We start from the raw sequence: 70764 nt of genomic DNA, 5'->3' as shown, positions 1-70764 counted from the left end.
AGTGAATTTTTCTTCAGGAGCTACTGCTCAGGGTTAAAAACCTAAATGTAGTAGATGGCTGTAAAAAACACAAGCCTCAGCTCCCAGGTGTCTGACAACGAAAACCAGAGCCGAGGCCAGGCCGGTCTCCGATACTCCCGTCTGTAACGCAGGTACGAGACGGAGCTGGGCCTGCGACAGCTGGTGGAGTCGGACATCAACAGCCTGCGCAGGATCCTGGACGAGCTGACCCTGTGCAAGTCCGACCTGGAGGCCCAGGTGGAGTCCCTGAAGGAGGAGCTGCTCTGCCTCAAGCAGAACCACGAGCAGGTGAGGTTCCTAAAAGGAGCGACAGGCTCGGACCTGACGAGGCCTGTTTCCAGCCCCTCGGGGTGCAGGGGAGGCTTGGCTAGCCAGAACACGTTCTCCTAACAAAAAGGGGTTTGTCGAGAATGAATAACCTAAAATCCCTGTTAGCAGATTAGGATTTTTTTGCCAGAGGCAGGAATGACAGTGAAGGAGGTTGGCGAGCCCAGGGACCAGCAAAGTCGGCAACCAGGTGGGCTCCGCGGCTCCAGGTCGGAGCAGGTGGGTCTGCAGAGGCCTCGTATCCAAACTCCGCGCTTAGCAGCTGGAGAGGCGGGGGGAGGCCTCTCCACAGCAGAGAGGACTGCGCTGGAAACAAAACCCCTTCTCCTTGCTCACTCAGAGCTCTGTTTGCTGGTCAGAGTTGCCTGCAGGAAACTGCAGGAATGCCCACCACCGCTGCTGGGTTGCACAATAAAGACGATGAGTATTTCAGGCGAACCTCAGATTCCCGAACAATGGCAATCGATGGTTACTACTAATCGAGCACATGTTGTACTAAGTGCCTTAGCACTCCAGAGGTAGAAATCGGGGCTTTTAGAAACTTCTAGAAGCCACACAGTAAGTGGTGGAGACCCAATTCACATCAGTCCGACATCCGCCTAAGCCCAAGCACCACACAAGGTTGGCTCTGTGAGGTCAGCAGCGAAATGAGCAGACGCTTATGTCCTCCAGCAAAGTCTGCACTGGTGGAATCAACGAGGCAGCGGTCAGGGTGCTCTGAGCAGGATGGAAGATTGAAGTAGGCATTGTTGAATTCCTCTTGACCCAGACTGGATCCTTTTCATTACCCACGGTTAACAACCCAACACCAGGGGCTGTATGGTATTCCGGCAGAAACTCTGAACTTGGTGCTTGGGGCCCACAGAGCGAATCGTGGTCCACGACACCTCACCTTCTAAATGAGCAGTGGCACACTGAAGACGGGGGCGGAAAGAGGTCATGGACTTGAAAGCACCTTGTGGAGTGAAATACACAGATTAGTCATGAATAGAGAACCCAGTTAACGAGGGGATCAGAGGGAGCTGAGCTGTTGAGAGATTATGAAGGATCACAAGCTGGGTTGCATTCTTTTTTTTTTTATCCACACCCGAGGACATTTTTCCATTTTTTGTTCAGATAGAGTGGGAGGGAGAGAGAGGAAGAGAGAGAGAGAAACATTGACGTGAAAGGGACACATCGAGTGGCTGCCACCCACACGACCAACCAGGGCCGGGGACAAACTGCAACCGAGGTACATACCCTTAGCGGGAACCGAACCCGGGTCTCTCTGGACCGCAGGCTGACACTCTAACCGCTGAGCCAAACTGGCCAGGGCTGGATTGCATTCTTAAGAGAAGGTCCGAATTCCCTGATACTTTAAAAATTTAAATCTTTGAAATTTAATAAATACTGTTCAAATATTTTAAATCTACCACCAGGAAGTCAACACCCTGCGCTGCCAGATTGGAGACCGCCTCAACGTGGAGGTGGACGCTGCGCCCACCGTGGACCTGAACCGCGTGCTCAATGAGACCCGCTGTCAGTATGAGGCCCTGGTGGAGACCAACCGCAGGGACGTGGAGGAATGGTACACCAACCAGGTGGGCACCTCAGCTCGTGGCCACGCAGGACCTTGGGGCCCTTGAGGCAGGGTCTGAGCCTGTCTCTTCCCTCTGGCGTTTCAGACCCAGGAGCTGAACAAGCAGGTGGTGTCCAGCTCGGAGCAGCTGCAGACCTGCCAGGCGGAGATCATCGAGCTGAGACGCACGGTCAACGCCCTGGAGATCGAGCTGCAGGCCCAGCACAACCTGGTGGGTCTCGTTCAGACCTCCTGGTGAGAGAGTGAGGTTGGGGAGTGAGTCCCTGAGCTGCCCCGTGGGTCCCAGTCTCCCTATTCTTGAAGCTCGTGACTTCCGTGGAACCCTACGGAGGGACGTGTTGAAGGAGCAGCTCTGTGACCTTGTTCATCCTCCCCACGCAGAGAGACTCGCTGGAGAACACGCTGACGGAGACGGAGGCGCGCTACAGCTCCCAGCTGGCCCAGGTGCAGTGCATGGTCACCAACGTGGAGTCCCAGCTGGCGGAGATCCGGGCCGACCTGGAGCGGCAGAACCAGGAGTACCAGGTGCTGCTGGACGTGCGGGCCCGGCTGGAGTGTGAGATCAACACGTACCGGGGCCTGCTGGACAGCGAGGACTGCAAGTGAGTATGAAGCTAGTTGGTCTTTCCTTGAGGGCACATTTGCTCTGGGGAGGACAAGTCTTCTCGATGGAAATGAATTTATAACTCTGAGCTTTTGGTTGGCAGCAAAGGAAGGAAGATAAAGTGTATTTAGTATCTTCCCGTTTCTTAAGCTCATTCCGACCTAACTTGCGGTTTTGTCTGCAGTCTCCCCTGCAACCCGTGTGCTACAACCAATGCATGTGACAAGCCCATCGGACCCTGTGTCTCCAATCCTTGTGCCCAGCGTGTCCGGTGTGGGCCTTGCAGTACCTTTGTGTGCTAGGGCCTCGGTGCCGGGAGGAGGGGAAGGGCTCCGAAGTCACACGTCAACGCTACTTCATCCAAACATCTCCAACAGTGACCACTTGGGATAACGGAAGAAACTTCTATCAGCGCCAGCTTCCAGGGTCCGCTTCTAGGCTTCTGCTGAATGTCCTGGCTTGATTCTTCACTATAAGAGACAGCAGAGCCTACCTACTATCTCTGTCTTCTGAGACACAGAGACATCTATCACAGGATCAGATAATATTTATTACCACAGTGACACATTTGCATAATGTGTTATGCTTTATTTAACAGGTTCTTTAGATGTTATTTGAAAATGATTACATTATATGTGATACTGCTGATGGGCACACTATGAAACTGAACATAACTGGAAGAAACCTTCCCTGTCACTCTTTGGTCTTTGGAGATGCAATAAAAGATCCCTCCTAATAAACTCTTAATCTGGCACACAATTGATCGTTGTCCTTTTTGTTCATCAATTCCATAATTGGGTGTCCTGTAAAAATAATGAGTAGCCAGTGCTTCTCCATCAGAGGAAGGGGTCATTCACCCCAATATACGGTCTGTGACTTCTCTGAAAGGCCAAGTTCCCACCTGATACCACCCACCCACTGATGTGGATTTCCTGTCTGGGAAGAGGGTCGTGGGACCGGAATGGTGGGCCCAGGAGAGCATCCGCAAACATTCTCTGCCAGGCTCTTCGGGGGAATGTGTGAGAGAATCACAGAAACAGGTCAACACAGGAGGAAGTGCATCCTGAGAGGAAGGCAACGTGAAACACGGTAACCCAGAGAGAACCGGGGCAAATACACTCAGCAAGCCTGTCTTCTCCAACTCACTCCCCACAGATTGGAGAGTTTTGAGATTTGTTTCCCCACAGCCATCAGAATCAAGCAGTGAAAATTAAAAAAAAATTTTTTAATTTTTATTTTTTATCTATTGATTTTAGAGAGAGAGGAAGTGAGAAGGAGTGAGAGCTAGAAACATTGATGAGAGAGAACATCAGCTGGTGGCCTCCTGCACGCCCCTCACTGGGAATCGAACCAGCAGCCTCTTGGTGCATGGGTTGATGCTCCACCGCTGAGCCACACCGGCTGGATTAAACATTTTATAATTATTAACATAAGCAGAAATATATTGGACACAGATCTAGATCTTCAAGTCAATGTGTTACAAGTCCTTAAACCTAAATGTTAAAAAAGACTCCTTTTCCATCACCATCTCTCACCAAAATGTTGTTAATATGCTATCATCTTTCATATCACTGAATTATGGTATATTTTGTGAGTGCCAATGTTTACATCTACTTCATAATAAAAACTAATATAATATTTAGTTTTATCACAGATTACTTATTCCTTTACATTTTCATTAGTCATGTATAGTGTATATTTTATAATATGCATAATGTTTTATAGATGTAGTACATATACATATTATAAAATACATAAAAACAAGTAAACATATTATAAGTGTGCATTCACATTTTTCTGAGGGGTATAAAAAGAAATATTGTGAAACCCAGGGGACTGGTGAGCCCTGTCCCCCACTAACCCCTTGCTCTCTGGATGAAGTGGGATATGTCATTTCAACCTGAACTAGGTGTGGGGGAACTCTCTGGAACACCCCACATGTGATTACAGAACTAGAAGAAAGGCAGTTCTGTCTTGGTCACAAGGATCCTTTCACAATGAGGGAACAGCATGAGATTGCACAGGTACTTTTTGGGGGATATTTTATTCACTGCTCCCCTAATCCTCTCATCTCCTTACAGTGTCTGCCCGAGTCACGGGCACATGTCTTGTCCCCAGTATGAGTGCCACTGGTGAGTTAGAGAAGGCTCCCTTTCCGGGTGGACACACCCACAGGTGCCTGGTCTGGTGGGCAGCGCTGGTCTCCAGCTCCACACAGCTCCCCAGCTGGGCACTCTGGCCCTGGCACAACTGTTACGATGGCAGCGGCCGCCTTGAGACAGCGTGCAGCCCGCTCAGAGCCCGGGCCGGGGCTCCATCCAGCCATTGTCCTGCTAGAGTCACCCTCCACAAATAATTCATCATCTGCCTGCCTGAAATGAATAACCCATTTAAAGCAGATGAAGCACAGAGAGGTGGCTGGAATAATGAGACACAGCAAAACACGCATTTGCTTATTAGGAGGAGATGGATGGAGTGACCATGAGAACAGGAAACACGCAGAAGCACGCTTGTCTTTTTCCTCATGATAAGGGAGCGATTCCCCCTCTCTCGGCCTTGACAGTGTGTTCTTCGAGGGCGGTATGGCCTTCCTGCAGTAGCAACCTGACACTCACAGTATCAGACACTAGACTTCACCGCTGAAGGCCATGACTGGACGCTCCGGCTTCATCCTGCTGGTGCTCTCGCCCTGCAGAGGGCCGGGCACCTCCTGCTGGATGTAGAGCTGACCCAAGGCGACAAAATAAGGTCTCCATTCTGGCAAGTTTGGGGTTTTGACTGAGAGAGTCACATGTGTCTGAAACGTTTTTTCCTCCCTCCCTAGTTAGGTTGGGGCCAACAGCAGATGTAGACCTGGTGAAGAGTGAGACTCTTGGTTGAGCCAAGCAGTTCCTTCAAACTCACACACATTGCACATCCAATGAAAGACGTTGATTGGAAAGTACTAGTTCATGTTTATGCCTATGTTTAAAAAAATCTCGGACTTGTACATACATTTATAAAAGCATAAATCACTAGAAGGATAAACATATTAACTTCATGACTGTGTTGGGCTCTGGGAAGAAGAGACTGGAATGTAAATGGGTCTGAAGTTCTCAGTCTTATCTTTAACGCCTCTTTTTAAACATTTCCTTGAGCCTGGCCGGTGTGGCTCAGTGGCTGAGCATCGACCCATGCACCAAGAGGTCGCTGATTCGATTCCCAGACAGGGCACATGCCCCCAGGTTGTGGGCCCGATCCCCAGTGGGGGGCGTGCAGGAGGCGGCCAATCCACGTTCTCTCTCATCAATGTTTCTATCTCTCTCTCCCTCTCTCTCTAAAATCAATAAAGAAAAAAACATTTATTTGATTTTTTAACACAGGTAGAGCAAATGTGGAAAAATATAAATAGCCACGTATCCTGAGTATGGTAGCATAGATCTTTAAAATATACTTTCTCTGTTCTTTGGTTTGCTTTAATGCGCAGCTGTTTTTTGAAAAAGTATTTTATTGCTATAAAAACAAAACAAAATGCAAAAGAATCGGGTGGAAAAACAAGCTACTCTCTTTACTTCGGCCACGGCGGCTGTGGGACCCCGGGTGCCTCTGGCGGAGCCGTTTACCTGATGGAAACTATGGTGCTTAGAACAGGCTGAGTGACCAGAAGACTATACATTCTTGTGTTTGGTCCTGGACACCCAGAGCCACAGCCACAAAGTGGTGGCAAATGACATCTGTCCAGGTCCTTGCAATAAGGCACTCACATAAAGAGGTGTGTGATTTTCACACTTCTTCTGATAAAGAGGACAAGTGAGTCAAAGGTCACTTTATAAAACATCTAACTGCTTTATTACAAGAAGTCTGCGGTTCTCCTGCACAAGATCTCTGCAGGATGAGCACTCCGCTCTCCAGGATGGGCTGGGAAGCACCGTGTCCAAAACAGGAACATCTCTCCACCCGAGAAGCACCAGAGAAGCAGGTGTACGGGTACCAGGGGTGACGACATGTGGCTGGACGAGCCCCTCTAAGATACCCGTCCAGGGGAGTCACTGACTCAGGACACTTTCCTGCCCAGAACTGCTTCCAGATTGTTATGAACAACATCTTCCCGTGTGTTCTTCTCGGTCAGAACTTTTACAATAGAAGTAGACAGAACAATGGAGGCGACTGGTTTTCCGTGCTGCCGGGGCTGAGGGAGGCCCAGAGAGCTGGTAAAGGTGATGTCTGGGCGTGTCTGTGCGCGTTCCTGGAGGAGAGACCAGCGCCCTCCGTGGCGGGGCAGGGGCACTGGGTCGCGGATGGCCCTGCTAGAACCGAACGCAGCGGGTGTGCCGCCTTCATTCCCTTCTGCCGCGGACGTCGGGCTCTGCGCCTCCGGTTTTCAACTCAGACGGAATCGCACCACCGGCTCTCCTGGTTCTCCGGCTTGCAGATGACAGAACGTGGGACTTCTTAGCCTCCCTGGTTACATGGGCCAGTTTCCATGGTAAATCTTGTCACATATGTATGATGGCAGGTCATGGAGTGGTGGTGGCATGTACACCCCAAACATACGCTACGGGCCCGGGAAGCTTCTCCTGGGACTAGGAGACAGGCACGGAGGTGAGCGTGCATTCAACATGGACCATCTTTTCTCACTCTCCCCAGGCTTCAGTGAACCTGGAGGTTGTGAATTAAATTTGTTTTCACTGTCAGTTCAGAAGGCTTCTCTCCTCCTTCCTTCAACTTCCTTCGAATAATCCCTCTAGTTTCTTGTTTATGGGAGGGAGTGAGGGAGGGACAGAGAGACAGAGAAACAAAACAGAGAGTGAGAATGTAACGTGTGGTTCAGTCAAAGGGTTATTGGTGAAACTCAGGAAATGGCTGACACCAGATACGTCTTGGTTTTGTTGTTGGGGAGAAAGGAGAGGAAAGAGGCAGAGGACGTCGACTGTAGGCCCTTAGCATCCCACAGACAAGGGAAGAGATCACCTGGGAAGGGGGAGAGATTGGGCAACGTGATCTCTCTGTTTTTTAAAAAAGTCCTCATCCGGCCCTGGCCAGTTTGGCTCAGCGGTTAGAGCGTCGGCCTGCGGACCAGAAAGTCCCGGGTTCGGTTCCCACTAAGGGCATGTACCTCGGTTGCAGTTTGTCCCTGGCCCCATTGGGGTCGTGTGGGTGGCAGCCACTTGATGGGTCTCTCTCACATCGATGGTTCTCTCTCTCTCCCTTCCTCTCTCCTTCCTGCTCTGTCTGAAGATAAATGCAAAAAAAAAAAATGTCCTCGAGTGAGGATTAAAAAAAAATAAAAAAGTCCTCATCTGAGTATATGTTTTTATTGATTTTAGAGAGAGAGAAGGGGGGAAGGAGAGAGAGAGAGAGAGAAACATCAATGTGAGAGAGAAACATGAGATCAGTCGTCTCCTGTACACGCCCCGACTAGGGATCCAACCCGCAACCTAGGCATGTTCTCTGACCGGGAATCAAACCCCTTTTTGATGTACAGGATGATGCTCCAACCAACCGAGCCATCTGGCCAGGGCCAACATTATCTCATCTCCATGCTCTTCTTACAAGAGCTAGTCTTCCTGTTTTCATAGACCCTCCCCTGAAACCTGGGTCAGTTTGTGACTGCAGAGGTAGTGACACTCTGTGGCTTCTGAGCATCGTTCATGAAGGAGCAGAAGCTTCCGTCTGGTTCTCCTGGGCTGCTTGAGACCCAGACAGCCCTGGGGAAGCCCAAGCATCCTTCACCCTTTCCAGATGATGCACCTGACATCACAGAGCAGAGACGGGCTTCTGCTGTGCCTTCCAGGAATCCCTGACCCCCAGCCTCCGTGAGCAGAGTAACATGCTTGTTGATTTGCAGCACTATATTTGGAGCATTTGCTATGCAGCAGTAGAGACCAGAACAAGGACTCGCTCTGGGGCCTCTGGTTTGTCTTCACCTTGGGTAGCAACCAAATGAAGGCTTCAGACAATTACATCTCTATTTCGCAGCATCCATGAAATTCTCTGGGTGTCTAAACAGGGCTAACTTTCTTTGTCAGCTGTTATTTCTAAAGACCAGCCCTGCAGATATGCTCCAGCTTATCTTTTGTGTCTTGAAAGACAGTGACATACTGTATTATAATTTGTATTTGACAATTCCAGTATCTGAAGTCTTTGTGGCCTGTTTACGCTCTGTTGTTTCTGCTGGTTCTCACTCATGGTACCTTGTTTCCTTGTGTGCTTAGTCATGAGTGACTGCGAGTTGTTCATTGCATCAGGCAGGACAGGCTAAGTTACAGTTACCACAGTAACAATCCACTCTCAAATTTCCCAGATCTTATCACAACAAGAGTTTATTTTTTGCTGATGCTCTAAGTCCAACCTAGGCCATTAGGAGGCTCCAGCCATCATACTTACCTCCAGTTCTAGCTGGACTTCCACAGATCTGCTTGGGAGGCTGGCAAACGCTGCAGGGACTCATGCAGCTTTGGTCTTTGGTTAATTACATGTTATTAGGCAAGTCGCTTAGTCATGCCCAACTTCAAGGGGAGTGGAGAAGAGCGTTCCTGCCACATTTCTGAAAGGCAGAGAGGTAGAAACAGTCGGTGAACACCACTAATGATTGCCACCTTCATTGTCTCTGGAATATTATGTGTGGGACCTCACTGAGGTAGGATGATGGCGTGCTCCTCCAGAAAGCAGTGCAGTCCCCCTGCCGGTGCACTCAGGCACTACTGGTCAGAGGTCTCTTTAAATTCATGGCCAGGGGTTTTGGAATTAGGCAGGTAATGTGCAAGACCAGTGCCCTGCAGTAGGAGAGGCTGGGCTGAGATTATCTATGGCTCACCAGTACACCCTTGGGGGTCCCAGCTTTATGGAAGGGAGTCTCTACCATGGGCGGGACCTGGATTTATTTTCTGTTCCCTGAGAGGTCATGAAAACCGTAATTCAAGTTTGTCTAATTCAGCAGACACCCTTGAGGGAGAAGCAGTTTTGGTACTCACTTCATCTCTCTGAGTATCTATCAATGACTTAGGTTTTTGATAATTTCTTGACAATTTGTACTATCTTCTCAGTTCTTTGATGCCTTAAGAAGATTCAAATTTTTAAAAATGGAAAAACAGCATACTTAGTTGTTTTCATGGTACAGGGCCATCCAGTCACCCTAGCTTGGCGCATGATCGGAAACAGAACCCCGGAGCTCTACTGTCCAATTCAGCAGCCACTGGCCACGTGTGGCCGTGTCAACATGAACGTATGAACATGAACTACAGTTAAAAACTCCGCTTCTCCATCACATTAGCTACGTTTCAAGTGCTCAGTGGTCATGGGTGTCCAGCGGTCACGTGGACTCCATGCGGTGGAGCAGACGCAGGACATGCAGCGGGTCCCGCAGGATGGCGCTCTTCCCAGACCCCACTGAGCAGAGCAGTGACAGGTGAGTGAGGAACGGCGGATGCCACTCTCTTCCAGTTGACATTTTGACTGTAGTGCATGACAGCGGGTCAGCTCACATTCGGTTATGATTTTATGTGTTCATTCACTTTGTAACTATTTATGAGTGCCTGCCGTACAGTAACCACGAATGTCAACTGGTGACTAAAATAGCTGTGGTCTCTGTGGTTGTGAAGCTGACAATCTCTTGAACGTACTCTTACTCTCAGACTTACCTGAAGACAAAGAGGCAGTTTTCTCTGGTTTCCTCAGGAAAGGTTGACATAGAGGGAGGAGTATGGGCTTCAGATGCAGACAGATCTGGTTTCAAGTCCAAGCCCTGCATCTTCTAGTTAAAGGAGCTGACTGCCATGAGCCTCGGCTTCCTTGTGTACAAGATAAGGATAACAGTACTTACCGCATAGAGTTATCTTGGGTATTAACCAAGAAAACACATAAAGTGCTGAGGGCAGTACCTGGTATAATTGGAGGGGCTGATAATGCCCCTTTGCTTTTGCCAAGAGATGGTTGACTGAACACATGATTTAAATCAGTGCCATGTAATAGAATAAGCTTCTCACATCAAACCAAGTTTTTGTTGAGTTGCTTCTGGTGAAGCCGGAATCCTGACTTAATTTTCTGATGGCCTCAAAAAGAAGCACCAGAAGCTGCATGTGTAATGTCACCTGATGAACACTAGAGGCCGCCAGAACAGATGCCATGCCCAGGGTTTTAAGTGCTCCACTGTACCCCCCCGCCTTGTTCTTTATTGTACACTAAGCATCCATTTACTATGCACCGAGTCCCCCAATTAGGAACACCAGGACATTTTTTTTTAAAGCAGCATCTGCCACACCTCAAAATAAATTCCTAATGGATAACAGCATTAAGTGTTAAAAAAAAAAATGCAACTATAAAAACTAAACTAAAATAAAGTTAATAGCTATCTCATTTTGGGGATGATGAAGAAGTTTCAAAACATAAAAGCAGCAGAAAGAAAAATATAAGTAGATTTTCCTATATAAAAAGAAAATTATATGTATAAAAATATCGTAGACACAATGAAAAAGAAATGATACCCTGGGACAAATTTTGCAACGTGTGTGAGTGACAGAAAGGGAAGTTAATATATGTAGCGTAAAATAAGCTATTATAAATAAATGAGAAAAAAATAGCTTAACAGAAAAATTGGCATGTGCAGATAATTCCTCCCAAAAAATATATAAGTGGTCTACGAAATAAATGCACTAATAGTGAAATAAGTACAAACAACTACTACAATGAGATTTCATGATTGGACTATGAATCATGGCAAATCTCTTGACAAAGAGATAAGTCAGACAGGAAAAGTCAAGAACCATATGATTTCACTCATATGAAGGATATAAAACTAAAAGCAACAAATGAACAAACAAGAAAAACAAAAGCTCATAGACACAGACAACAGTTTGATGGTGACCAGAGGGGAGGAGGATGGGGGGGTAGCAAAGGGTAAAGGGGGACAAATATATGGGGACAAAAGGATATTTGACTTTGAGTGGTGAGCACACTATACAATATACAGATCCTGTACCATAGAAATGTACACTTGAAGCCTATGTAATCTTATTAACCAATGTCACCCCAGTAAATTTAATTAAAAAGAAAGAACTGGTATTGGTGAAGGCTTTGTGCAAATGGGGACACTTTTTCTGGAGGATGATTTTAAAATATTCATTCATACCTTAAAATTATTAGCATGCTGCAGATTCAGTGATCACATTTCTAGGAATTTATTTTCAGGAGATGAGAAAGATGCATAAAGGTTCACATTTAAGGACATTCATTTCAGTGTGTTGCTTTTAATATTGGCAACCCGGAAACAACTTAGATGTCTAACAGTAGGGAAGATTTAAATCCACGTGAAAATACAAATGCTCAAATGTTAATACTATTTAATAGTCAACACATTTATGAGCATGTCCTTAGGTTAAGTACAATATTCAGTGCATAAATCAATTTACATAGTATGATTCTGATTTTGTAAAACTATGTGTCAGGATGAAACCTTAAAATAGTCACTGGTCTCAACTCTCTTCTGTAGTTTCTGTCACTTCTGCTCTTTCCTCACGACTCGGGTGTCAGCGGGGTTTTTGTAATGTTCACTGTCTCAGGGTAGGGCTGTTACTGTAGAAATGCAGAGAGAATGACTCACGTCAATGCTTAGCTTATGCAATTCAAAACAGACTTTCGTGGTGGAGGAAAGTGACAGAGAAGATGTTAGGTCTCCTGGGTGGGGCGACGGAAGGATGCAGAATTTGTGGAGAGCAGGGAGAACTCAGATAGGCCAGCTCGTGCCGTCAGAGGGAGGACGGTGGCCGGGGATAGGAGAGGATCATGTACATTTCAGTGGATGTCCACCATGAACCAGTGGCCATGGTCTTTTGTGCTATGATACTATCTAAGCCCCCCCAACCCGGATAGGATCTCCAGAAAAAGGATGGGAGGGAGAAACCCTGAATGATTTCTGACCTTATTCAGAACCGACTTTCTTTTCCCATAAGCTGGAATGAAGGTTTGAAATGGTTTAAGCAGACTTAGAGAAAAATAGTTATACATTTTTAACATACCTTGAAACATGGATTTAGAAATTTGTACCTGATGTATATGGACTTATATGTATATAATCTGTAGGTATACACATTTATATTCATATCAGTATTTATATGCAAATGTTCAGAAAAAAACATTAAAAGGGTAATAAGAATTTTAGGAGTAAATATCATGGTTGTGGTGTTACAGATGATTTTTATTTTCTTGTCTTTATTTTAGACTTTTCAGAAATTCTACAATAAGCAGGTATGAAATTTATAATGTAAACATTATTATTATTATTGCTGTTGTTATTATTTAAATACAGTGTTAAAGAATAATGACAACCTGGGAAAAATATTTTTAACTCATAATACAGACAAAACTTTTATTTTCTATTTCACAAAAGAGTCCTATTAATCAAAGAAAAAGACCAACAATCCAATAGAGAAATGGACAATGGAAGAGATGATTCACAGAAAAAGGAACATAAATAGCATTTAAACATATGAAATAGTGCTTAATTTTATTTGTAATAATAGAAATGCAAATTAAAACTATTTCAAGATCATATCCTTTTCCTATCAGACTGCCAAGGTCCAAATTTGATAACACATTGTGTTGGCAAAGCGTGAAGAGACAGGTACTCTTGCACATGGCCAATGGGAGTGTACACTGGTACAACCTTTATGAAGGGTAACCTGGTAATATCCATCAAAATTACAGATACACTGATGAATCTCAGAGGGAAGGGGGGAGGGGGTGGGAAGAGATGAACCAAAGAACTTATATGCATATATGCATAACCAATGGACACAGACAATAGTACGGTGAAGGCTTGGGGAGGGAGCTGGACTGGGGTGGAGGGGGTCAGTGGGGGGCAAAAAGGGGGACAATTGTCATACTTTCAACAATAAAAATAAATTAAAAAAATTACAAATACAATAATTCATTGACTCAGAAATTTCTCTTCCAAGAATTTATGGGATATATAAAGATACGCAAAATTGTATAATAGCAAATATTAAAAAAGATAAATTTTATAATAGCAAAATATTAGAAATTAGAAGCAAATGTCTTTCAAGAGAGAATTGGTTAAATAAGTGACAAAAGAATACTATAAAGAACTTTATGCACTGATACGGAATGAGTTCTAAGCCATCTTTTTAAGAAGAAAAAGAGTTAAGAACATATTTTATGTTAAGAGCATATATATTATGCTACCATTTGTGTAATGAACTAGATATATAAATATATCATATATATATCTAACTGTATGTATATAAATAATAGCTAATGTGTATCAAACGATATGTGGCCACTCGCTGCTCTAACTGCTTGCATTTGCAGTACACTAGCTCATCTAACCTTCAGAGCAGCCCTATGACATTGGTGCTACTATTATCATAGTTTCCATGTCATAGAGGAGGAAGTTCAGGCACAAGGGGTTAACTAATGCCGGGGACAGAGGGAGGGTGAGTGAGAGGCAGGCCTGGCAGGACACAGGAAGAGAAGGGAGACTGTTCACTGCATCCTTTTGCCTCTTGACCACATGAAGGCATCACCTGTTATTTTAAAAAAAATGAAAAGAATGCGTGTGCGGTGAACATCGCTGTATTATACTTACCCAGAGGTGTCCATCTGTGGATGCGGAGTGCTGGGAGGAACACTGGACCAGGAAACAGGGCATTCGTGGGCAAGTCTATCATGAACGTGTCCTGTCTGGGCCCTGCTATCATCTCTTGTATAAAAAAGTGCTTGCAGGTGATGGTCATGGCGGCATTAAATTATATCAGCGTTTCCTAACCTACTTGATAATCTGAGTCATCTGGGAAACTTTCAAACGTATAGCTTCTCAAGCTCTCAAGAGCACATCTTCTGAGGTAACAGAACTGGGTGCACGTTGAAATCTGTATTTTTCAAAAGTCCCCTCGGCAATTCTGATTGTAAAATCTGGTTTAGAAACCCTGGGCCACATCATCTTTCGGGGTTCCTCCCAGTTCTAAAATTCCACATCCTGTGCAGCACTGAGGATCCGAGCAGATCCAAGTAACCTGTCCTTTCTCCCTGTCTCCGTTCCCCTCATCTCCTGGTGTTCAGTACTTCTAGCCCTTTCTAGAAGCTGCCTTACCTCCAGGCTCATCTAAAGAGAGGACACTGAATAGGAAGGACTGTGTCCCTTGATCCAGATCTCCAAGCCCACCGCCACTCTCCACCCGCCTCCCACCCTGGTGCTGCCTTCCTGAGGACCAAGTCTATGGGCTCCAGGGTTGTGATTATCATTCCAAGAAGGTGACAAGGTACCAAAGCCCACGTGGAGACAGGAAATTGGATCCATTCAGAATTTACACATGAATCTGAATTCTCTGTGGATTCTAGTCTTCCAATGGCATTTCATTCACCGGATGATACTCTGGGTATTGTGTACTCTCTCATTCTGCCAGATGGTCTTAAGAAAAGTGCACGACATTCCCATTTTAATGCAGCGTTTGGATGCTCAATGATCTCCTTTCTTCCCTTCTTTCTTTCTCTCCCTCTTCCTTCCTTTCTCTCTCCCTCCATTCCTTCCTTCTTTCTCCTCCATCTCCTTCTCCTCCTCCACCTCTCCCTCCCTCTCCTCCACCTCTTCCCCCCTCCTCCACCTCTCCCTCCCCCTCCTCCATCTCCTCCTCCTCTTCCTCCTCCATCTCCTCCTGCTCTTCCTCCATCTCCTCCTACTCGTCCTCCTCCATCTCCTCCTACTCTTCCTCCTCCTCCTCCTCCTCCTCTTCCATCTCCTCCTACTCTTCCTCCTCCTTCTCCTCCTCCATCTCCTCCTCCCCTTCCTCCTCCTCCTCCTCCTCCTCCTCCATCTCCTCCTGCTCTTCCTACCAAGGAGAGGGCTGGGGCTGGGGTGTTGCAGGTTCTGACCACCGTCTCCCAGCCCACTTAGAGAGGAGGGTGAGTGTTCAGTTCCTCGCACAGCCCAGAGAATGTGGTTCCCCTGCCTCTGGCAGTTTTATGGTGAGTCTCTCTCCATTTCACAGAGCAGTTATTACTCGTGATTGATGGTCACTGACCAAGCCCAAACAAACGTGCGGCACACTCCACATACCACACACACAAATATTTGCCTTGCTCACATGGGCCGGGGAAGGTGCCACTTCCAGCGGGGAGGGGCCCGGTGACCAGACCTCCCGGGCAGCCTCTTCTGTGGCAGAAGGCGCAGGCCATCCAGCTCTCCCCCTTTTCTCCCCCCGGGACAGCACCCATGACACAAAGGGCCAGCAGCCCACCTGCGCCAGGAAAGCTGTGAAGGGGAGCCCGTGCGCCGGAGCCTGCGCCTGCCGGGCTCCTCGCTCCAGCATGGCTAATGATGGCTGGCCCATGTGTGACCGTGATGACAGGTCTTTGGGAAGATGTATTTTTACCCTCTGGACAAATAGCACTGGGAGGAGTGGGGCCTTTTTATGAGTTGAGGTACTCAGGGCTGGAAAATAAACAGGCAGCTAATGAGACGTTCTATGGAAGCTGGCATAAATAACAACAAAGCCAATATCCGTCCCTTGCGCCAACACCCTTGCGGAGGGGATATAAAAGCTGCTGTCCAGCCGGTGCCGGCCAGACCTGGGGAACCACGGCCGCGCTGCTGCTGTGCGCCCTGACCCGCCGGGATCATGGGGTGCTGCCCAGGGGACTGCTTCGCCTGCTGCACCCAGGAGCAAGACTGCTGTGAGATGTGCTGCTGCCAGCCCAGCTGCTGCGGCTCCTGCTGCGGCTGCTGCGGCTCCTGCTGCGGCTGCGGAGGCTCCGGCTGCGGAGGCTCCGGCTGCGGAGGCGGAGGCAGCTGCTGCGGGTCTTCCTGCTGCGGGTCTTCCTGCTGCGGATCTGGCTGCGGGGACGGCGGCTGCGGGGACGGCGGCTGCGGGGGCGGTGGCTGCGGAGGTGGCGGCTGCGGGGGCGGCGGCGGCTGCTGCGGCTCCGGCTGCTGCGGCTCCGGCTGCTGCAGCTCCGCTGGCTGCTGCGGCCCGGTGTGCTGCCAGCCCACGCCTGTCTGCGACACGAAGTGAAGACCGCCCTTGTCCCGTCCGCCGAGGCCGTCCCAGGGAAAGCCTCCATCGGCTCCAGGGGAGACCCCTGGCTCCAGGACCTTCCGAGACAGTGGCCTGCCTCGTGTTATTTGTAGAGGAGGCTTGTTCTTCAGCGCCCGCCATGGTGTTTCAAGGCCTTGAGAACGAGAGCCATGTGCTGGTGAGGAATTAAAACGGGGCGCCATCCAGAGGGATCCCCGAAACTGAAAGGGTGACCCCACATGGCTTGATTTTCATGAAGTTCAATGTCCTGTCACCATAAGGCATCCTCTCCTTCACGGCGTCGGGGGGACTGACCTCTTCAGCTTTCTGCTGCTTTTGAGGTGCAAAAATCATTCCTCTTTGTTAACTTTTTAATAAATTTGAGCATGCCGGCACCAACTTAGTTCTGCTGCCTCTTTCTTGGCCCGCTCTTGGGCGCTGGGCCAGAAAAAATGTACTGTGGTGTCCACGATAGGGCTTTGAGACGCAGTTGGTGGATCACCTGCATCAGAACCACCCGGGTGGTTACAGTGGAGACAGGCAGAGTCAGCACCCACAGGCCGGCGGCCTGGAAATCTTTTTCGAACAAGAGCCCCAGATGTTTTTATGCACTGAAGTCCGAGAACCATACATGTAGACTGAAGCGACCATGTGCTACACGAGATTCACTTGGGGAGGCTTTTAAAAGTACAGATCCTTAGGAGGGGAAAAGGAGAAACATCTGTAACAAAAATAAATTAATACAATTTGCAAAAAAAGAGTACAGATTCTTGGGCTTTGCTGCTAGAGAGTTTACCCATTAGCCCTAGGGTGGAGGCCCTGGGACCTGCGTTTTTTAAAGCTCCCAGGTAAATGCGGATGCTGGCTAAGTTTAACCCAGAGCGAGGTGCAAGGCTTCCTTCTGCCTTGTAGTTCTCCTAGAATGGTTCTAGTGGAGGCTTCAGGTTCGGTCAGAACTTTGGACAAAGTCAAAGGAGAAAGCTTAGTAAGACACCCTTGGTTCTGAATGGGAGGGATTCCTGTAGCAAAAATTTGACAACACACAGGTTCCGAGGCTGTTCTGGGAAGTCCAGGTCCTTCCTCCAGTATCATGCTTTGGCAAAGGCTCCCTTTTCTGGGTTGGGTTTTTGTGTTCTGGAACCGGCTGTATTTCTTCTGCCTGAGGCCCAGGGATGAGAAGGATGAGCATCCGTCTGCTAAGTGGGGCCTGACCACGGCACGTGTGGGTTCAGCTGGAAGGTTAAAATTCAAAAGAGTTGATTCACCTCTTGCTGAATGTGACCTTGAGCTGCTACCTGTGGACGAAAACTAATTCTGCTCTAGGGAACAATATTTATTTTTATATGGGAGAATAAGATTTTTATTCCTACAAAGCAATGTTTCATTCAACAAACAAAAATAAAAATATTTTTCTGATTATAGGCATCGTAATGATTCCTCAAAATATGAAAACACACAGAAAAATAGAAAGAAGAAATAATAGCCACTCAAATTCTCACCACTCAGGGCTTATTCCTAACATGTATCTTTCCAGACTCCTTTCTAAGCATATTTACAAATAATACTGGAATTATGTTGCTTTTACATTTTTGCCTTTAAAAGTTTTTGTTTCATTTTTATAAGCTAACTCTGAGATATAATTTACATGTAATAAATCACTCCCATTTTAGTGTACAGTTTGATGAGATTTGACAATTGTATATATTCAAGTAACCAGTACTGCACTCAGGGTCTAGAACTTTCCATCATCCCTCAAATTCCCCAGCGCCTTTTGCAAGCAGTTCCCCCACCTGACCCTGATCTCAGACAACCCTTAATCTGCTTTATGTCACTATAAAATTTGCCATTTTTAGAAGTTCATATAAACAAAATCATATAGTGTGAACTTTTTCACTTAGAATAACATTTTTGAATATTCATTCATGTTGTAGCTATCAATAGTTAATTCCTTTTTATTGAGTGAATAAACTACCTTGTATAAATAAATTACATTAAAAATATTCATCTACTGATGAACATTTGGGTTGTCTACAGTTATTTGCTATTATGAATAACGCTGTTATGAATATTCATGTACAATTTTTTTGTGTGGACATATATTTTTATTTATTTTGGATGAATACCTAGACGTTGGATTGCTGGGTAAATGGTAATTGAATGGTTCATGTTATAAGAAACTACCCAGCTGTTTTTGCAAAGTGGCTGTACCATTTTGGATGTCTGGGAGTTCCAGTTGCTCCATGTCCTTGCTAACATTTGATATTGTCAGTCTTTTTATTTCTAGCCATTCTAGCAGTAGTTCCTTGTGTTTTCATTTTTTTGTTGTTGCATTAAAAATCCCAGCAGTATTAGCAGTATCTTGGTTTGGGAGAGAATTTGAGAGTTGAGTCGGTCCTGGTTCTACTATTTAGGTCATTTTTTGCTCTGCCTTGAATTGACCTTTTAAGTACTAGCTTTTGAACCCCTAGGACAAAGCCACAGTCAGAGCAAGAGCATGCCAAAGGGTCGAAGTTGCCAAGAGGTCAATTGGTCTACATTGAGCAACTGTGATTAAGAGCGGCTGATTCTTTCATTGCTCATGACCATGGCCTCGAGGAGGGGTGAGTGGAAGGTAGTAATTTCTTTGAATTACTGACAGAAAATTGCCCTTCTTACTTGTCCACAGAGATCATCACTCATTCATTCACTCATGCATGCATTCATTCATTCACTCGTTCACTCATTCAACAAATATTAATAGTGAACTACATCAGGGAATAAACCAAATTCTTGTCCTCCTAGCACTTAGATAGTGTCAAGTGAGCCAAGAGCGACAAAAAATAAAAATAAAGTAGGAATGAGCTAGACAGTTAAAAGAGCAGCTTATTCCACTTAGCAGGGAAGAATTCTTCAAGGAGATGACATTCTAGCGTAATTGATGATGCTATGCAAGTTTTTCAGCCGAGAGTGTTTACGAAGGATTTCTTGGGAGGAGGGGCATTTCCACAGGGAATTTCAGTGCTGGCTTAGCTGAGGAAGAGAAGGTGGGTGAAGAGGAGACCTAGAAGGTGGAGAGCAGGGTCTGGGGGTCTTCTCCTGGCCTTATCCTCAGCAAAGCTTTCTAAAAGTTCTCTTCCTCTATCGCCCAAGAGCCATATCTCAGAGGACAGCACTCCCTATTCCTACTCTCTCACTTTCAACCACTAAATCCTATAGATCCTGCTTTTTAAAATCATCTCATACCACTCTAGTCCCAAGGCACTATGCAGTTCATGTTGTCATCGTGAAGCTCTTGCGTAATTTCTCCAGACCCCTCGCGGTCTGCCCACTTTCAGACTTGCCCTCCTTCAATCCCTTCTCCACAGCCAGAGAGACCTTTCCAAAGGGCAAACCTGACCAAATTACTCACCTGCTTAAAACTCCCAGGTGTCAGTATAAAATCCAACTCATGGCTTTCCACGACTGAGTGCCTCTAGACCATCACTGTCCTTTCCTGTCCCCTTGCACTTTTCATCCCGGCTGTGGAACCATTTGCTGCTCCCCAAATATATCATGCTCTTAAGAAGCCTTCCCTAACTTCCCCCCCAAACACATTGGTGTTTCTGCTGGGTGCCCCCATAGCACCCTGTGTATCCGAGTATTGTAGTACTTGTATGTATACTATCCCATAATTGCTTAGGGATGTACCTGTCTTTCTTCTAAACTTGAACTCCTCACGTCTGGAATGCAACTCATTTGTCTTGTGTTATTACACAGAACTCAATGGTGGCTGGCTGAATTGACGAATAAAATGGAAATTGAGCAAATGATTGAATAAAGTAACACACGAAGAGAAGAATGATGAATGCATGGAAAAGTGGTTCAGCTTCTCCAAAGCTGCCTTCTGCACTGATGTTGAAAGCACATGGTGGAGGCCGGTGGGGCCTTGGGGAGCGAGGACATCAGGCCTTGGTGTTTAGAAACCTCGGGTCTGTATCTCTCTGCAGGTCTATCTTGAGCACTAGCATGGACACAGTGCTTTGAGAAAGCATTTGTGCTTTTTGCTTTTGCTCACATGTTTTTGTAAAAAACCTCTTTCTTCTTTACCCTTTGGGCCTTGGATGTATCTTTCTTCTAGGAGCTGTTAAAATCACCAAGGACAATAGAGCATACAGGTGTCATATTATAGTTGTACACCTGAAATTTATGTTATCAACTAAAGCTATTCCAATAAATTTAATGAAAAAAATCACCAAATGCAAGAAGAACTCTGGAGGTCTACTGGATGCTCGAGGTGGGGTGAGAGGAAGGAAAAGAGGAAACAGAAGCAGAGGGGCTAGGTCAGGTGCCTCCCCGGGACAGGTAGCGCCAGTGGTCTGGGTCAGGGCTGCTCACAGAACAGGAAGAAGGGCAGCATTGTGGGCTAACCCTTTGACACGTGGCTTTGACACAGCCTCCCGAGAAAGGTCTGTCCAGACAGGATGGTGACGGGGAAGAAGAGCAGCTCTAGATTGGGGGCAAACGGTGTGGGATATCTAGCAAGTGACAGACTTTTATTTCAACCCCCCCTCCTTTTCCTCTTCTATAATGGAGGAAGAAGGTTCCCTTTCTCACGGGATTGCTGATGGTGTAAGGAAGATCATTGGCCCAGCTGGTGTGGCTCTGTGGACTGAGCATCGTCCTCTGCACCGAGAGAGGTCACTGGTTCGATTCCTGGTCAGAGCACATGCCTGGGTGTGGGCTCGATACCCAGTATGGGGGATGCAGGAGGTGGCCAATCGATGTTTCTCTCTCATCAATGTTTCCATCTCTCTCCCTGCTCCCTTCCTCTCTATCTAAAAAATCAATAAAATATATTTTAAAAGACAAAAAAAAAAAAAAAAAAAAGATCATTGCTATAAAGCGCAGTCATTTAAAACCCAGCCCCGGTAAGCCCTCTCCCACAGAGCTCACCACTGGCCCTCTCAGTAAGCCCGTATGTCTGTCGTTTAGTTTGTCATTGCACTGCACCCTTGTCTGCCCATGGACAGCGATACCCATGAGAATGCCAGAGGAGGTCTTACGCATGGGCATCCCCTGTGTCCAGCCAGGGCCCGGTACAGAGGACTGGAAGATGGATAAATTATATGTTCCTTTTTCTTCCCCCATTCTTGATGCTCACAATACAGGTCATCCAGCTTGAAGGAGATGATGCTTATTCCAAGGTGACCCATGACTCCAAGGATTCCAAATTTAGCAAGTCAGTAAACAAACAGCTTCTTTATGGGTAGATAAACAACTTCATGTCAACAAACCTTGGCGTAATAAGATGTTCCTCTGAAAAGTGGCCCAAACAGCAATGAGGAAAAGACGCAGGAGCTCAAAGCAGCGTATGCCGGTGGAGGGGTATAAAGACGAGGGCCCCGGGGAGCTGTGCCAGTCGGGCAGCCACCTCGCAGCACTCACAAGGAACAAGGCACCTCCATCATGTCTGGAAACTGCTGTCCTAGGAAATGCCCCTCCGTACCAGCCATCTCTCTCTGCTCCACTGAGGTGAACTGCAGAATGCCTGTCTGCTTGCCCAGTTCCTGCCGGAGCCAGACGTGGCAACTGGTGACTTGTCAAGATGGCTGTGGATCATCCGGCTGTGGCTCCCAGTGCTGTCAGCCCTGCTATCCCACGAGCAGCTGTGCCCAGCCCGTGTGCTGCGAGGGCACCATGTGTGAGCCCTCCTGCTCCGTGAGCAGCTGCACCCAGCCCGTGTGCTGCGAGGGCACCATGTGTGAGCCCTCCTGCTCCGTGAGCAGCTGTGCCCAGCCCGTGTGCTGCGAGGGCACCATGTGTGAGCCCTCCTGCTCCGTGAGCAGCTGTGCCCAGCCCGTGTGCTGCGAGGGAACCATGTGTGAGCCCTCCTGCTCCGTGAGCAGCTGTGCCCAGCCCGTGTGCTGCGAGGCTGCTTCCTGCCAATCGGTCCTCTGTATGCCCACCCCCTGCCAGCCCAGCTGCTGCCAACCAGTTGTCTGTGAGCCCAGCTGCTGTCCAGCTGTCTGCACAGTGCCCAGTTCCTGCCAACCAGTGGTCTGCGAACCCACTTGCTGTCAGCCAGTGTGCCCCACACCTAGCTGCTGTCCATCTGTCTGCTCTGTGGGCAATAGCTGCCAGGCTGTTTGCTGTGACCCCAGTCCTTGTGAGACATCTTGCTCGGAGCCCAGCCTCTGCCAGCCAGCTCCCTGTGCAGCTCTGGTCTGCGAGCCCGTCTACCTTCGCCCCGTCTGCTGTGTTCCGAGCCCTTGCGGACCACCTTGTGTCTCCAGCACTTGCCAACAGCCCTCTTGTTGTGTCTCCAGCATCTGCCAACCCATCTGCTCTGAGCCCAGCCCCTGCTTACCAAGTGTCTGTGTGCCCCGTCCATGCCAACCTACCTGCTACATCGTCAAGCGCTATCATTCCATCTACTGCGAGCCTGTTTCCTGCCCATCTACCTCCTGCCAGCCTCCCTGCTGCCACTCGGGGTCTTCTGCATCTGTCAGCTGCCAACCAACCTGTTCTCGGACTTTCTACATACCCAGCTCCTGCAAACAGCCTTGCACGACTTCGGTTCCCTACCGCCCGATTTACCGCTCAATCTACTCTGGACCCTTCAGCTACAGGCAGCCATATCTGACGTCCATCTCCTACCGCCCTGCCTGCTACCGCCCTTGTTACTCCATCCTGCGCCGCCCCGCCTGCCTCACTTCGGTCTCCTACCGCCCGGTGAGCCCCTGCCCGCCGTGCGCCAATGCCAGCAGACAGGATTGCAAAAAGTCCACTTCCAGCCAACTGGATCGTGCTGACTCCACCCCCTGCAAGGTGGAAATCTCAGACGCCAACCCCTGCCAGCCCACAGAGGATAAATCCACCAGCTCAACCACCCGTGAGGCCACAGCCAGCCAGCCTGCTGCCACCAAGCCTGCCAACAGCTGAACTGACAGCCCACCAACTCCTGCAAAGCAAACCTCTGACTAGAGAAGAAAACTTGACGGCCCTCCCCAAAGCACATCATGACGTAGCTAGGATCTTTTTCTTTCTGCACCACCACTCACCCTCCGCTTATGCTTCACAGAACTCACCGGAAGCAGCAGTCTCTTAGTGGTCCAGATGACGGTCTCCTGGGCACCGAGAGGAGGACGCGCTGGGTCCCTGTTTGCTGCTGCCATGGAGCTTTGCTCATCATCTCCAGCCTCTTCTGGCAGACGTTGTTTTCAGTTCTCACGCATGTGCTCCTGTGTGCGCATGCTCCCTGGGGGCCTCCTCAATGAGAGAAGGATTTGTAACTGCAATAAACGTGGCCAAGTTGAGCGACACGCTGTTTGCACTGCTCTCTTGCTAATGCCGTATTCTCACCAGCTGCCTTGTGTCGTCTTTGAGAGCAGCGTCATTCACCCATCCCTCCCTCCCTCCCTCCCTCCCTCCCTCCCTCCCACTCGCTTTATCAGATAGCTGGTAGGTGCTCGGGACGGTGTTAGGCTCTAGGACTGAGAAGACAAAAGTCTCAGCCCCTGCTCTCTGAGGAGCTCACGCCAGTGGGGAGACAAATGGACAGAAAGACAATGCACTGGGAGAGGAAGGCACAGGCGTGGTGAACACAGCAGGTGTAAGGGGAAACCGGGGCAGTGTTCTTGGGGACTGTGGCACTGACGTCTTGTCTTTCAGCACAAGTATGAATGAACCAGTTAGAGACCAGGAAGGGAGAGTTTTCTGGGTAGAAGAAACATGTACAAATGAGTGTGCTTGTGAGCACACTGTTCACTAGGCGAGGCCTGGGCAACGGTGTGCTCGGAGGAGTGGTGGGCTCGGAGATCAGAGAAGCAGACAGTGAGCTGCCCTGGTCAGGCCTCGCGTGCTGGGCAGAGGCGTTGGATTTGGTGCAGGACTGACGTGAAGGCATCAAGGAGCTGAATGCGGGACAGTGACATAAAAAGCACTGTGTTTGGAATGTCCCTCTGGCCTTGGTGCTGAGAGCTGCATGGAGGAGTATGTTCTTGGGTACAGGGAGACTAGGGGGGGAGGCCAGTGGCTTTGGGATCTTCTGTGGGATGAAAACAAGTGTGGGGGGATCATGTGCACAATAAGAAAGGTAACCTGGATTTCTTGTGTCATAGTCCTATAAGACACACTCTTTGTATAAACTCCATACATAGCCTCTTATAATCTCTAAGGACAGAGCCTCTTCAAAGTGGTCACCCCTTACACTTAGTGCACAGAACAAAGAGCTATCCCTTGTCCTCAAGGTGCAGTGTGGGCTATCCTAAGCATAGGAGAAGGCAGACCAAGGCTCTCAACTTAGGCACTATTAACATTTTGGGCTGGATCATTCTTTGTAGTGGGGCAGTCCACACCCTTGTAAAGCTAAGTAACATCCCTGACCTCTACCAACTAGATGCCAGTAGTGTCCCTGGATTGTGATGACCAAAAATGTCTCCAGACATTGCCCAACATCCCCTGGAGGGCAGTGTGTGTGAAAAAATCACCCTTGTTTGAGAACCACTGGGTTAGACAATGGCAGAGGGAGAAAGCCAAGGGTGAAACTTATCCTGCCACTGGTGTTGGAGTTGCTGTCTCTTTAAGCTTTGGGATTTATCTGTTTCCTTCCAGAGTCAGAGAGGAGAATGCCAGATTGTAAATCCCTGTGCCAAGCACGGACCAAGTGCTTCATGTCAATCATGGTCATTCTGTGAGGAAATTTCTTCTCACGTATTTTACAGGTGAAAAATATAAAGGACAAACAATTTAAGTGCCCATCAAGAAAGATAAGAAATTCATGCAATAGATTATTATTCTGCAGAGAAAAATGACTGGTCAAGGAACCTTACCAATGTAACGTGGATTGATATAAACAAGCCTCAGAGAGCACACATGCATCTAAAGTTCAAAAACAACACATACACACATGCATTTACATATATGAGTACACATGCATGTATACATATATACAAAAATATACATTGTATTATATATACTATATATTTTATATCTATATTCACAGGGGGTGCTAAACACAAAATTCATATAGTCACAGCTGGTAGCATACAAATGACTACAACCCAGTTCTGTCCAAAGCCTGTGTTTGTTATGTATTGCTGTATTTCTTGATGTGATCACAACAGCCCTTGGGGATACACTAGATGTCCTCAGTGCCTTGAAGCACAGCAAAATGAAAGTTGTCTTTATTGAGAGGTTTCTCCAACCCCCCAGGCTTGCTTGAGATATAACTGATGAATAAAGTTGTAAGATATTGAAAGTGTGCCGTATGATGTGTATACACACACACACACACACACACACACACACACATATAGTGAAAGGATTTTTCCCACCTAATTAATTAACCCATCCATCACCTCACAAATTGGTCATTTTTTTGATGAGAGCATTTAAATTCTCTTAGCAAATTTTAATTACACAATACAATGTTATCAACTGTAGTCACCCTGTTATATCTATTAGATCTTTAGAACTTACCATCTTAGCTGAAAGTTTGCACCCTTCTACCAGCCCCTTGAGAGGTTTCTTTAAGCAAAGTGAGGCAAGAGAAGAATGAGAGAAACGTGGATGCAAACATGGATTTCTTCGAGACAATCAAAGTGGTATGTATGGGTGTAGGGTACTGGCATCCTTTTCAGATCGAAGTTGACACGGTGTCTCAAATCTATTTCAGTTCCATTTTGGTGGACTCACTTGGTTGAGACCAAAAATACTTCCTCTTGGGCGACGAAGGCCTTGGGATGCAGGCGTTCGGGATACGACACCCTTCGGGACCCTGTAGTCTGCAGGAGGCTGAAATGAGCAGCGATGAGGTGAGGGCGAAGGAGCCACCGATGCTGTGACATAGAGGCAATGGCAAGGATAGCCTCTCAACCACCACGGGACAGCTTTCCCGGCATTGCTCAACCAGAAACATGTCTCTTTAAAGTAGGGGCGGGGTTCTCAGGGGAGGCACTTTGAAAAGTAGCTTCCAGGATTTCCAGCATTTTCCATAATTGAGAGGGACAGGTAAGAACAAAAGTAACTGAGCAACAGCAACGCAGTTGATGAACTCTTGGTACTTTGAACATGGGGTCATGAGCCAAGAGGTCCAACAGAGTGAGTTAGTAGCTGATCCAGAAATCGAGACCAGCCCTGCCTGGCTCCCAGAGCCATGGTCTTTCCTTTCCATGGCGCCTCTCCGCTGTGAACCAGGGCAGGACGTGGGCCCGTGTGGGATGCTGGGGTTGGCTGGCGAAGCAGAGCCAGGACCAGCCCAGAGGGAGAGGGGGAGGGTCAGAAAAGCGCCTTGCAAGTCCTTCTTGGAAGAGGTTCATATAACACTAACGCGGCTTTTCAGTGACGTCCTCATGTCACTTCTGGTTGTTGTGTTTGTATATTTATAGAATGCATATGCATTGGCATCATAGTGTGAGTTTAACCTTTCTTGATGAAACGTTGGGCGGTTTTACATTTCCAAATTCAAAGATTGTCTTTGGGTGTATTGATAAGCAGAGGTAAGTACTCATGCAGGTCTGATCTAGTTGAGGAGTACAGTCACTGGAGTGGGCAGATGATCCCTAGCATGGGTCTGGGCCACCTGACCCCATGCGCCTGACCCATGAGCAGGTGTGTTGCTGCACAAATGTCAGCCTTCAATCACTATGCTATGTTAGAGTCTTTCCCTTGCCCCTCCAAAGTCTGGAGGTTCAATAGGTAATTTCAGAGGTTTTGGAGTCAGCCCAACCTAGGTTTGATTCTTATTTCTACCCTTCATTACTTGCATAATTTTGGAAACTTATTTAAATTCTGGGTTAGTTTTGCTACCTCCAACATGGTGGTGACAATTACACTTACTAAGTAGGGTCATTGCAAAGATTTCATGAATAATGCAGCCAAGGACTTGGTACATAGTAAGTACATGACAAATGGAAGCCATTACTATTGCTATTGGTACGAGCAAAGTTGAGCTTCAGGGAAGCCCAACGGGAAGGTTCTGGAGAGAATGCCCTTGGGATGCACTGCCTGGTTTTCTGTTCGCCATCTCCGACGGCGTCCTCCCTGAACTGGGTCAGGGCTTCATCTCCTGACTGAATGGTGCAGAGCCGCATTCCTGGTGGAAGAGCTCTGGCTGGGCTGCAGCCTCCTGATGAGAGGTTAGTGTCAGCCAAGGGCTGCTTCAGGGAGGCTGGGGAACCTCCTGTAAAAGCAACAGCTCATCCCAGAGCAGGAGCGGCATCAAGGAATCCAAACTTAGCAAAGAAAACTCCCCACTCAACAGACAAGCTTTAAAAGTGGGGACAACATCTCCCAGGCTCCTGAAGCCTGCTAATGAGATGTTTGTCTGCAAACCAGTAGAAACAACAACAAGGAAAGATGCTCTGTTGTGCCAACACCCCTAGTGAAAGACTATAAAAGCCCTTGTGTATTAGATGTCTTTCAAGCTCGAGTATACGGAGTTTGCAACTTCGCAGGAAGGTAGCACCAGCACCATGGTGGACAGCTGTTGTCCTGGAAATGTCACGGCCGTCCCAGCTGTACCCACCATCTTCAGGTGCCCAAAGGGTGGCAACTTCCCAAATGGTATCTGTTTGCCTAGTTCCTGCTGGAGCAGAACATGGCAACTGGTCACAGGCCAAGAAAACTGTCAGCCATCCGGCAGTGTCCCAGGTGGCTGCGAACCTGCTCCTTGCCAACCCATCTGCTTTCCAGCAACTCCTTGCGTGGGGTTTGTCTGCCAACCCATTTGCTCCTGCACAGCCTCCCATGAGTCCAGCACCGGCCAGTCTCCTTGTCAGCCCTCCTGTTTGGAATCCACCGGGGGTCAGGAACAGTGCTGTGAAGTCAGCCCCAGTCAACAAAGCTCCTGCCAGGAACATGTCTTCGTGTCCGGACCTCTCGAGGCAGCCAGTGGCCAATCAGTCTGCTGTGACACCAGGTCCTGCCAGCCATCCTGCTCTGAGGTGACTTCCTGTCCTGAAGCCTCTTGCCCACCAACTGGCTGTGCAGCTAGTCCATGCCGACCAACTTGCAGCCAAGTAGGTGCATGTCACCCCGCTAGTGGTGAAGATCAGCCCTGCAAATCAACTTATTGCCAGCCCATTTGCTACATTTTCAAGACCTGCCAATCAGTTCCCTGCCAGCCATCGACCTGCGTGTTCAGTTCTTGCAAACCTACTTGCTGTGTGACCTCCCCTTGCCAGTCACTGCACCTCCGCCAAGCAGCTCCTCCCATATCCTTCATCTGCCAGCCAGTGGCTAACTTCCAGCCCCCTTGTTCTGTAAAGTACTCTTGCAAACCAGCTTCCTGTGGCACCGTGCTGTCCGGCCAACCAGCTTGTGGCAGACCTACTTTCTGCAACCAAAGTGGCTACAAATCCCCTTCCTGCCAACCCAGCCACAAGTCCAGCTTCTGTAAGGCAACACTTGTGTGATGGAGCGCACTACGCACCTCCTCTGAGGTCTGCGGCTGTCTGCAGCGTGTATCCACCCCGGTGTCCGCCTCGGCCAAGCACAAATATGCCTGCTTGCTCACGTCCCGCCCAGTCCAGCCCTGCCTTCTCCCCAGGACCTGGAGCAGGAACCTGTGCAGCCACTGAGTGATCTGTCTTCACTGAGGAGAACCTTTCAGCAATATGGTCCACGCTGTATTTTGCATTTCCCGATGTCAGTTCATTTCACTTCAGCAAAGTCTTCTTTCCAGTTTTTTTTTTTTTTTTTTATGCTGCCCAGTCTTTAAAAAGAGTCCTTTGCTACCAACTGCTAATTAAAATGGGACTGGTTGAGCATAATGGATAAGATTCCCAGCATGCTTTCTTTCAACACATTGCTTCGTCGATTTCCTCCGGGTCACATTTGACCGCGATGACCTCGGGCCCTCTGGGTCCGTGGTCTGCATTTGGTCTGCAAGGGCAGCTGGTGTCTAGGGTTGTAGGTGCTCCAGCTGGAAGAAGTAAAGTTAATGCCTCCCTGGCTTCCAACCGTGACACCACCAACGGCTCTTTTGAGTTGAGTGGCCTCAGTGTCCTGCAGTGAATAGACTTGGGAAGCCAAAGACAGAAATGGTCCTGTGAAGCCACAGATTAAAATAAACATGAGGTTTCAGCCATTGAAAACAGCTAAAGGTTAATTCAGTTAAAAGTTATTTAAATGGTCAATTTACCTAATGGCCAATTTAAATAAAATCATACACCCTTTAATAACTTTTGGCAATTGTTTCCTATATTTTTGACAGTCTAAGAGACAGTTTTAAAAACAATTAGTCTGCCCTGGCCCGTTTGGCTCAGTGGTTAGAGCGTCGACCTGCGGACCAGAGAGTCCCGGGTTCAGTTCTCGCTAGGGGCACGTACCAAAAAAAAAAAAAAAAAAAAAAACCCAAAAAACAATTCGTCAAAGGGAACTTCTGACCAAGCATTTCTAGTGTATAATTATTAACTCTAAACCCTTTTTAAATGGCTGGGTTGGTTTCTTTCGGGGGAAGCTTAGAGGAAGATTTGCAGTGTGCGCTTATAGCAACGGCTCTGGCCTCCCATCAGTCTGGGGGCACTGGGTCTGTAGGTCTGAAACCCCCACATTCTCACACAGGTCCACAGAGGGAGGCACACTGCGGCATTGCTGTGATGACAGAGATTTAAAGAAAGTCTGAGGTGCACCGCTAGGAGAGGGGGAGACACTCAGGTGCTCCTCCCACGGGTGTTGCATTAATCTGGTTCTCCGGAGCGGGAACAATGTAGATATTTAAGATATTCGAATATTTAGTTATTTAAAGGAAAGGCTCACGTGGTTATGGAGGCGGACAAGTCCACCTCTGGGGCTGAAGTGTGGGCCTGCGCTGCAGAGCCAGGAGAGCCCGTGATGAAGGTGACGTCTGAGGCTGTTTGCTGAAGAATGTATTTGTTCAACAGAATAAAAGATCTGCTTGTTGGGCAAGAGTGGTGCATGGGAGAACAGAAATTTAATCAATTAATTTACGCCCAGCCAGTGTGGCTCAGTGGTGGAGTGCCGACCCAGGCACCAAGAGGTCACTGGTTCGATTCCCGGTCAGGGCACATGCCCAGGTTGTGGTCCGATCTCCAGTGGGGGGCGTGCAGGAGGCAGTCAATCGATGTTCTCTCTCATCGATGTTTCTCTCTCTCTCTAAAGATCAATAAAGAAAAAAATATTTTAAAAAAGTAATCAATGTATAAGTACATAAAGAAAAAAAATAAACGAGAGAGGGGCCTTGCAAGAACCCAAAATGATAATGTGCTACCCAAGGAATAGAATTGACTCAGTTATTGGCAACTGAAGTCCAAACAGAAAATTATAAAGCAGAAGGAAGAGAGAGAGGGACCTCGGTATCTCAAAATTATTACCACGGGTGGAATGTCGTCCAGAAATGACACTTTGATGGGAACCCTCTTTCAGTTCTCACGCCCACATCGTCCGCGAGATTTCAGAAACGCTGAGGAAGGATGAGATCGCAAGTGGGATGCGCCGTCCCTCCGTCCTGAACAGAATTCGCAGCAACGGTCCTCACATACAAGTCGAAGGAGTTACAGCTCCTTAAATAATTTGCTTCGTAATACTAGAATGCTCGAGACACTGGGCACTAGTTTTCGCCCATCGAAGTCCCTTTCTTTCCGTTGTTCTGATGATGGATTTCTCCGCCGCGCTGGCAAACGCTGTCCGCTGGCCACCTGCCCGCCCGCAGGCTGCGCGCTTCCAACGCGGCAGGTGTGGGGGGCTGTTGGGAAGCTGCGCACCTTCCCTACGCTTGGCAGCAGCGCACATGCCAGAGCCTTTATGAGCTCCTTTCGGGTTTGCCAGGACTTGTCCATAAAACATCGAAACCTCCCATTATAAAGAATGTTCCGCCGAGCCCCGACAGGCTCATAACTAAGTCTTCACTTACACTTCTGTCCTGAGTAGGGAGCAATTTTAAAAATACAGGGAAGGGTTGAGAAAAATAGGACAAACCCCACCAACCAGAATCGACATCTTCTTACACCTACTTTGGATCGTTAGGAAATGTAATGGAAATAAAACCTTATTGGTAAAGTTGAAGTCCTTTTGTATCCTCTCCAGGGCCATTTACCTTCTTCCCTGCTCAGGTACAACCTTGTGTGCCCCTCTCCTCACTGTTCAGTTGTATGTGCGTACTGTTTACAAAGTATTCAAGCAATAACCATAGTATCCCGGTTTAGAAATTTAAGGAAAAAAAAAATATATATATATAATGTAAAATTATAAAATTTACTTTTTTCCTTTATTATTGCTCTTAAGAGTAATTTTTATTAAGAATTAAGATTTATAGCAATAATTAAGCTTCATAATTAATAACTTATTATTAAGAATTAAGAATACAATTGCATGGAGTACTATGCAGCTGTAAGAAAGATCTATCCTTTGAGACGACATGGAGGGACCTGGAGAGTATTATGCTAAGCGAAATAAGCCAGTCAGAGAAAGACAAGTACCACATGGCCTCACTTATTTTTGGACTATAATGAACAAAACAGACCGATGAACAAAATAGACTCAGAGACACGGAAGCAGGGGACAGACTGATAAACCTCAGAAGAGGGGGATGAGGGGAGGGAAGACATAAACCACAGAACGTATACGCATGTATGCGTAACCAATGGACATAGACAACAATGCTGGGGGAGGGGAGCAGCGGGATCGGGAAGAGGGTGTCAATGGGGAAAAAAGGAGAAACATCTGTAACAAAAATAAATTAAAGAAACTCCTGGACAAAAAAAAAAAAGACTGACCTTTAGTCCTCCATGTACTTCCAGGTTTATGACATAGTTAAAAAAAAAAAAAAAGAACGCAATTGCACTTTGATACATGGATCTGTTTCATTAGATTAGTTATCTATTGCTGCATAACACATGGCACCAAAATTTAGTGTTATCTCACCGTTTGTGCGGGCTCGAAAGCCAGGTGTGGCTGCGCTGGGTGCTCCGGCTCGGGGTCCCCGAGCAGGCAGTTGCTGAGAGGCTGGCTAGACCTGGAGTCACTTCATGGCTTGGATGGTGACGGATTCACTGCCGAGCTCACTCTTGTGGCTGCTGGCAGGCCACAGGGTCTTGCCAGTTGTTGGCCAGAGATATCATTTCCCTGCCATGTGGGCTTCTTCACACACTGGCCGCTTGCCCTCAGGGCATAGCAGCTGGATCCTCCCAGGGCGAGGGGCCCAAGAGGGAGAGATTGAGATCAATATGGTCACCACGTTCACTGTCCTCCGTTGGTTAGAGGGAGGTCAGTAAATCCAGCCTGCACTCCAGGGGAAGGGACTACGCCAAGGTGTGAAAGCCAGGGGTGGGCATAATCGGAAATCACCTTAGAGGTTGCCTAACACAGCCTGCTTTTGGGTCCCCCAGTGAGTCACATGCTAAATGCACTCCCTCCCTCTCAAGGTCCCCAAATCTCATCTTACTCCAGCATAAGCTCCAAGTGCAGAATCCCACCGGAGAAAGCAGGTCCAAGTGTGGATGCACAGCTCCTGAAGTACAGCTTGTAGAGTGCAATTCTTCTACACCTGTAGGCTTGTGAATCTAAAGACACACTTTTCTGGCTCTCACATACCTGACACGCAGTAGTGGGAGAGCACAGGATAACCGATGTAGGCACCTCTTTTCCAGGGGTGGGGAGAATGAGGGTATAAGGCAGTCGCCAGTCTAATTCTGAAATCAAGTTGGGCAAATGTTGGTAGTTCCTTGATTAGGTGTCCATGCCTGGGAATAATTCTCCATGGTTCTTGGATTTGCTCTTCGGGCTCTTAGTTCTGATCTCGGAACCATCCTTCTTCCTTCTTCATGAAAAAAGAGCACAAGTTTCTTGCTGAGCAGCAATCTCAGCCTGTTTTCTGCCAGCAGAATTCTGGGGGTCCCAAAAGACTTCTCACCCTGCACTGTCTCTGGTCTCATTTGCTCAAGCTGGAAATGTTTGTGCATACATAATTCTATATGTCTGGAAATATTCAGCTGGCGAGGGGCCAGAATCACCAAGCCCCTTCACTCACGTGCGTGGCGCCTGGGCTGGGCTTAGCCGGGACTGTCTAGATGTGGCATTTCTGCATGGCCTGCACTCCTCTCAGCAGGATGCAGGTTTGGTCACAGCAGCTGGACCAACGCCCGTGAGGTGGGCTGACAGCAGGGGGTCCTGGAACAGGTGGTCCTGCAGCAGGTGGCTGGTAGCATGAGTGGGTCATAGTGTCAGGGATGGAGGGTTTGCTTCCACTCAGAGCCAAGTTTCTAAAACCTTAGAATGCATCCTTTCCTGGGTTTTTAACATGGTGATTTTGCGAAAATCAGTATCACTGAGAAGGACAAATCCATTCCTTATTACTTTATATGTAATTCTCCATGACTCTGAGGAATGGTTTGGAGGAAGTTGCTGACTAAATGTGAGAAATCTTATTAAAAGAAACAGACTGGTTGATTCTTCGTCTGCTCATCATCTAAGCTCTGTCTTTGTGTGTGTGTGTGTGTGTTTTTTTTTAACTTTAATTTTTTATTGTTGAAAGTAATACAGATGTCCCTCCCTTTTCCCCATCGACCTTCCTTCCCGCTCCCATCCCTCCTGCTGTCCCCAACCTGATGTCGATTGTTGTGCATATAGCCTCCTTCTTCGTGGTCATGAGGTTCAGAAGACTGTCCTGGTAGTGACCGGAATGGGATGAAGGAAAAGCTCATGGCCAGTGAAGAGGTCAAGGTGTTAGATGAATTATCTTTGTAGACGTTGAATTCACTAAACATAAAGACAAGTCTAGAGGAGAGAAAGACAGCGATCCACAAATGAATGAGTGGAAGTTCCTGAAAACAGGTAGAAAATAACCCAAAGGAAGTGCAGGGGCAGCACAGCCGGATGGTGTGAACGTCAAAGCAACTCAAGTTTTTGAAGGAGGAAAGGGGAGAAGCCACTTGGAGAAGTAGGTTTTCTACTCTCACTAGTGCCTTGGTCAAAATTCAGGGCAATATAACCTGGGTGAGGCCTGACTTCATAAAATCTTACTGGCTTAAGGAATCTTGCAAATCAGCCGGCCAAAATACCCATTTGTTTATGCAATCATTCCGCAACATCTGTATTACTTTCATTTGAGTCTATGCTTGAGCATCTCTAGAGAAGGGACACTCCACCTGCACAGGAAACACTGTTTCTCTGGACAGCCCCAAGAGTGAGTTTTCACTTACTTTTGCCAAAATTAGTATCGATAGCTCCCATGATTGGTCTTATTTCTTGACCCCATAAGGCCACACAAGACACATCCAGTCTATCTTCTGCAGACAGCTATTCCCATATTTGAAGACAGTGGGGCGTTCCCTTCCCCCAAAGGTTTTCTTTTCTCTTGGATAATTCTCACCGGATGGCTCCATTCTTCCTCATGTGCTTTGGCTTCCAGGTCCATTCTCAGGGAGCCGCTCTCCTCAAAGCTGCAGTGATTCAGTGTTCCTTTGAAGAGACATGATCAGAGTCTGGCCCTGGCTATTTTGTCCAACCGGCCCAGGATGTGAAGTAGTCATCCTTCTCCCTCTCTTTTCATCCCAGAAAGAGGAAGGAGGGAGGGAGGGGGAGAGAGAGGGGGAGAGGAAGGAAGGAAAGGAGGGGAGGAAGAGAGAGAGAGAAAGAGAGAGCGAGAGCGAGAGAGAGAGAGAGAGAGAGAGAGAGAGAAACATCAGTATGAGAGAGAAACATTGCTTTGTTGTCTCCAGCATGAGCCCCAATAGGGGATCAAACATGCAACCTGGCTATGTGCCCTGACTGGGGATTGAACCTTCCACCTTCTGGTGTACAGGACAACATCCAACCAACTGAGCCACACTAGGCAGGGCGTTATCCTTCTCTTTTGAGTATAGCCCATATTTCCCCAAGGTCATATCTGCCTGATGATGTCACTGAGTACTGTTCTTTGTTAGATATCTCAACCCCATTAGGAAATTTTCTGGGATTTGAATGACTAAGTCTCTATTTAGTGAGGTGGCATTTGTCCTCTTATAGGGGACACTTCTGTCACTCCTCAAATGGTTTCCTGGCTCCTGTGTCTATAGTCTCTGCTCCTACTTTTGCATGCCCATTGCTAAGTTCATATCCCTACTCTAGTCGTACTGATGTCCTTATTGTCATTGTGTGGAAGAGAGAGTTCTTCACGTTCAGATTTAGCATCAACTTCAGGTATATGCCTCTTTACTTTGACTTCAAGTTAGCCATAGTGCTTCTTCCCTAGTGAACTCCAGATGCCTTGAGTATCAGTAGGAAAGACTATTTGGTAGCTTTGCCCCAAGCTGTCTGCCTAACTGTCCCTCTAGTACATCTCTTATCCAGGGTCTCAGCTTGAAGTTGCTTATTATTATTGGGTAAAGTGCAATGTTGTCACTGGAAATGAGACATGTTTTGGCAATTGCCACTGAATTCAGTCTGTATTTCTGCACTCCCTTCATAAGGTATTATGAGATTCTTTCTCAAATTGCCCTGCAGAAATTCAGATTCACTTTCTACTAAATTTCATTGATTGACTAATCTAGCAAAACCAAAAAGCTAAAGGATTAACCGTGACTTGGTCTAAGTGGTCCCATGTTCTTTTTCTAGAGGTTCCCAAAGGTTCTTTTGAACAATCCATTCTAAGAATCTTTCTCGGAGGTGAGATCAAACTTAAAGGTGTTTGATTCGCAGAAGCATGAACACGAAATGGCACCTGCTGAGCACCTTCAGCATCTCTTGTCCCATAAGATAGCTCAGTATCAACGTGTGCTTTACGTCTGTTCTCTGAGCACGCTGGGACCCTGTGCACACATACAGTGACATGCTCTTACTGGGAGAATTTAGATATCTGTTAAATTATTAAATTATCTGTTAAATCCCTTATAAATGTTCAGTCATTTTTCCAATTTGAGAGTCTTCCTCGCATAACCTTCACAAATTCTTTGTGCTACGTTCCCCAGGGAGGTCTCAGATCTTATCTCAGTCCCTGGTCTCAGCATAAACTAAGGAGAGTGGATCCCGTCTGCAAGCCTGGATTCTCCTTGCCAGATACGGACATGTCGATGGTTCATGGGTCTTGAGTTGGTTGAGGGGTGGATACAAATGCATTATGCAAAAAATAAATAAATTAAAAATTAAAAATAGCAGCACCACACTGAGGAGTGTACTTCATATTAAACCTCTTGATGTTATTTTGAAATAAGGTTTGATCTCATTTTTTAGATAAAAAGGAATTAAAACCTCCTTCTTTCTCTATCCTCTCCCCCCTCCCAATCCCCCAATGTTGCAAGTTTTCCTATTAGGTTGGGAAGGAAACATCATAATCTTCATTTTTAATATAAAGAGTAACTCATGCTTGAGGAGAAAAATAATATGTGAATGAAAAATGGAAAACTCTGGTCCCTTAACACCCCACCCCAATCCTGGTCCCCTGGTGCAAACTACTGGTTTCTGTGTATTATGACCTAAAGCTTCCCCGTTATAGATGGTTGGTAGTGTTCCCTGTTTGAAAGATGGAAGACAAATAAAAACTAGTGCTGATTTCTAAAACTCAAGCAAAGACACAAGATTACCAACACACAATGATAGACCTTTGCCCTGTTCAATGGCCTCCTTCCTTTGCTTACAATCATTTTGTAAAAAACATATTTTTGTATTTTGTTTGTTTGTTTTCCTTTTCTGTGTGGTATTTTTAAAAATTAAATTAATATTCTAAAAATATTTTATTCTTTTCTTTTATTTTTTTTTGCCAGTCTCAAATCATCTGCAGCTTCCTTCATTAATAATTACTTTCTAATATAATTAGCTCCCCCCAGATAACTAGATGGGATTTGAATGAGGTAGAATCTGTCCTCTGTTCGCCACTTCTGTCCCTCCTCAGACACTGAATTGCAAATATTCAATTATTTCAGATCTACAACAGTGAAAATTTCCTGTGGGTCAAACGAACATATCCCGTACATGGCCTTTTGCAATCAAATCCTAATACACAGCTCCCTATAACTCTCTCTGGTATCCTTATACACTGGAAAGTATTTTAAAAGACCCAGAGACATAGATTGCCAAACCTCAGAGAAGGGGGACGGAGGGGAGAGGTGAGATAAACCAAAGAACTTACATGCACGTGTGCATAACCAATGGACATAGACAACAGTGCTGGAAGGGTTGCGGGGGTGGTAGTGGTAGGGATGGGGAGGAGGGTGTCTAAGGGGGTAAAAGGAGAAACATCTATAACAAAAATAAATGAATAAAAATTGAAAATTAAAAAAAAACGGCATTAGGACAATAATCACACACAGGAAAATAGTTGAAAAGGAATTAAGACAACTTAAACCATTCTTTCTTCTGGTGTCTTTTAGAATGGAATTTAGTCTGTCATTTTGCTCGTTGTTTTGATATCTATTTAACAACTAGGGTACACTTAAGACTTGTCCTGAGAAATTCCACTTCCGAAGAGCAAAAATCATGCATTATTTCTCTTATATTGGTAATCCCAAATGTGAGGTTGGCATAATGGACTTTGATAAAGAAGGTTGGGGGCAAAAAGAATATATGATGGTTGAGGCAGACTCATAAAGGTCAACACTGAAACAAAAACTCAGTAGGGAGTCACCCCAGTGCCTATGAATTAGGAAAATAGAATGGAAGATGCCATTGGAGACTTACAAATGGTCCCAAAGACATGTGTAAAGAGCCTATAGGCCCCACACATAACATGTGGAATTTTCCTGTGTGTGTGGTATATGACATTGGTGATGTTTTTGTTGATCTCAACAGTTTGCCCATATACATGGGTTCATTTTATAACAATAAGTGTTATGATATCAGGAAGTTTCCATTTATAACCCAACTTCTTAGAAACTTCCTGGCAATGCCTGAACCTACTGGAGCTGGAGAAATATTTGCTGACAGTGATTTTATGATGACCAGTTCAGAGCCATTGCCAACAAATCTGCGTGTCGCTCTTTGGAGGGCTCCTTACACTCTAAGGCAATCCTAGCCCAATGTCTTAAAATTTAGCCTCTTTCTTTTGTGGTGTAGGAATAGATGTGGAAGAAACTTGTAAAATATAAAATATCCTCTCAATCTAAGGGAGTATGAAGGGAGTATAGGACACATAATTCAGGTCACAAAAGGACATATAAGCTGAGTCGAGTTTATTAGGTGATAAATTGTGAAATGCCTTAGTTGCAAAGACGACGATTCTAATGACGGCAGTGGGTAGAAAGCAAATGATAAACACAACAAAGAAGTGTGGCAGGAAGACATATTAGAGGTGGAAAAATTAACCAGTCATTAAGACAATCAGCAGGGGTGGAGGATGGGGATGGAGAAACGTATGCATATCTAATTTCTAATGATGCTCATTAGCTAAATCCAAACCATCACTATTGGCCATTAAGTCCAACTTTTTAACAAGGGCAACAAAGAGTAGGATATATTTGTTTTTTTTTTTTTTTTTTTTTTTTTTTTAAAAAAAACAAATTCTGTTATTTCCCTGATAATAGCTATTTTACTGAAGGAATTAATATAAGTAGCCTGTTTTACATATACGTCTAAGCTTCAGAAAAGGAGTTCCCTCCATTGGACTGAACTACCGGAGAACAGGAGGAAGGAACAGTTAAGTCACTCAATGCACAAATGTCCAACTGTCAAGCACCTTTCTTAGGACAGACCTGTAGGAAGGAAGTTAACAGTTGCTGGTTTAGAGCAAAGAATAAGAGGAGAAAGCAGTGATTCAGCCACTAAACACAATGAAGATTCGATCATTTCAAATACAGAAAACTCTATAAATGCTACTACCAACAACAATGTATTATATAACAGCTAATTGTGCAATAGCTGATTGTTTATACAGTCTTCACAGACATTATAAGTTGTTTCAAGGGTCAGCAAGCAAAAACAGCTCTTGTAATTCAAATTCTGGTACATATATTGCAAATGCTGGGATGCTCATTACTTCCCTTATTTCAGTCAGCTCAGATTGCATAAAAATTATCTCTGGCCCTGGCCAGTTTGGCTCAGCGGTTAGAGCGTTGGCCTGCGGTCCGGAGAGACCCAGGTTCAGTTCCCGCTAAGGGCACGTACCTCGGTTGCAGTTTGTCCCCGGCCCTGGTTGGGTCGTGTGGGTGGCAGCCACTCGATGTGTCCCTTTCACGTCGATGTTTCTCTCTCTCTCTCCCTCCACTCTATCTGAACAAAATATGGAAAAGTGTCCTCGGGTGAGGACTAAAAAAAAAAAAAATTATCTCTGATGCTGATACCCATTTGGTTTCTTTTTTTTTTTTTGATATTTTGTTCAGATAGAGTGGGAGGGAGAGAGAGAGAGAGAGAGAGAGAAACATCGACGTGAAAGGGACACATCGAGTGGTTGCCACCCACACGACCAAACTGCAACCGAGGTACATGCCCTTAGCGGGAACCGAACCCGGGTCTCTCTGGACCGCAGGCTGGTGTTCTAACCGCTGAGCCAAACCAGCCAGGGACCATTTGGTTTCTTTATGTCTCAGATTCCTTAAGATTTTTCAAATAGGAGTTCACTGTTCTCACTTGAAAGGTGTTTCAGTAGTTGAGAAGTATTTTGTTTAAGAACTCAGAGAAACAAAATTTCCTCCTGTACTGTTTATATCCATTTTGGGCCATTAATTTCTCTTCGTAATATTTTTCTACACAATTCAAATATTATCCTTTGCATGCATAAGTAACATTGAGGGTTCCTCCTTTCTTATGTCATAATTATGATTTTACCAATGGATCTTAAATGAAATCATATTTCTTCTTATAATCAGCTTATTTGTATGGGGAAAATACTCTCATAGTGAACTTTTTTGGCCTTAGTTGTTTTTTATGTACACTAGTAGATTTCTGGTTTGCTATATTTATCACCTTTAGACATTGAAAGGAGAATGCTTAGGGAAAACTGGGCTCACTTTGCTAGGAATCAACTTGAAGAGGTAAAAGGGTCACGAAATGTGTCCCTTTCCATCTTAATCTTTGTTCCAAGCAAGAATCTGAATGAGGCTCAAGGGTTCGGTTTTGATCATGTCCTTATGTTGGATAAAGAAAGCTTTTGTTCAGAAAGAGAGTCTTTCTGGCCGGGGACCGGGGCAAACCCTGGACACGGGGCAGCGAAGGAGGGGCGAGGCAGGTGTGCTGTCCTTCTGGCTTTACACTGCTTATGTAACGTAGGCATTTTTACGTTTTGGGCACGAGTCTGAGAGTGGCTGTCTGTGTTGTAAATCAAGGTTCCTCAGAGGAGAAGGCCTCGGGCGACCCAACACAGGGCCCAACCGCTCTTAGAAAAGGCCACCAATGGAGAGATTTTCACGGGGTCAGAAAGGGATGGGACTGGGAAGAGACTGTCGTGCCTGGGCCTGCCCTCGAGGGCCCAGTGTCCATTCATATTTGTAAACAAACACATTGTCGCTACACTCTTTCCGGTCTTCCCATACGGTCTTGGCCATAGGACGGCTGGAGGAAAATGATGAGTGACCTAAGCTGTGGCTTTGATTCACAAGTGTGGCTAAAGCCGAGGAGAAGTGGAGCCTTCTTGGGCAGCTGAGATGAGGAATCGGAGAGTCCGAGGCTCCAAAGGAAAAGGAAAAGGAGTGGATGAAACAAAGACCAAGGACTGAGGCTGATTTCCTGCAACTAACCCCCGTTCTCTCCCCACCAGCATTGCGTCGCCCCGGAGTGCTTCATCTGGAGGTTGACGTTCGTGTCTGATTCAAATCACAAGTGTGTAACTCATGGGACGGAGGGGGGGGACTATGATGGGTGTGAACAAAGACAAAAAAAAAAAAGAGTCAATGCAATATTCTGATGATAACTGCACATCACTGAGGATTCTATTTTGTGTTTTTTTAAGAGAAAAGAAAGGTAAATAAATCCAGTCATCCAAAAATAAATTAGAACTATCAGAAATAACCAAAAGGTATCATGGTAGAAACAAACCAAAACACAGATTTTTTTTTATGCTGTTGCTCACGACGCAGTAACAAGAGTGAGGACGCGTACGTGGGGACGGCAGCAAGATGCCACCCAACACTCGGAATCTACATTAAAAACGACCGGAACCGAATTATGTAAAGGCACCTTAAACAGGGGGACATCTTCAAAGTCTGTGGAATTGGTTCAGATCTGATTAAAGACACAGGCAATGTGAAACCTAATTGAGGGTGTTGGTGTCACGGAAACTGGGAATTGAGACAGCGCTGAGGCAAATTCGGCAGCACCCCCCGCCCTCCGCCCCAAGCTCTGCTCAGGGAGATGGGGAGTAGGGGCAGGACTGTGAGTTTTCACGTTCCATTGGTGAAAACTATTGTGAAACAAACGTGTCCACTGCCAGCTGACATTTAGTTCCTTTACCTTCCGGTCCTGATTCCTCGCTCCTGCGGTAGCTGAGAAGTCCCAGTGACAGTTAATTCTCCTGTAAGTTCGCAAACAGGCGTCCTTGCTTTACGGGCTTGGCTAAGGTGAGTCTGCTCCAAGACGGGGCTTCACCTTGGGTGTGTAAACAACATCAGGTCCAGAGTCACGATCAGGGCTGCGGATTCTGCCCTGAATGCCTTTTGGAAGACAGCCTCCCTCCCCGCTTCTCCGAGGGAGGCCTATGATCATGACAGTGTGCATGTTTTCTCTACAGCATAAGGAATTTGCAAGCTTATAGACTTCAGAGAATATTACCATGTCGTTGAGCGATCAATTGAATAATGACAGGGTGAGTCACAGTGAGCAGGAATCTCGGGCATGTCAGGAATCCTGATAAAAACCTGGTTGTCAGTTCCAAAGCTCGAGTGCCCGGTAATTAAACATTTGGGCACCCAGAGCGGTCCGTTCCATCCTCGGGAAGCTCTTCGAGAGAGTCTCTCCACATTTCAGGTTATACTCATCCCAGGCCCCTGAACTTTTTCTCCACCAGAAGCATCGATGCTGTATAATCAGACTAGAATTTCTGAGCACGCCCCGACCCGTTCGAGCTCTGCCCTCCATTTCAGCCCTTTGCCAGGAAACACGTTCCTTTTCCTCCGCACGTGGCGCTGATCCGCCTGCTCCTAGGATGCAGCATTTCCCCGACCGGTCATCACAGATTTTCCGATGGTGCAGAGACTTAAGAGAACAGTCCTATGGATTTACCCTTTAAGATTCTCAGAGGGGCAAGGGAGGGGATGGCCACTTGTCCAAGGCTGAGATCATGATTTTATATCAGGATGAATGAAACAGGCCAGCAGCCGGCTCACTGATCTACAGGGAAAAGGAAGAAACAAATCAAAGCGATAATTAACTAAATGTTTGGTTGTCAACAAAGCTTGGGGGAGTGAGATTACTGGCACGTTTGATGGACAGGCCTATCATTAAGGAGAAAATGCCAATTTGTTTCCTAAAGTGGCTATCCAAATTTATACCACCCTCCACTTCCCTCCAACACGCAAGGGCTTCGGCGGATTCATTTTCCCTTGATTCTTGGTAGTGGCAGACTTTTAAGTTGTTTTTCAATATAGTGGTGTAAGTTGGAATCTTGAGGTTTTGGTTTGCGTTTTTCTCAATTACTTACAATTTTGAGTATTTTTTTTTTTTTACATTTATTGGTTATGTGAGTTTTCGCTAACATAAAATTCCTAGCCACATCTTTATCCAATAGTCTACTGAGTTGTTCATGGTTACTGGTTTGTGGGAATTATTTACATTCTTGAGGCCCATCCTTTGCCTCTGCGTGTACTGTGAGTACTTTTTCCCGTCAATACCATGTGGGGCGAAGGAACTGGGCCCAGGGAGCCCATGGACTCATGAGGAAGAGTAAATAGTTGTTTTTTAGTAATAAATAGTTCGTAACAAAGCAACAGATAATTAAAATAACTTAAAAATCTGTTTTATTCATATCCTATGCCCACATTTTCTTTCCTAATATTATTGAACTTGGTCTTATAGCATCTTAGCTGATCAATCTTCCCAGAGTTTGATCTCTTTTGTTCACTTTTTAAAAGACCAAACTTTTGGTTTTGTTGAATTCACTATTTTTCTTTACTTTCTGTTTTATTAATTTCTTTCGCCCCCCCCTTCCCCTTTTCTTCTGTGTAGTTTGGGGGCAATGCTATTGCTTTTCTTTGAATTTCTTAATATGAGGCATTGAACTCATTAATTTTGAGGTTTTCTTCTTTTCTTATAGAAATAAACATAAAAATCATCCTCAAAACATTGCTTTTGTTGCAGCCCATGAGTTTTGATGTCACGTTTATTATTATCCAATTCTATACATTTAGATAACTCCTCGATAACACAGATTTCATCATGTGCTTTGTACATCTCTCCACTCTCCCCATCTTAGCTCTGTGTGGCACAACCGGAAAGGGTGCCCCTGGCATCTAGTGGGCGGAAGCCAGGTGCTGCTCAACATTCCTCAGTGGTCACGACAGGGCACCCTCACCCAGCCAACAAAGAATGATCTGGCCCAGCATGTCAACAGCGCCGAGGCTGAGGAACACGAATTTACCGGTATCTAGATCCAACGAACACATATCACTGCCTCAACTTCTCTCCTCCCCTGCTGTGAAGGAACGAGGCCGTCTCTTCGGAGAGCACCAGGTGCATCCGGCTCTGGTCCGCGCTCCAGTCTCATCTCATCGAGCTCAGGATGGTGTTTTGCGGAGAGAGTGGAATGGCTCCAAGGTGAAATCTTCATAGTGTGGTTAGCTCAATTCCCAGGCGGCGTCCACACTTGATCCCTTGCTGATGTTCTGGTTAAGAGAAAAAAGGGACTGAACGTTTAGGGTTACATGAAATATGGCTGAGGGTGTGTGTTTTACTTGATCCCTTGATCCCTTTTTTATATCCACACGATACGTGGCCTGATGAAAGAGACACCCCCAGAATGCCATCCCTGACATCAAAGAGCAGGGGTCTTGAGATGAGTCTCTGGCCTACATGTGGTGGCACAGCACCGGGAATACATGGAGGGCGTCTCTGAGAAACAGCCTGCTGGGCTGACGTGTGCAAGTGGTCGTCGAGGTTTTGGAAAACGGAGAGAACGCGTCTGTAAAACGAAAAACATCTGTATATGGAAAAGGATATTTTCAACGATACGCAGACGATCCAAAGCACACCATCTTCCCAAGGCTCAGACCGCTGTTTCGTTTGAGCTTGAAATACGATGTAAATGTCAGACCCGGGAGTAGAATCAGCAGCCCTGGCTCTTGACCAAGTCCTGGCCATAACTAGCCAAGTGACCTCTATTCACCTGTCAGAGGGAGGTGATCATCCCAGTCCTGCTAGTGGGGGTCACTTCCAGCCTCAGAACAGATGGGTCTTGTGAAATGATACATGAATGGAAGGCCTGAAGAGTAAACGCTGGACAAAAAGTAAAATCACAACATAGGCTGGAAGGTAGCAAAGACTTTATTGGGAAGAACCAGAGAAGCTTCCCACAGCTGGGAAGACGATGCAGGTAATCATGAAAAGACAGAGTAATAATGAGTGCATTAGAGAAAAGATTACAAAAATATAGTAAACGTGGAAGAACTCTATCATAATGATGTGTGCTTTAGGTGACTTGGAGGGAAAGTGGCGATCATTTTTGCAAGCCTGACATGCGGACTGTAGGTCAAGGACGTCTCAGTCCTGCAGCCATCACAGAGATGACAGCAAATGAAGAAGGAAGAAAATCAGACTGAAGTTGACTGCATCTGACCACCCTATGCACAGAACCTTTTAATCAAGAATGACTGGCAGAAAGACGGTGGCAGCACGTTGGATGTTAGTAAAACCTGGCTATTGTGAACAGGTGACTGATCATCAGGTTAGTTTGTGTCACAGGATTCCATAGCGGGAGAGTCAGCAGCAGGAAGGCTGGCAGCAGCTGGACACACAGCATGGGCGGCAGCAGCAGCTGGACACGCAGCATGGGCGGCAGCAGGGCTGGCAGCAGCTGGACACGCAGCATGGGCGGCAGCAGCAGCATGGGCGGCAGCAGCTGGACACGCAGCATGGGCGGCAGCAGGGCTGGCAGCAGCTGGACACGCAGCATGGGCGGCAGCAGCAGCATGGGCGGCAGCAGCTGGACACGCAGCATGGGCGGCAGCAGGGCTGGCAGCAGCTGGACACGCAGCATGGGCGGCAGCAGCAGCAGGGCCGGCAGCAGCTGGACACGCAGCATGGGCGGCAGCAGCAGCTGGGCTGGCAGCAGCTGGACACGCAGCATGGGCGGCAGCAGCAGCTGGGCTGGCAGCAGCTGGACACGCAGCATGGGCGGCAGCAGCATGGGCGGCAGCAGCAGCTGGGCTGGCAACAGGTGGTCCCACAGCAGGTGGTCCCACAGCAGGTGGGCTGGCAGCAAGGGGAGCAGCACATGGTGTCAGGTGTGGAGGGTGGACTCCTGCTCAGAGGTGAGTTTCTCAGATTCTGATGACCCCCTCGATCCTGGGGCTTTTATACCCTCCCCACCCCAGTTTCGACCAATGACCAGAACTTTCCTTGTTGTTGTTTATGTTGTTTTCCATAGTCGCTCGGGAATCGTAAAAAAGGAAGTTATTCTCTACATGTTGTGAATGTGTAGAAAACAAGTGCTCAATGTGTTTCTTAATTGAGAATTATTCATAGAATAATTTTTCAGATATAAGGAAGGTGGTCACATTGTCAGCATCGTTCCTGCTTTGCTCATAATATGGTCACATGACACAGTTCCTGACCTCCTCATCAGGGTCAGTACACTTTCACTCCCCAGCATTTTTTCAATCGAATTTCTTGGGGTGACATTGGTTCGCAGAACCATGCACGTTTCAAGTGTACTACTCGACAAAACATCATCTGTACACTGCGGTGTGTGCCCACTGCCCCAAGCAAAGTCTCTTTCTGCCCCCATTTCTTCTCCCTTTGCCCACCTTCAGTAGCCCCAATCTCCTTTCCCTCTGGCTGTCACCGCCCTGTTGTCTGTGTCTACGTGTTACATGTATCTGTTTGATCCCTTCCCCTTCTTTCATCCAGGGCCGACCCCCCATCCCCACCCCCAGCGGCTCAGTCTGTTCCATGTGGCCCTGCCTCTGGTTACATTGTTATTTCTCCGGCTGTACTTTGGGACTAATTCCTGGGGTGACAGGCACGATGCCAACATGTTTACAGCGACAAAGTAAATTCATGCCCGAGTCCAAGTCTGTGCTGTGGAGGAAAAATTTCTCCTTTACCCTTCTAGGTTCTTCTTACTGGTCTAAGAATTACATTGACAGAAACTAACTAGCAGGGAAAAAAACAAATGACAGTTCAAGAACGTGTGTACCTCCTGTATTCATGGGAGACCCAGGAACTAAGTCACTCCCCCGAGATGGCATATGCCTTCATCTTAAATGCCATCCTCAGCTAAAGACAAAAGAAGACCTGGGGGGTGGGGAGTTAGGTAGCTGTGGTTGCCAGGAAAAGCACAGTGAACAAGGGTCAAGTTGTTTTGCAGAGGTAAGGCCTCGCCTCCTCCATTGATAAGTTTCTGGAGGCTGAGTCATGCCCCTTCCTGGCTCAGTGTGGGACACAGCCTTCCGAATGAAGATATTTCTTTCACATGTGAATGTCTTTGACAGAAGGGTAACTTCTATTTGGTTTTCAGAGCTTTGCCTTTGTCTGCTGTATCTTTTTTTTTTCTTCCCTCATTTTATTAATTTTTTATTGTTGACAGTGTTATAGATGTCTCCCATTTTCTCCCTGTCTGCTGCGTCTTTAAAAAGTAGCTAAAATAGTCCTTATGCCAAGAGACAAATTTTGGGGTGGCAAATTCTGCTCCCCTGATGTCCTGCCTTTGAAACTTCCCCCAGAAATTTCACAATCAGAGGCTAATTTGATGGATTCCTTTGTATCTCATTGAATCAATCTCTCAGTCCTGAAAAGATGTCAATTCATTGCAGGAGGTAGTGATGTAGGTAGATTTACAAAGTTAGGACTATGGGTGAAAAACGCTTAATAAAGTGTTTCTATGGGGGGGAAAAAAACAAAGTTGAATGTCTGGAGCAGACTATAAACCCAGCCTGAGTCAGGAGGGCAGCCGTTTGAGAGAAAAGAAGCATCTTCTGCAGTCTAAATGTCTCTGGTGATGCCACTGGGGGTCTAGGCGAGCTGCCTGCGTGGCCCACGTAGCAACAGGCACGAAGCAAATGTTCTAAACACGAGCGCTCACGGCAATTTCTCTGAAGTTCCTGTCGAGCATCTCCCTTCAGCTCGCAGGGCGTCAGGAGAAAGGGCGGTGTTAGTTCTCAGCGATTACAGATCACAAAGGATCAGAGGAAATCGGCAGCGTCAGTTTGGAGAGTCGCAGCCAAACATGAGGAAACTAGAAGAATTCAGAGAAACAAAACCTTAAAGACAATGAACAGCACTGGAATCTACTCTCTACGGGTGTGTAGTACAGTTTCCACTGAAACAGAATTTCCCCCTGTACACTCACACCCATTTTTACCAAAAGTAATGACAGGAAAACGAATCTGTCTTCATAACAAGTCTAGTCTTACTAACTTTGGCCTGTTTATTTACCTAAGAGCGGCAAGAACGGTGATGGATCATGTAGGCTCTTTTATTTATTTTTAAATTCTATTAAAATTTTTGGGGTGACTTTGGTTAACAAAATCATATAGGCCTCGAGTGTGCAGTTCTATGACACATGACCTGTATATTGCATTGTGTGTCTGCCACGCAAAGTCAAGTCTCCATCACCATATATTTGACCTCCCTCCCTCTGGTGACCACCACACTGTTGTCTGTGTCTATGAGTTGTTGTTTGTCTTGTTGGTTCGTTTGTTGCTTTCAGTTTTATATCCCACGTGAGTGACATTATATGGTTCTTGACTTTTTCTGTCTGACTTATTTTGCTTAGCACGATATTCTCAAGGTCTATCCGTGTTGTCGCAAATGGCAGTATTTCATCTCTCTTGTGGCGGAGTGGTATTCAGTGTATGTGTGTCCCGCATCTTCCTTGCCCAGTCATCTATGGGAGGACACTTGGGTTGTCTCCAGGTCTTGGCCACCGTCAATAATGCTGCAGTGAACATAAGGGTACGTATATCGCTACAAATAAATGTTTTCAAGTTTTGGGAGAGATACCCCAAGGAGGGGTTGCTGGGTCATATGGTAGCTCTAGCCCTAGTTTTTGAGGAGACTCCGTACTGTTTCCCTAGTGGTTGTCTCAGTTTACATTCCCACCAGCAGTGAGTGAGGGTTCCTTTTCCTCTGCTTCCTCTCAACACTCGCTACTGCTTCTCTTGTTGACAGTAGCCATTCTAACAGGTGTGAGGTAGTATCTCATCGTGGTTTTAATTAGGTGCTTTTAAATCTGCTTTGATGGGATTTATATGGAATCTTCTCTCTCTCTCTCTTTTTTTTATCATCACCCAAGGACATTTTTCTATATTTTGTTAAGATAGAGTGGGGGGGGGGGAGGGAGAGAGAGAGAGAGAGAGAGAGAGAGAGAGAGAGAGAGAGAGAGAGAGAGAAACATCGACGTGAAAGGGACACATTGAGTGGTTGCCACCTGCATGACCCAACCAGGGCTGGGGACAAACTGTAACCGAGGTATGTGCCCTTAGCCGGAACCGAACCTGGGTCTCTTTGGACTGCAGGCTGACACTCTAACCGCTGAGCCAAACCAGCCAGGGTGATATATGGAATCTTCAGACTGAACTTTTAACAGCTTCTTGAAGCTAAGAAGCCAGGCCAGGTACCTGCAACCATCTTTGCCTGCAATACCTATAGATTTAGGTAAATTTCTCTTCTCTTGAGATCCCCAAAATATCCTGAGGTACTTCCCATAGCAAACTAGCACAAAATTCTTTCCCCTTCTTCACCCTTTCATGAATAGATCTACTTTACTGTAGATCTTAGCAACCTCAGCATACTTGTTTTATTTTTTATTTGGTTAGAAACTCTCGCTTTTTCACTGAAGGGAAGCATTTCGGGGCTTCTCTCTGGCACATCTGCATCACCAGCATCACTACTCTTGCACTTTGGGGCATTGCTAAGTAAATAAGGGTGACTTGACCACAGGTACTGCGATACCAAGACAGTTGATCTGATAACGAGACAGCTAGGAGGTGACCTGTGGGCGGGCGGGGTGTACAGTGTGGACACCCTGGACAAAGGATGGTTCACAGCCAGTGGGATGGAGCAGGACAGCATGGATTTCACTGCTACTCAGAATGGCATGCTATTTACAGCTTATGAACTGTTTTCTGAAAATTTCCATTTACTGTTTCAGACCGTGGTTGACTGTGGGTAATTAAAGCTACAGAAAGCATAACCTTGGATTTGAGGGGGAACGACTATATACTGAGAAGTGTATGCAATATACATGAATAGTATAATAAACAATTATGAAGCAAACATCTATATATCCCAACACCCGAGTCAAGAAATAGAACATTGCTGTCACCAAGGGGCCCATGATGTGTCTTCTCTTGACCACATCTCTCTCCTTCCCCACTACAGAGAATCACTATCCTGATTCTGTTTTTATTCTATTTTATTTTTTTCTTTATTGATTTGAGAGAGAGAGAGAAAGGGAAAGGGAGAGAGAGATAAAAGCATCAATGGGAGAGAACATAGATTGGCCACCTCCTGCATGCCCCCCATGAGGGATTGAGCCCACAATGCGGGCTTGTGCCCTGACCAGGAATTGAACCAGTGACCTCTTGGTGCATGGGTCGAGGCTCAACTATTGAGCCACACCGGCTGGGCACTATCTTGATTCTTAAAATAATCTTTTAATTGATTTTCTTTATAGTTTTATCACCTAGGTATGCATCCTAAAAATATAGTTTAGCTTTACATGTTTTTGAATGTTATGTAAGTGGAATCTTCATGTATGTATAATGTGTTTTTATTCTTTCACTCGGTTTCATGTAAGAGTTGTGGGAGGCAGCCTCTAAGGTGGCCCAGCGATTTCTACCTCTTGGTGCTCAGGGTCTTATGTAATTCCCTCCTCCTGAATAACTTGCTTCTAACCAACAGCATATGGCAACATCAGTGATTAAGTTATGAAAGACGGTGACTTTCAGGCTAGCCAGCGTTCTCCCCGTCGCTGGCGTTGATGGGGCACGTGGCTGTATGGGAGAGGTCTATGCTGCAGAAACCTGACCAGTCTCTATTCCACAACCAGCAAGGACCCGAGGCTCTGACTCCAGTGGCCCTCGAGGAGCTGAATCCTGTCAACAACTGTATAAGTGAACTTGGAAATGGATTCTTCTCCAGCTAAGACTTTAGATGAGATGCCAGTGTGAGCTAACCCCCTGACTGCAGCCTTATGAATCATTACAAAATAGAGAGCCCAGCTGAGCAGGACCTGGTCCACAGAAACTGTGAGACGGTAAATGAGCATCATTTTAAGCTGCTAAAATTGAGGTAATATTGCAAAACAACAGCTAACTAGTACAGATTGGACCACACAACACAGAGATGAGGATGAAGGGATCGCAGGGCACAGAGCAATTAATACACTAGAATAGATCTAGCCGAAGCAGAAAATCCAACCAGCTGAATGCGCTCCCCAGGAGCAGCGAGAATGATATCCTTGAAGTGGCAGAGGCCGGGTGTAAATGCATGATGGGTGTAAATGCATGATGGGCAGCAAGTTTGGAATGACAATCCGGGCAAAGTGATGGGTGACCCACAGGCCGAGGTCAGTGAACCCAGTGGAAAATTATGATCCCTCACCCAGTTTCCAGACCTGAGCCAGTTCTCAGATCTACAACCCACTGATTCATTGAAGGAGAGGCCAGTCCTCCAAGACCAAGGACCGCAGCAAGCGTATGTAGTAGTGATCTCTCAGTCCTTTCCCAGGGGGGCCCACAGCCATTTCCTCAGGGGACACTGGAATCCCCCCCCCCCCCCATTGCTGGGCACTGGATCTGCGTTGGCACTGACAGCCACTGTTCACAATATATTTAAAAATGTTTTGAAGGACACTGGTAATGAGATTTGGAACACTGATACCTTAGGTTGGGTGCCCTCAAGAAGAGACCCCAAAACAGGGATTTGAGGGCTAGTAGTTCAGAGATAACCCTAAAAGACTCTGGAGGGGAACAAGGGAAGTGATCTGGGGGAGAGATGGAAGCCAATATAGAATGATGCAATGAGCAGCTTACTCCTTACGCAGCTGGGGTTCATTCCACTGACGACCTCTAGACTGGTATGACCTGCCCCACTGCAGGGGGAAGAAGCTGGAGCATTTATCCACTGCTCCTGTCCCCTGGCTGAGCCCCGCTCCCGTCCCCTGGCTGAGCCCCGCTCCCGTCCCCTGGCTGAGCCCTCCTCCAGTCCCCTGGCTGAGCCCTCCTCCCGTCCCCTGGCTGAGCCCCGCTCCCGTCCCCTGGCTGAGCCCTCCTCCAGTCCCCTGGCTGAGCCCTCCTCCCGTCCCCTGGCTGAGCCCCGCTCCTGTCCCCTGGCTGAGCCCTCCTCCAGTCCCCTGGCTGAGCCCCGCTCCCGTCCCCTGGCTGAGCCCTCCTCCCGTCCCCTGGCTGAGCCCCGCTCCCGTCCCCTGGCTGAGCCCCGCTCCCGTCCCCTGGCTGAGCCCTGCTCCCGTCCCCTGGCTGAGCCCCGCTCCCGTCCCCTGGCTGAGCCCTCCTCCCATCCCCTGGCTGAGCCCTCCTCCCGTCCCCTGGCTGAGCCCTCCTCCCATCCCCTGGCTGAGCCCTCCTCCCGTCCCCTGGCTGAGCCCCGCTCCCGTCCCCTGGCTGAGCCCTCCTCCCGTCCCCTGGCTGAGCCCCGCTCCCGTCCCCTGGCTGAGCCCTCTTCCCGTCCCCTGGCTGAGCCCTGCTCCTACCGACTTGAGCCTGCCCAGGGCTTGCTCTCCATCCAGAGAAAGTCCAAGGACAGACAGGTCAAAGTGTTTGCTATAAGAAACAATCTTCCTATATGAAAACCAGGGTGCTGAGAGCATAAAGGTGGAAATCCTGGAATCACCTCTGAAGTCTGCTCTCTGCAGAGAAGAACAATAGGACAGATGAGAGCTAAGGATGACAAGTCAAGAGGGAAAATAATGAGGCACGAGGCTGTTGTTTTGTATGCATGGGAAATTAAGATTTATTTGAGAATTTAGGGACAGCGCCACACGAGAAAGCTGGCAGGGAAGAAATATATCAATTGGGATGACATGTTGGTTGAAAGATTTCAGAGAAAATTATAACTTTGTGTTCATTTAGGAGAGAGGTAGTAACATGGTGGGGGCAGTATATTTGGAGGCCAAAGTCAGATTAAGAATCAGTGGAACTGAGGTTTTACAATTGGCCTCTCATGACTCAGTTCAGTTGGACTACATTAAGAAGATTGGTTGGTGAAAACAAGGTGGGCGCAGGTCAGGGCGGTCAGCAGCAGGAACCACTAGAGCAGACTGGGCGGCAGCAGGTGGTCTGGCAGCAAATGGGGCGGCAGCAACAGGAGCCACAGCAGCTGGGGCGGCAGCAACAGGAGCCACAGCAGCTGGGGCGGCAGCAGGTGGTCTGGCAGCAAATGGGGCGGCAGCAACAGGAGCCGCAGCAGCTGGGGCGGCAGCAACAGGAGCCACAGCAGCTGGGGCGGCAGCAACAGGAGCCACAGCAGCTGGGGCGGCAGCAGGTGGTCTGGCAACAAATGGGGCGGCAGCAACAGGAGCCACAGCAGCTAGGGCGGCAGCAACAGGAGCCACAGCAGCTAGGGCGGCAGCAGGTGGTCTGGCAGCAGATGGGGCGGCAGCAGCTGGAGCCACAGCAGCTGGGGCGGCAGCAACAGGAGCCACAGCAGCTGGGGCGGCAGCAGGTGGTCTGGCAACAGATGGGGCGACAGCAGCTGGAGCCACAGCAAGAGGGGCGGCAGCATGTGGTCCCACAGCAGGTGGTCTGGCAGCAGCTGGGGCGGCAGCAGGTCTCCTGGCCACAGCCTTGGCCACAGCCCTGGTCAGAGCACACGGATCCACTACAGGAGTTGACCATGGTTGCAGAGGGTGAAGGTTCTGAGTGAGTTTTCAGGAAGGTGGGTTTGGAAGGTTTGGGAGTCTGCTTGGCCCACCTCCCCTTTTATACCCTGCTAAGGGGCTGCTGTCATCAGCTGCAGAGCTCTTTCCTTGTCATTGTTTGTCCTAATTAGCAGGCGATTATCAAAGTAGCCAAGTTTGTTTTCCTGGTTAACCTTTTGAAGATGGATGGGAAACATTGTTTCCTTTTCCTGATGTTTCAGGGTCCATCACTTGACCTCTTCCCGAATCACCTCTTATGTGTCCCTCTTGCTTCAGCTTCCTCCAAGAAATCTGTCACATGGTTTGCGCCTTTAGCCGGTGTGTGTGTTGGTCTCATGTTGCACAGACCAGCATGTGTCCCCTTGGGTGATAAAGGCTCTAATAAGTCACTTTCTTTCTGGTGACTTGGGAGGATCAAGCTGCATGTTAGTTTGATGGCTCACTCATTGTGGGTCAGGTGGGCAGAGAAGTTGTGAGTGTGAAACGGAGTCACTGGCATGAGAATGAGACTCTTAGGACTTTCCCCTCCTGAGTGTGAATCATGGCACCTTTTCTAGACTTTCTGATGGGAAACAACTGTTAAAGAAGAAAATCTAAGATGTGAAATTTTGATGTTTCTTCTTTTCCTTCAGCTTTAATGAGATACATACAAAAAATTACATCTCTAATGTATACACTTTGATGAGTTTGGACTTGCGCATGCACCATAAAATCATCTCCATAATTAAGGTACTAATTATACCCATCACCTCCAAAAGATTGTTTTCTGTTCCCTTGCTTTTTGTGTGTGTGGAAGAACATTAACATAACATTTACTTGGACAAGATTTTAAGTGTACCGTACCCTGCTGTTAACGATAGCCATGGTGTTGGACAGTAGATCTGTAGAAGCTACTTGCCTTGTATAACTAACTTTATACCCGCTGAACAACAGCTAGCCATTTCATACCACCCCAGTCTCTGGATACCAAACTTTCATCCTAAATTCCTTTCGTTTGTCGGATATCTCATATACGTGGATTCATGCAGTATTTTGTGCTTGTGTGATTGACTTATTTCACTTAGCGTGTCTTCCAGGTCCATCCATTACATCTCTATCACAAGTGACAGGATTTCTTTCCTTTCTTTATCTAAAGTGTAAATAATATTCATTTTTATTAGTGTATCAGAGTTGGCATTCAGCGTGCTGTTCAGGGTGTAAAGGCAGATAGAGGTTGGCAATAAGTGTGCACTTATATTGAGGTTAAAATCATGTGAAAAATCTTTGTCTTTTTTCATTATAAACTGCTCAGACCTCTTCTTAGACATGTGCAGGGGTGATTTATAGGCGAGCGGTTCTCAGTCTGTTTTTCTACCTGATACCAGGAATAACATATCTTTGGGTGAGGTTATACCTGGGCTAGACATGCTGGGGGCGAATAAAACATTAGGGTGTGTGGCTAAATAACAACTCCCAGGAAGTGTATGTATACTTACTCCTCCCCACATCATGTGCCATATATTGTATTAGTAACTGCTCTTTCAGATCTAAGAAAGGCTCTGACTTTCATCTTAGATTTAGTCTCTCATGCAAGGAGGTCTAAAGCTTTTTGAACTTGAAATGGTTGAGGTGCCCTTCTCAGTCACATGGTGGGACACACACGCTGCGATACATCCATACATGGAATAGCACTCAGCAGTAAAAACGAACCCTACTGATACGCTTGCATGATCTCAAGGGAAAGGTGCTGAGTGTAAATCACCAATCACCAGAGGTGACGTACCATAAGATTCCATTCGTGGAACATGCTGGAAAGAAAATTATAGAAACAGAGAACAGAGAAGTGATAGCCAGGGGTTCTGGATGAGGAGTGGGAGGGAGTAGGTGTGGCTACAGAGATGGAGCCTTATGGACAAGGACAGTTCTGTGTCTTAATTGCAATGGTGGTTACATAAATATATACAGCATATATGATAACACTGCATAGAACTACACACACACACACACACACACTCACGAGTGCATGTAATACTGGTAAAATCTGAGCCAGGTCTATGGATTGTACTAATGTCAGCTTTTGAGTTTTGAGATGTACTGTAATTACATAAGATGTGACAATTTGGTTTTTGCGACTGAGTTGTATAGTTCTTCATATATTTTGGAAATTAACCCTTTATCAACTACACAATGTACAAACATGTGCTCCCATTCAGTAGGTTGCCTTTTTATCTTGTTGATGCTTTCCTTTGCTGTGTAGAAGGTTTTTAGTTTATGTTGGTGTCAACACCAAAACATTATTGCCAAGACCTATGTGAATAAACTCACTGCCCTGCCCTGGCCGGTTTGGCTCAGCGGTTAGAGCGTCGGCCTGCGGTCCGGAGAGACCCGGGTTCGGTTCCCGCTAAGGGCACGTACTTCGGTTGCAGTTTGTCCCCGGCCCTGGTTGGTCGTGCGGGTGGCAGCCACTCGATGTGTCCCTTTCACGTCGATGTTTCCCTCTCTCTCTCTTTCTCTCTCTCCCTCCCACTCTGTACAAAAAATGGAAAAATGTCCTCGGATGAGGATTAAAAAAAAATAATAATAAAATAAAATAAACTCACTGCCCATGTGTTCTTCCAGGAATTTTATCGTTTCAGGGCTTACCTTCAAGTATTTAATCCATTTTGAGTTAATTTTTGTGTATGGTGTAAGATAGTGGCCCAGTTTTGTTCTTTTGCATGTGGCTGCACTGTTTTCCCAACAATATTTATTGAAAGGACAGTCCTTTCCCCATAGTGTATTTGCGGCTCCTTGGTCATAAATTAATAGACCATATATACTTGGGTTTATTTCTGGGCTCTCTATTTGGTTCCACTGATCTATGTGTCTGTTTTTATGCCAATGCTATTTGGTTTTGATTACTATAGCTTTGTAATACAGTATGAAATCAGAGAGCATGATGCCTCCAGCTTTGCCCTTCTTTCTCAAGATTGCTTTTACTATTCTGGTCTCTTGTTATTCCATATAAATTTTAGAATTGTTTTTCTGTTCTGTGAAAAATGCCATTGGCATGTTCATGGGGATTGCATTGAATCTGTAGATTGCTTTAAATAGTATGCTGATGATGTGACCACCTTCTGTTTATTTGTAAAAGTATCTGAGTTATTCTCAATTAAGATACACATTAAACACTTATTTTCTGAAGATTCTTATAATTTAGGGAACAACTTCCTCTTTGAGAATTTCCCTGTAATTACCAAAACAACATAAACAAAAACAAGGAAAGCCCTGCTTATTGGTCCCAACATTGGGGGTGCAGTGTATAAAAGCCCCAGAATAGAAGAATTCATCAGAATCTGAAAAACTCACCTGTGAATAGAAACTCACCTTCTACCCCTGACACCATGTGCTGTTCCTCGTGCTGTCAGCCCACCTGCTGTGGGTCCAGCTGCTGCCGGCCCTGCTGCTGCTGCCGCCCATGCTGCGTGTCCAGCTGTTGCCGGCCCAGCTGCTGCTGCCGCCCATGCTGCGTGTCCAGCTGTTGCCGGCCCAGCTGCTGCTGCCGCCCATGCTGCGTGTCCAGCTGCTGCCGGCCCAGCTGCTGCTGCCGCCCATGCTGCGTGTCCAGCTGCTGCCGGCCCAGCTGCTGCTGCCGCCCATGCTGCGTGTCCAGCTGTTGCCGGCCCAGCTGCTGCTGCCGCCCATGCTGTGTGTCCAGCTGTTGCCAGCCCTGCTGCCGCCCATGCTGCGTGTCCAGCTGCTGCCGGCCCTGCTGCTGCTGCCGCCCATGCTGTGTGTCCAGCTGCTGCCGGCCCTGCTGCTGCTGATGACCTCATCAAAGAACCACCATCTACGTACAACATCTTCAGTTAACTGACTTGCCATTTTGGAAACAAATTCACTTCCTAAACTTTGTTGAGAACCAGCATGTTTGACCATAATTTCTGTGACCCATGTGCTTGATTAAAGCTTCTGCATCAGTTTGATGGAGAGCAGAAGACTTCCTCCAATCTTCTTCCTCTTGCGTGTGTGGATCACGTGCCGGCTTCGTGCATCCTTCTTGTGGAGTTATGGTTTTGGCTGTAACTCTGAAGTCAGGATCACCCAGTCCCTCTAGGTAACTTAGTCAAACAAATTCTCATAATTTTTAATAGGTTTTGCAACTGATATGTAATCTCGGTAATTTTATTATCTTTATCAATGTACGCGTGCTTCTTGTATCAGGATTCTTTTATGATCACTTCGAATTGTCTTCCTAAATGCAGGAGTCTTATCTATGTTTCTTAATAAATCCTATACCATCATTCATCCATATTGTGTTTTATTTATTGTACAGCATTCTTGATATAGGCATTTAAACACTTAGTTCATACTAGATGCATTATTCATTCTGAGCATCATAATAGCCCCCATGACAATTATCTCCATTTTCCGGGGTGGGGGAGGAGGTCCAGTTAATTGTTGAATGTCACATAGCAAGGAATGAACTGACTCAGATCCAGGAATGAGTCTTCTGTTTCTGCTCAAAGGCACTTACAGTTATATCCCAAAGAAGCCTCCGGTTACCATGCCCTTGGCATGCATGCTGTGGGCTGTCCTTGCGCAGTGACCGTTGCTACTGGGCATGGACATACTGTGAGACGCCCAGCAATTCCCACCTACCAAATGGACCACTACCTGCACTCTACCTTCCCCGATAATTGCCCCTCACCAACCAGGAACTGCATTCTCTGCCTGCTCATCTACTGATATGAGGAGTCCAGACTGACCAGATGGTCGCTGGAGACTGGGCCATGTCCCTGAAAAAATGTGCTTTCCTAGGAGTAACACCTTTAGTCCAGGGGAGGACAAAGCCATGACAGGATGGGAAGTGCAGATTCCCAAGTATGTCACTGGGGGTTAACGTGAGAAGATTCAATCCGACTTCCACCCAACCCATGTATCCTACCATTTATGGATACATGTGGTCCTACACAGATGTTACTGATATAATGGCCATTGGGCTGAGGTAGATTCCACATCCAGAAGACAATATAGCAATCCTACAAGTTGTCACCTCTATGTGTCTTTGCTGCACATCTAAGAGACCATTCCAATTTTTCATCAGGCCAGCAATTTCTCTGGCATATGACATATAGTAGGACAAGTAGGTCCATAGGACAAGGCGATCCATGGTTTTGTGCCTATCGTTACCTTGTTCATCACAGAGTGGGTCACTTGGTCCACACTGATGCTACCCAGGATCCAGTGACGATGATCCTGTAAGCTGGTGGATAGCACTGCAGGCAGGGAAAACAAGCCTTTTCACCGAACCTGCAACCATCGTAAGGAAGCACTGTCTTCTCAATGCGGAAGTGATCCGATGAACCACACTTGGCTCAGGGGTGGTTAGTGTTCATGAATGTTGTTATCAATCAGAACTCACCTCTTGTCTCTTCTTCCGACGACAGCACATACCACAGAGGCAGCTGTGGGAAGAGGGGGCCCTTACTGTAGGTCCACACAAAGCCTCTGTCCCTGCCACCACGGTGCATGTCCCTTGTGGAAGTGCTGGTGCACCGAGGAGCTGGCTTTACCAACCTGCACTCGTCCAGGGCCTCCTGAGAGGTGGGACACGAGGGGGAAGCACTTTCTGCTGACACACCACCTCCACGTACACGATTCTTCTTCCAATCATGCTTCTTCCAGGGATGAGATAGCTCAATCAGGCCTTTCCTCATTTGCAAGTAGCCAACAAACATCATTTTCTGAGGCCACCCCCCCCCAACCACTGTACTATTCACAGTTCTTTTCATTGGGAATATTGCCTTTTTCCACCGTGTTTAGAGACCAGACGTTTTTGATGTGCTGTAGTAAACATTCCCCATCTGGCCTAAAGCTGCTAGTGGGGCCATCGATCAATAAAGTTTACGTAGCCCATGTCCATATATTGTAATCAATTAAGTTTTGAAAAAAATCAAATGGAACTGTGCTGGAAATTACCACTCATGTATTCTTCAATCATTGAGGTCAGCACTAAACTCCATGTATGTGCTGTGATTTCTCATTAATATCTTCGTTTTGATGTTTATTATTTGTAAATTGAAGTTAGTCTGTATTAAGCCAGGACTACAAAGATAAATAAAAGAGATACTATCTTAGATTATCAAGGTAAAAAAAAAAGGAAAAAATATATTCTCTGGAAATAATAAGGGTGATGAGTATATTATTTCTGTAACATCCCTTGAAAATATAAGAATGAGGTCTCTTAAGAAGGTATCTGACTATAGACAGACCAAACCAGTAAAATAAGGGAAACAAGAGAAATAAAACACTTCTAGATTAATCTTTGGGTGGACATACATATAAGATGACAGTGGAGAAATAAAGATATGTTTGTAAGGGATGATCACACAGTATATTGAGAAATAATTCTTGAGTTGGTTTAAGTGTATTCTATCTTTCTCCCAAACATACAGCTAATGAGTGGCAGAACAGGATTTAAGGACTCTTCCGTATGATTTTAATTCCCATAACCAAAATACATTGCATTCTACTTTCACAGTAGAAAACTTATGGGTGAGGATAAAATCAGAGCTAAATCGATGCACAATCTTGGAGGCAATCTAGTACAGACAATGGATAAGGCAGACTAGAAACATCTTACAGAATTGACACGGAGACAAGTAATAAGAATGATAAAATATGGCTATATATTGTAAGGATATCTTATTCCATGAAGCCAGAATCTGATAACATCTAGAATATTTTGAGAAACAACTCTGAACTTCAACTTTAAAAATCAAGATCCATTTTCAAGGTTAGTGACAAGGGTGTTGGGGAAAAATGCACACCGTAAAATTCATGCCGCCAACAGGGAAACACTGTCCTTAGTCAGAAGTGAATCCCACGAGGTGGGGAAACACGCCAGAGATCAGAGAGCTGGGAATGTGATGGTGCAGCACGGACAGCAGGTGTCTGACGGGAGGAGGAGCTGCTGCGCAGTGTGGTTCTGACTCTCTAGCCACAAGTGATCCCATTTTGGGCCAGGGGTTGTGGGGAATTTACAGCTATGCCCCTGGCCATAAAGGGGACTCACTGTCCTACTGGGAGCTGAGGGGGGACAGGCAGCCTGGCAGTGGTAACAGGTATCATTTGCAACTCATCTCTGATGCAGTAAACATCCATGTGCTCATTTAAAAATAAATCCAAAAAAAATTAAGTAAGGATTAAGTTGGGGGATGAGAGACAATGCAATGGCATTTATGATTTAAAAAATTCATCGCCTCTAAACTGTCTAAGGAATAGAAGAAAATAACTTGCTATGTTTTGCGAGGCAAATATGACATCAGAGGAAAGTGAAAACTTGAAACTCCACAGTCTCTGAAGAATGTACTCAAGAATAAAGGTAGAGAAATCTGTGAGTCACAGGAGCTGCAATGGGCCGAGGTCTGGTGATTGTGGCCTGATCTAGTCATCCTTCCGGGGCACTCGGTGGGATGTGGGGTACGGCTTGATTCTGGCTCTGGTAAGGGTGGGAGTGTTGGGACCCAGGCCGCCTCCTTCAGAGCAGTCCGGTATCTTTGATGAGCCAGCAAGGCTGATGTCTAGGACACATGCCAGCTTCCAAGACGAAGGATTCAGGATGCTCTGAATGGACCGCCAAGACCAAACCTGCTGACTGCTGTCTCGTGCTGAATTTTTGCGCGAATGAGATGAGGAACTAACGTGCTCGGATTGCCTAGTATCTGCTAGATATTTATTAAATGCTCTTGGTTCTTATCTTTAATTCCTGAAGAATATTTCAAGGTTGGTATATATGTTCCCATTTTAGAGAACAAATTAAGACCGAGAGAGGTTACTGAAAGTCATAGGTTTCATTTTCAGAGAAAATATCCAGAGAAAACATTCCAGAGAACAAGGTTTATTTCGATGTGCAGCTCACATGGGCAGAGAGCTGAGGAAATGATGCAGGCAAAGGGCACATGAAGCCAGTATCAAGTTTGCAAATGAAGCTTCAACGGGGGCAAACTATCAGAAGTGATGGAAACATATACTTTAGAAGTGTCCTGCTTGACAAACAAAGAAGCTGACGAAGTCTTTATAAAGACTTCAGCTCTGCAGAACCAGTGGTTGGATGTTTCCATAGGTGACAGGCACGGACAGTATGACTTTCTGCGGCTGCGTGGAGAGAGCCCTAAACATAAAAGTTCACAGGGCAGAAGGAAACTGATCTGAGCACACTAAGTCCAAGACGTGTGCGTGGGTGTCTCAGTCATTCTGGAGTGTGATAACAAATGACTGCAGAGTCGGGGGCCCAAACAGTAACATTTATTTCTCAGAGTCCTGCAGGCTGCGAAGTCAGGATCAAGGTGTTGGCAGGTTAGGTATTTGGTTGGACCCTCTTTCTGGTTTGCAGATGGCTGGTTTATTGCTGTATCCTCTACTGGTAGAGAGGCGGGCGGGGGGTGGGGGGAGCTGTGGTCTCCTTTCCTTATTATCAGAGCACTAATTTCATCATGGGGGCTTTGTCCCTATAACCCCATTCAAATCTAATTACCTCTTAAAGATCCCACCTCCAAATGCCATCACATTGAAAGTTACAGTTTCAGCATACTAATCTTGGAAGGCAACAAACATTTAGTCTATAGCAGTGAGGTAATAAAAACTTCATGTACAACTTTCCCTTTGCTTCTCTCAGACCTCTCTCTGCTTCTTCAAGGTGGTGGACAGCCACAATTTCTAGAATGAGAAGCAGAATAAGAAGGAGAAGGAGAAGGACTAGGAAGAAGAAGAAAAAGAGAAGAGAACTTTAACCTCAAGGAGCTGGAAAAAGAGCAAAGGATCTCAAAGTTAGTAGCAAGAAGGAAGCAACAATGATGAGAGTGGGCAGAAACCAAATAAATACTAAAACAGTAGAAAACATCAATGAAACCAAGAGCTGGTCTTTTGAAAAGAGAAGCAAAATCGACAACCCTTGGTTTACACTCACCGAATCAAAAAGAAGATGCAAATCAAACCAGAAAGGAAAGAGGAGACATCACAACCAATACCACAGACACACAAAGGATCATGAGAGACTACTATAAACAATTATACGCCAATAAATTGTCCTTTCTAGAAGAAAGGCATAAATTCCTACATAAATCTACCAAGATTAAATCAGAAGTAAACAGAAAATCAGAACAGAGTGATTACTGGTAACACATTAGAATCAGTAATTGAAAATCTCCCAACAAACAATAGTCACTGAAAATGAAGTAATACGGACTCTATTTGCAGATGAAATGATATTGTATATTAAAAAAACTAAAGATGCCACAAAAAACTGTTAGGACTAATCAATAAATTCAGGAAAGTTGCAGGGTACAAATCAATATATAAAAACCTGTGACGTTTTTATACACTAGTAATGAATCATCAGAAAGAGGAATTAACACAATTTTACTTACATTTGTATAAAAAGGAATAATGTAACTAGGAGTAAATATAACAAGGAGGTGAAAGACCCGTATGCTGAAAACTAAAGCTATATATGAAAGAAACTGAAGAGCACACAAACAATCTAAAAGATATTCCTTGCTCATGGGCCACAAGAATTAATATTGTTAAATGCCAAACTACTCAAAGCAATATACAGATTCAATACTATCCCTATTAAAATTCTTAATGTTGTTATGGAACCTCAAATTTCAAAGCATTCTTGAGAAACAAGAGCAAAGCTGGAGGCATCTGGCTTCCTGATTTTAAACTATATCACTATATTATAGTATTAAAAACAGTACGGTACTAGCATGAAAACAGACATATATCAATGGAACAAAATACAGAGCCTAGAAATACACCAAGAAATAAATATAATGGTCAATGTATTTATGACAAAGGAGCCAAGAATACAAAATGGGCAAGGGACAATCTTTTCAATAAATGGTGCTGAGAAAACCAGACACTCACCCTGCAGAAGAGTGTTACTGAATCACTATCTTACACAGACAAGAAATTAACTCAAAATGGATTCAAGACTGGATGATAAGACTGGGAACCACAGAATTCATCGACTTGGATCTTGCCAATGATTTTTTTGGATATAACACCAAAAGCAAAAGCAACAAAATAAACAAGTGGCACTACATATATCAAGCTAAAAAGCCTCTGTATGGCAAAAAAAAAACCATCAACAAAATGAAAAGACAAACTGCTGGAAGAGAGAAAATATTTCAAATCATACATCTGACAAGAGGTTAATATTCAAAATACATAACTTATTCACGGAACTCCATAGCAAAAACAAAAACAAAACTCCCAAACCCACAAAAAATTAAGTTAAAAAATGAACAGAGGAGCTGAGTAAATATTTTGCCAAAGAAGACATACAGATGGCTGAGAGGTACATGAAAGATGGTCAACATCACTAATATTAAATGGGAAATGCAAATTAAAACCACAATGAGACATCACTTCATACCTGTCACAAAGATGATAAACAAAACAACAATACCTAATAAGTGTTGGTGAGGATGTGGAGAAAATAAATCTCTTCTGCATTCTTGGTGGAGATTTAAATTGGCATAGCCATTGTGGAAAAGAGTATGGATTTTCCTCAAAAATTAAAAATAGAACTGCCAAATAATTCAGCAATTCTACTTCTGGATATTTATCTGGGGGAAAAATCCACTAACTCAAAGAGATGTATGTACCAACATGTTCATTGCAGCATTATTTACAATACCCAAGATATGAAAACAACCGGCATATTCATTCATCGATGCATGAATGAATGAAAGGGGACACACACACACACACACACACACACACTTACACACACAAACACACCCCAGAATATTATTCAGGCATAAAAAAGAAGTACATCTTTTCATCTACAACAACATGGACCTGTGGAGGGCATTATGCTAAATAAGACAAATCAGTTTAAGGCAAATACCATATTAACTCTCTTACATGAGGAATCAAAAATAAAAGTAACTGAGTTTATAGGTACAGAGAACACATTAGTGGCAGCCAGTGGTGGGGTGCGCAGGATGGGCAACATGGATGAAGGGGGTCAAAAGACACAAACTTCCCGTTATGAAATAAATGAGACACGGGAATGAAAGGTACAGCATGATGACTACCGTTAATAATGCTGGATCATCTATTTGAAAGTTGCTTAGAGAGTAGATCTTAGAACTTTTCATCACAAGAAAAATAATGATAGCTATGAAAGCTGAAAGATTTTAACTGATTGTGCTGATCATTTTGCATATCTCAAATCATTATGTTCTACACCCCAAAATAATATAATTTTATATGTCAATTATACTCAGTAAAAAACTAAGCTAAGATATACCCAAGTAGAATTCAGAAGGCTCACAGTGTCAGAGAGTGGGAGACACGGGTGGGGAAAGGTAGAAACACCGCTGTGTTCTTCCCACACTGCCTGCTGTGCTCCCTGGGACACGGCAAGTCCACTTCTGCACATGCACCGGGAAGAGGGAGAGAATGGGGCAGAAAAACACTCAAAATGTATAGGTGATAATTTTCCATATGTGTTGAAAAATATAAATTTGCGTATTTAAATTTACCTTGACCATCATCTTAGCTCACCTGCTGGGCTCAGTTTATAAAAGAAAGTATGTGTAAAATGAGATCTCTCACCTGAGATACGGACCCAGTGAGATAAGAGATGGAACAAGAATGGACTGATGCTCTGAAACCCTGGGACGGCTTCTGCCTCTCCTCTCCTGTTTGGGGGCTGACTTGCGTTACAAAAGCCAAGAGCCAACCGTCCTCTACCCAGGTGTCTCTGAGGGAACTGGGACACATTCCAGTAGGAGGCCTCAGATAGGTACAGGCCACAGCCTTGACCTGACCTTCTGGGAGCTCAGATGTACACTCAAGCAGGGCTTCATTCATCACAGAACCCATCAACCCCTGGCCGCTCAGGGCACCTCCCAGTCTACAGGTGGCCAAAGGAACAAACCTGAGGAGAGACCGCGGCTCTGACCTTCTTCAAACCAGCAGGAAGTAATACAGGACCAGATGATGTCACATGACCAGAAATGCTGCCGGGGAGGATTCGTGAGAGTCTCATTTCTGGGAAAGATTATTAAGTAGTATTCCCAATTAAGGAAAGATCAAACAGTAATTTATAGAACCCTCAAAACACCAAGGGAACAACTTCCTCCTGGACAATTTCCCTGTGACTACAAACACAAGGTAAACAACAACAACAAAGAAAGTCCTGCTTATTGGTCCCAACATTGGGGGTCCAGAGTATAAAAGCCTCTGCACAGAAGACATCATCAGAACCTGGGAAACTCACCTCTGAACAGGAACCCACCCTCCAGACCTGACACAATGTGCTGCTCCCCTTGCTGCTGTCAGACCACCTGCTGCAGGACCACCTGTTGCCAACCCAGCTGCTGCTGCCGCCCTTGTTGCGTGTCCAGCTGCTGCCGGCCCTGCTGCTGCTGCCGCCCATGCTGTGTGTCCAGCTGCTGCCGGCCCTGCTGCTGTAGCACTCCCTGCTGCCAGCCCAGCTGCTGCGGGTCCAGCTGCGGCGGGTCCTGTGGCTGTGGGTCCTGCGGCTGCGGGTCCAGCTGCGGCGGGTCCTGCTGCTGCCAGCCGTGCTGCCAGCCAGTCTGCTGCTGTCCGGTGCACGTCCACAGAACCTGCTACCACCCCACCTGCTGCTGCGTGCCTGGGTGCATCACCTATGGCTGCGGATGCGGCTGTGGCCAGTCCTGCTGCTGCTGATCACCTTGCCAGACAGCCAGCGTCTGCACACATCACTTCTGTTAACTGACTTGCCATTGTGGAAACACATGAGTCTTCTAGACTGTGTGGACAACCAGCATGTGGGACCATAATTACTGTGACTCACCTGCCTGTTTGAAGATTCAGCTGGATGGAGTGCAGAGGACTTCCCTCAACCCTCTAGCTCCCGTGTGTGTGGCTCCTGTCCTCGATGTGCAGGCATGGTCTTGGCTTCGCTCTAGAGGCAGGATCAACGGCTCCCTCTAAATACTTAGTGAAACAAATCTTTATAACTTATTAATATGCTTCTGTAACCGAAAAACAATCTTTACAATCCTATTCCCTTACTCATGATTCTTGTATAAGGCTTTCTTCTTTCAGGACCACTTTGTCTGACTAGATGCAGGACTCTCCTCTCTGTGTTTCTTAATAAAGTCTAAACCAAAATTCACCCATATTGTGCGTGATTTCCTGTACAGCATTCTTGGTTTCGGGATTTAAACACATTGCATACTTTATGCATCATCCATTCTGGGCATCATTATAGCAACCACAATTACTATCTAAAATTTAGGAAAAACAACTAGGTCATTGCAATGCCACAAGCTAGTGATGAACAGACTCAGGTTCAGGACTGGGTCTCTGTTCCTGCTCAAAGACACATTTACATGTGGAAGATGTAGAGTCTGAGCCTCGGGTTCCCACGCCCTTGGCAAGCTGTGGGGCTGTCACTGCTCAGTTGCGGTTGTCACCAGGCATGAACACAGCAGGAGACACTCCAGTACATCCCCACATCCAGATGTGCTTTCCCCTGCTCTCTGTTCACGGTAATTATCACTCACCACATAGCAACTGCTTTCTCTGCCTGCTACTCTACTGATATGAGGAGTCTAAACTGACCAGATGATCCTTGTAAAATTAGCTTATGTCCCTGACAAATAAAGTGCTTTCATAGGAGCAAAACTACCAATCCAGAAGAGCTTATGGCATGATGGGAAAGGCAGCCCAAAGCCCAAGTATGTCACAGGGGGTAAGTGACAGGGTCACTGTTACTTTTATTCATTGCATTGAATCCATGTATTCTAACTTTTATGGATATATATGGTACTACATCATGTCACCGTAGGAATAGTCATTGGCTCAAAACATATACCACATTTAGAAGACAATATGTCAAAGCCACAGGTTGTCACCTCTGTGCTGGTGTCTGCTACACACCTAAACCACCACTTGATTATCAGGCCAGCAATTTCTCTGTCATGGGAGGTATGGTAGGACCAGCAGGCCCATAGGACAAGTAGGTCCATGGCTACGTGCCCATTGTTGACCTCGTTCAACATAAAGTGGGTCCCTTGGTCCAAACTGTTGCTGTCCAGAATCCCATGGCCGTGTCCTGGAAGCTGGTGGAAGGTACTGCAGACGGGGACGACAATGCCACACACCGAATGCGTGACCATAGGAAGGAAGACCTGCTGTGTGTCGATGTGGAAGTGCTACAGTGCAGAACACTGGCTCTGTGAGTGTTTGTTGTCCCGAGTGACATTACAGAGAAGGGTTCAACAGCGTTCTGTGCTTATGACAGCAGCACACAGCAGCGCAAGCTGTGGGCAGAGGGAGCCTGTGCTGTTGGTCCACACTAAGCCTCTGCCCCTCCACCGCGGCCACCTTGCTCATGCTTCCTGGGAAGGGTGGGCACCTGAGAAGGGACCCAGGACGCGCTGTATCCAAGTCATAGTTGTCAGTGCCTGCTCAGCGGGGGGCACTCTGCGGGGGGCATTAGAGTGGAACACAAGGAACCCTTCTGCCCACGGACCATCTCCACCTACATGGTATTCTCCAGAGGCCTGTGTTCCGACCTTGCTCTTTCCGGGGCTCAGACCAGTCAGTCAAGCCTTTCACCACTTGCAAATAGCCAATTAACATAATTTCCTCAGGCCATTGTTTATTCAAAAATTACAAACATATATAAATAGTACTCCTTGTAGGACTCACAGTTCCTTTCATCAGGAATGTTTGCTCTGTCCACTGTCTCCCAAACCAGAAGTTGTACAAACTCTCCATTAGGCATAAAATCTGCTGTTGGGGTGATCAGTTGATGGATTTAAGGTATTCCATGTCCATACATTATGAAACGTTTGGTTTTGCAGGAACAAATGGAATTGTGTTGAGTTCTCAGCCTTGTGCTCATTCATCACGGAGTCGGCACTACCCTCTGCTCGTCTCCCTGGATGTGCGAGGACGCATCGTTATTCCTCGTTTTGGATGTTTACAGTGAGTAAAGCTGAGGCCAGTGTGTGTGAAGTCAGGGCACAGAGATAAGCAAGGAAGACATACATCTTAGATTGTTAAAGGAAAAGAAAAGGGAAAGAAACTATTCTTTACTAAAAATAAGGGTGGTGAATTGGTTTTTATTTGTGACATCCACTAAAAATATAAGAACTGTGCTCTCTCCAAGAAGATACCTGCCAGCAGATTGGCCGATCCAGTAAACAAAGGAAAATAGAGGAAGAAATACTTCTCCAGATTAATCCATGTGTGGACATGATATGTAACACGGTAGCTGAAAAATAAAGAAATATTTTGAAGGGATAATCACACCATCTATGTGAGAAATAACTCATGAGTTAGTATAAGTGTACACTGTATTTCCCCCCAAACGTAAAGCTAGTGATTGGCAGAAAAGGAATTTAAGGACTCTTCCTTATGATCTAAATCCCACAAGCAAAAACTATTGTACACAACAAAATAAAATTTACTGTTGATTATAAAATCGAAGATAAATAGATGCACAGATAAATCATTGTCCAGAAAATGGAAAATGGAAACTAAAAGCATCTTACAAGTCAGCGCAGATGCAAGTAGTAAGAATCATAACAGATGTCCATACATCTCAAGGATATTATTATTTTCCACCAAACCAGAATCCAGGAACAACTAGAATAGTTAGAGAAATCACTCTTAACGTCATCTTCACAACAGAGATCTAATTGACAATGTCAGTTTCATGGTCCTTGAGAAAAACTGAGCACCGTAAAATCCATGCCGTCAATAGGGAAAGGCTGTCCTTAGTCAGAAGTGAGTCCCATGAGGCGGGGAAACACCTGCCAGAGATCAGAGTGCAGGGAAAGTGATTTGGCAGCGCGGACCGCAGGAGACAAGGTGTCTGATGGGAGGGGGAGCTGCTGGGCAATGCCGTTCTGACTGTCCAGTCACAAGTGATCCCAATGGGCAAAAGGTGCAGGAGGCCCAGGAGGGCAGATGCTCACATCAGGAAGCTCTGTGTATGGGAGATGTTAGCAAATGGGATGGGCTGCCATGGGGTAGGTGCTCACATCACTGGAGGTATCGAAGCATCAACTAAACAACCAGTTGGCAGATATTGGTTATCATATCTTTGATTTCCTGCATCTATGAGTGAATTCTATCAGGGGACTCTAAGGGTACCTTCCATGGCTGAATCTCCAGTAGTCCATAAATTCTGTCTTGCTTAAGCTCTGTAACTGACTGCTTGCTTATTGCTATCATTCTCATCAGTTCACAAGCATCCAAGGGCATAACACTGAAACAATTATTACAGGGTGTCATGAAAGTATGTTATCCATTCATCTAGGAGAACAAGAAGCTCTCTCCCAAAATTCTTTCAAGTTGGTTTTTGTAACTGTGACCAGTTTATGAGGGGCTGGGTTTGAGACTTGCAGACTCAGACATCTGATCTCATTTACATACAAAGGATGAGCCTCCCGCCCCTGAAGCATAACAACTTTTTTGATTCTCATAGCCTGATACACCAATAATTAGTCACAATTATACTGTAGGAACTGTAGTTTTCATAGCCTATTAGAACAGTTGTTTCTCAGTACACAGATGCTTAGCAGGATAGTCCAATAAGAACTGGAAGGTTACCTTCTGACCAAAGAATCAGAAGAGACAATTTAGAAGAACAAAATGTTTAGTGGCACCTCCTGCATTCCTGTCAAACACCTGCTCTGGCCTGAGGGACCAGAGACTCAGGGGCAGTGTCCCTCTCCCCTGGCGGTACTGGCTGGGCACTGCCCCCTCTCCCTGCGCACCTCTCCTGACGCTGAACCCCCGGGGTTGACTGCCGCACGCCCAGATAAGATACACATTCATTTGTCCACGGACTCATCCAGGCCAGCAGATCCTCTGCTCATCTGGTAACATGCTTCCTCTTTAAAGTGCCTTGCATAAACTGGTCATACTGCTATTTGTGTCTTTAAGGTCAGCTTTAAAAGGAGCAATCCCATCATCAGTAGAGAACATGACCATGCATGTAAATTTCCCCCCAAAATCCATTGAGCAACTATTAGAAATAATACGAGAGTTTGGTTAAAAGATCCACATGCATACATGAATTGTTTATATACGTCAGAAATAGTTAAACTTAACATTTTAACTATGACATATACTAAAATATAAAATGAAAACTTAGGATAAGACCTATGAGCCATTCTCTGCACAGTTCTACTTGCTGATGTTTATCCAACAGAAATGTTTAAGTACGTTTCCCGAAGGTCCTGCACGAAAACATTCGCAGGAGTCAAGGGAGACAGAAGACCGGTGTTTTTGGTCCTTAGGTAATGTTGCTGCTAGAGCCTTAGTGAGGCGAGGCTTGATTCTGGCTCTGAGAGGAGCAGACGGGCTGAACATCTGTGTCACATCC

At 46.2% G+C, this 70764-nt stretch overlaps 7 protein-coding genes across 7 annotated transcripts in view; 5 read left to right on the top strand and 2 right to left on the bottom strand.

Moving 5' to 3' along the window:
• The window catches only part of LOC118634046 (keratin, type I cuticular Ha3-I), a 5219-nt gene extending 2361 nt beyond the window's left edge, over window positions 1-2858 (top strand). The window contains exons 3-7 of the mRNA XM_036268361.1: window positions 153-309; window positions 1767-1928; window positions 2013-2138; window positions 2309-2529; window positions 2716-2858. Coding sequence (XP_036124254.1) covers window positions 153-309; window positions 1767-1928; window positions 2013-2138; window positions 2309-2529; window positions 2716-2833 — 784 coding nt within the window. The 3' untranslated portion in view covers window positions 2834-2858. The remainder of the gene's footprint in view (window positions 1-152; window positions 310-1766; window positions 1929-2012; window positions 2139-2308; window positions 2530-2715) is intronic.
• Window positions 2859-16141: 13283 nt separating this feature from the next.
• Window positions 16142-16534, top strand: LOC118633772 (keratin-associated protein 17-1). Its single transcript, XM_036267740.1, has 2 exons — window positions 16142-16373; window positions 16410-16534. The coding sequence occupies exons 1-2, from the start codon at window positions 16142-16144 to the stop codon at window positions 16532-16534; spliced, it is 357 nt and encodes a 118-aa protein (XP_036123633.1).
• A 5427-nt stretch (window positions 16535-21961) lies between these two features.
• On the top strand, window positions 21962-23437 carry LOC118634123 (keratin-associated protein 16-1). Its single transcript, XM_036268439.1, has one exon. It carries the CDS (start codon window positions 21962-21964, stop codon window positions 23435-23437), a length of 1476 nt encoding a protein of 491 aa, XP_036124332.1.
• Window positions 23438-27969: 4532 nt separating this feature from the next.
• Window positions 27970-28911, top strand: KRTAP29-1 (keratin associated like protein 29-1). Its single transcript, XM_036268438.1, has one exon. The coding sequence runs from the start codon at window positions 27970-27972 to the stop codon at window positions 28909-28911; it is 942 nt and encodes a 313-aa protein (XP_036124331.1).
• A 16357-nt stretch (window positions 28912-45268) lies between these two features.
• Window positions 45269-45784, bottom strand: LOC118634121 (keratin-associated protein 9-1-like). The gene has a single exon (XM_036268437.1). The coding sequence runs from the start codon at window positions 45782-45784 to the stop codon at window positions 45269-45271; it is 516 nt and encodes a 171-aa protein (XP_036124330.1).
• A 6980-nt stretch (window positions 45785-52764) lies between these two features.
• LOC118633851 (keratin-associated protein 4-3-like) lies at window positions 52765-53367 on the bottom strand. The gene has a single exon (XM_036267991.1). It carries the CDS (start codon window positions 53365-53367, stop codon window positions 52765-52767), a length of 603 nt encoding a protein of 200 aa, XP_036123884.1.
• A 3385-nt stretch (window positions 53368-56752) lies between these two features.
• On the top strand, window positions 56753-57175 carry LOC118634119 (keratin-associated protein 4-3-like). The gene has a single exon (XM_036268436.1). The coding sequence runs from the start codon at window positions 56753-56755 to the stop codon at window positions 57173-57175; it is 423 nt and encodes a 140-aa protein (XP_036124329.1).
• Window positions 57176-70764: the final 13589 nt, after the last annotated feature.

This window comes from Molossus molossus, unplaced genomic scaffold, assembly GCF_014108415.1.
Source record: "Molossus molossus isolate mMolMol1 unplaced genomic scaffold, mMolMol1.p scaffold_m16_p_19, whole genome shotgun sequence".
In the NCBI taxonomy this organism is placed as follows: Eukaryota; Metazoa; Chordata; class Mammalia; order Chiroptera; family Molossidae; genus Molossus; species Molossus molossus.
Note: the sequence above shows the minus strand (reverse complement) of the source record. Positions and strands in the feature narration are given on the sequence as shown.

Bases quoted from the DNA above. Each gene is read 5' to 3' on its own strand.
- LOC118634119 (XM_036268436.1), top strand. From the start codon at position 56,753: ATGTGCTGTTCCTCGTGCTGTCAGCCCACCTGCTGTGGGTCCAGCTGC.
- LOC118633851 (XM_036267991.1), bottom strand. From the start codon at position 53,367: ATGGTCAACTCCTGTAGTGGATCCGTGTGCTCTGACCAGGGCTGTGGC.
- LOC118633772 (XM_036267740.1), top strand. From the start codon at position 16,142: ATGGGGTGCTGCCCAGGGGACTGCTTCGCCTGCTGCACCCAGGAGCAA. The intron at 16,374-16,409 runs GCGGGGACGGCG...GTGGCTGCGGAG, and splicing joins TGGCTGCGGGGACGGCGGCT to GTGGCGGCTGCGGGGGCGGC.
- KRTAP29-1 (XM_036268438.1), top strand. From the start codon at position 27,970: ATGGTGGACAGCTGTTGTCCTGGAAATGTCACGGCCGTCCCAGCTGTA.
- LOC118634121 (XM_036268437.1), bottom strand. From the start codon at position 45,784: ATGTGCTGCTCCCCTTGCTGCCAGCCCACCTGCTGTGGGACCACCTGC.
- LOC118634123 (XM_036268439.1), top strand. From the start codon at position 21,962: ATGTCTGGAAACTGCTGTCCTAGGAAATGCCCCTCCGTACCAGCCATC.